Source organism: Oncorhynchus nerka, unplaced genomic scaffold, assembly GCF_034236695.1.
Source record: "Oncorhynchus nerka isolate Pitt River unplaced genomic scaffold, Oner_Uvic_2.0 unplaced_scaffold_1106, whole genome shotgun sequence".
In the NCBI taxonomy this organism is placed as follows: Eukaryota; Metazoa; Chordata; class Actinopteri; order Salmoniformes; family Salmonidae; genus Oncorhynchus; species Oncorhynchus nerka.
Genome location: NW_027040214.1, coordinates 34,434 through 106,522, shown reverse-complemented (window position 1 = coordinate 106,522; position 72,089 = coordinate 34,434). Strand labels below are relative to the sequence as shown.

Genomic DNA, 72,089 nt, shown 5'->3' with positions numbered 1-72,089 from the left:
GGTTTCAGCCTGCTGTGTGTCTTCCTGTCTGAACCAGGTTTCAGCCTGCTGTGTGTCCATGCTTTGTCTTCCTGTCTGAACCAGGTTTCAGCCTGCTGTGTGTCTTCCTGTCTGAATCAGGTCTCAGCCTGCTGTGTGTCTTCCTGTCTGAATCAGGTTTCAGCCTGCTGTGTCCATGCTTTGTCTTCCTGTCTGAATCAGGTTTCAGCCTGCTGTGTCCATGCTTTGTCTTCCTGTCTGAATCAGGTTTCAGCCTGCTGTGTGTCTTCCTGTCTGAATCAGGTTTCAGCCTGCTGTGTCCATGCTTTGTCTTCCTGTCTGAATCAGGTTTCAGCCTGCTGTGTGTCCATGCTTTGTCTTCCTGTCTGAATCAGGTTTCAGCCTGCTGTGTGTCCATGCTTTGTCTTCCTGTCTGAACCAGGTTTCAGCCTGCTGTGTCCATGCTTTGTCTTCCTGTCTGAATCAGGTTTCAGCCTGCTGTGTCCATGCTTTGTCTTCCTGTCTGAATCAGGTTTCAGCCTGCTGTGTCCATGCTTTGTCTTCCTGTCTGAATCAGGTTTCAGCCTGCTGTGTGTCCATGCTTTGATGCTCCTGTTTGAACCAGGTTTCACACCAAGCCCTGTGGACCAAGCACAAGGCACACCAAGCCCTGTGGACCAAGCACAAGGCACACCAAGCCCTGTGGACCAAGCACAAGGCACACCAAGCCCTGTGGACCAAGCACACCAAACCCTGAGGACTAAGCACCTAGCACACCAAGCCTTGGGGGCCAAGCAGCAAGCCCTGTGGACCAATCGCCTAGCACACCAAGCCCTGTGGACCAAGCACAAGGCACACCATACTGTTGATAATGTACTTACTGTTGATAATGTAGCCACTGTAAATAATGTGCCGTAATTACCGTCAATAATGTACTTACTGTTGATAATGTACTTACTGTTGATAATGTTGCCACTGTCATTAATGTAGTCACTGTTGATAATGTTGTTACTGTCAATAATGTAGCTACTGTTGATAATGTACTTACTGTTGATAATGTTGCCACTGTCATTAATGTAGTCACTGTTGATAATGTAGTTACTGTCAATAATGTGCCGTAATTACCGTCAATAATGTACTTACTGTTGATAATGTACTTACTGTTGATAATGTAGTTACTGTGAATAATATAGCTACTGTTGATAACGTAGTTACAGTTAATAATGTAGTCACGGTCGATAATGTAGTTACTGTTGATAATGTAATCACTGTTGATAATGTAGCTACCTCTGAATAACATCATCTGATAGGAGCACACAATCACTTCCTCTGACATCACCAACAGATGTTACATAACCAGAAGTCTAACCAACATAGAACCAGTCTGACAGGAAACTAACAACCTGAATGAATCATTGTGGGCTCCAGATAATGTAGTTACCAGGCTCTGTTGTATAATTCATTTTTGGGAACCAAAATAAAACTGGTAAATGAACCACCAGGCAAATATACTGTATACATTACCCTTGATCAGAGCAGCCAAACACAACCTAACACAGAGTTAATGAGGGTTGGATAGAGGCCATCTCCAGCTCTCTCTAATGGGCATGACTCACTCGTTTACAGGCAGCAGCAACAACCAGGCTGATATGTCTCCATCCCAAATGAAACCCTATTCCCTATATAGTGCACTACTTTTGACCGGGGTCCATAGGGTCTGGATAAAAGTAGTGCACTAAATAGGGAATAGGGTGGCATTTGGAAGGTTGCCTATCCCTTGATTAGTTCCATGGGACAACTCTCTCATTGGCTTTCTACCCCCAGGATATGTGTTAACAGCCAGTACTAACCACTAATATAACCCCTCTGTGCTAGCAGCTAGCATAGCAGCATGTGGTCTCCTGTACGGGTGGTCTGTCTGCTTCATTTGACATGGGGGACTCATTTGAACTTTGGCTGTGATGGTAATGTCTGTTGGACTGAACTGAGACTTGGAACAGAGAGGTGAGGAGACAGCACTGACCTTTAGGGCTCTCTTCCTCTAATACAGACAGACAGACAGACAGACAGACAGACAGACAGACAGACAGACAGACAGACAGATGGTGACAGACAGGCAGACAGACGGTGACAGACAGGCAGCCAGACGGTGACAGACAGGCAGACAGACGGTGACAGACAGGCAAACAGACAGACAGACAGACAGGCAGACAGACAGATAGACAGACAAAAAGACAAGACAGACAAGACAGACAGACAGGCAGACAGACAGACAGACAAGACAGACAGACGGTGACAGACAGACAGACAGACAGACAGACAGACAGACAGACAGATAGACGGTGACAGACAGACAGACGGTGACAGACAGACAGACAGACGGTGACAGACAGACAGACAGACAGACAGACAGACAGACAGCAGTTGGGAGACCAAATCCTCCTCCCTCTCCTTTAGTCTGTCCCTGGCTACAAACACACATCTCCTGAGAGGAGGAGAGTTGCCGAGCTTTAAGCTACTGATGCTGACTGAGGAGATGTATATCGAGTCACACGGTATGTAACTGATGAAAAGGAAAGGGGTTATGTTGAAAACCGGTCGAGGATGATGCTGTTTTCTTTCCATTATCATGGCTATGGCCGCGTCCTGAAATATCATCCTATTTTCTATATAGTGCACTACTTTAGACTAAGGCTCTGGTCAAAAGTAGTGCACTACGAAGGCAATAGCGTGTCATTTGGAATGCATGTTATGGATTTTTATCACCATGGTGATCGTTTATCATGGACTCCATCTGATCAACCTCATCACCTCTTATTCCTGACCCTTCTCACCATGTTCTTTATGAGAACACTTCTCACCATGTTCTTTATGAGAACTCTTCTCACCATGTTCTTTATGAGAACCCTTCTCACTATGTTCTTTATGAGAACACTTCTCACCATGTTCTTTATGAGAACCCTTCTCACCATGTTCTTTATGAGAACACTTCTCACCATGTTCTTTATGAGAACACTTCTCACCATGTTCTTTATGAGAACCCTTCTCACCATGTTCTTTATGAGAACCCTTCTCACTATGTTCTTAATCACATGTTCTTTATGAGAACACTTCTCACCATGTTCTTTATGAGAACCCTTCTCACTATGTTCTTTATGAGAACACTTCTCACCATGTTCTTTATGAGAACACTTCTCACCATGTTCTTTATGAGAACCCTTCTCACCATGTTCTTTATGAGAACACTTCTCACCATGTTCTTTATGAGAACACTACTCACCATGTTCTTTATGAGAACACTTCTCACCATGTTCTTTATGAGAACACTTCTCACCATGTTCTTTATGAGAACACTTCTCACTATGTTCTTTATGAGAACCCTTCTCACTATGTTCTTTATGAGAACACTTCTCACCATGTTCTTTATGAGAACACTTCTCACCATGTTCTTTATGAGAACACTTCTCACCATGTTCTTTATGAGAACACTTCTCACCATGTTCTTTATGAGAACACTTCTCACCATGTTCTTTATGAGAACCTTTCACCATGTTCTTTATGAGAACACTTCTCACATGTTCATGTTCTTTATGAGAACACTTCTCACCATGTTCTTTATGAGAACACTATGTTTCATGTTCTTTATGAGAACCCTTCTCACCATGTTCTTTATGAGAACCCTTCTCACCATGTTCTTTATGAGAACACTTCTCACTATGTTCTTTATGAGAACACTTCTCACCATGTTCTTGAAGAGAACACTTCTCACCATGTTCTTTATGAGAACACTTCTCATCATGTTCTTTATGAGAACACTACTCACCATGTTCTTTATGAGAACAACCATTCTCACCATGTTCTTTATGAGAACCCTTCTCACTATGTTCTTTATGAGAACACTTCTCACCATGTTCTTTATGAGAACCCTTCTCACTATGTTCTTTATGAGAACACTTCTCACCATGTTCTTTATGAGAACCCTTCTCACCATGTTCTTTATGAGACACTTCTCACCATGTTCTTTATGTTCTTTGAGAACACTTCTCACCATGTTCTTTATGAGAACACATGTTCTTTATGAGAACCCTTCTCACCATGTTCTTTATGAGAACACTTCTCACCATGTTCTTTATGAGAACACTTCTCACCATGTTCTTTATGAGAACCCTTCTCACATGTTCTTTATGAGAACCCTTCTCACTATGTTCTTTTGAGAACACTTCTCACCATGTTCTTTATGAGAACACTTCTCACCATGTTCTTTATGAGAACACTTCTCACTATGTTCTTTATGAGAACACTTCTCACCATGTTCTTTATGAGAACACTTCTCACTATGTTCTTTATGAGAACCCTTCTCACCATGTTCTTTATGAGAACACTTCTCACCATGTTCTTTATGAGAACACTTCTCACCATGTTCTTTTCACCATGTTCTTTATGAGAAACACCATGTTCTTTAGAACACCATGTTCTTTATGAGAACACTTCTCACTATGTTCATGTTTATGAGAACACTTCTCACATGTTCTTTATGAGAACACTTCTCACCATGTTCTTTATGAGAACACTTCTCACTATGTTCTTTATGAGAACACTTCTCACCATGTTCTTTATGAGAACACTTCTCACATGTTCATGAGTTCATGTTCTTTATGAGAACACTTCTCACATGTTCTTTATGAGAACACTTCTCATGTTCTGAGAATGTTCTCACCATGTTCTTTATGAGAACACTTCTCACCATGTTCTTTATGAGAACCCTTCTCACCATGTTCTTTATGAGAACACTTCTCACCATGTTCTTTATGAGAACACTTCTCACCATGTTCTTTATGATGAAGAACCTTCTCATGTTCTTTATGAGAACCCTTCTCACCATGTTCTTTATGAGAACACTTCTCACCATGTTCTTTATGAGAACACTTCTCACTATGTTCTTTATGAGAACACTTTTTCACCATGTTCTTTATGAGAACACTTCTCACCATGTTCTTTATGAGAACCTTCTCACCATGTTCTTTATGAGAACACTTCTCACCATGTTCTTTATGAGAGAACATGTTCTTTTGAGAGACACTCACCATGTTCACCATGTTTATGAGAACCCTTCTCACCATGTTCATGAGAACAGAACACTTCTCACCATTGAGAACACTTCTCACCATGTTCTTTATGAGAACACTTCTCACCATGTTCTTTATGAGAACACTTCTCACCATGTTCTTTATGAGAACCTTCTCACCATGTTCTTTATGAGAACACTTCTCACCATGTTCTTTATGAGAACCTTCTCACCATGTTCTTTATGAGAACACTTCTCACCTGTTCTTTATCACTTCTCCATGTTCTTTATGAGAACACTTCTCACCATGTTCTTTATGAGAACACTTCTCACCATGTTCTTTATGAGAACACTTCTCACCATGTTCTTTATGAGAACCCTTCTCACCATGTTCTTTATGAGAACCCTTCTCACCATGTTCTTTATGAGAACCCTTCTCACCATGTTCTTTATGAGAACACTTCTCACCATGTTCTTTATGAGAACACTTCTCACCATGTTCTTTATGAGAACACTTCTCACCATGTTCTTTGAGAACTTTCCTTCTCACCATGTTCTTTATGAGAACACTTCTCACCATGTTCTTTTGAGAACACTTCTCACCATGTTCTTTATGAGAACACTTCTCACCATGTTCTTTATGAGAACCCTTCTCACCATGTTCTTTATGAGAACCCTTTTTCACCATGTTCTTTGAGAACACTTCTCACCATGTTCTTTATGAGAACCCTTCTCACCATGTTCTTTATGAGAACACTTCTCACCATGTTCTTTATGAGAACCCTTCTCACCATGTTCTTTATTTACACACACACACACACACACACACACACACACACACACACACACACACACACACACACACACATGGATCTCAGGGAACAACATGATGATACACTACTCAAAAATCACACTGTATGCTTAGCGGGCCTGTGTGTGTGTGTGTGTGTGTGTGTGTGTGTGTTGTGTGAGCGCGTGCATGCTATGCCTCCTGCTCTTCAAACATGTCATTCCAAAATCATGGGCGTGTCACGCCTGCTCCCGCTCTCCCTCAATGGTGCTGGAGGGCACCAGGCTGCCCATCGTTACGCTCACCTGTCACCATCGTTACGCTCACCTGTCACCATCGTTACGCTCACCTGTCACCATCGTTAGGCTCACCTGTCACCATCGCATACGCTCACCTGTCACCATCAGGCTCACCTGTCACCATCGTTCGCTCCCTGTCACCATCGACGCTCTGTCACCATGCTGCGCACACCTGTCACCATGTTTCACCTGTCACCATCGTTACACACATCTGTCACCATCGTTACGCACACCTGTCACCATCATTACGCTCACCTGTCACCATCGTTACGCTCATATCAGCGCTTCTTTGGACTCACCTGGACTCCTTCACTTTGTTGATTGCCTCCTTCCTATATCTGTCTGTTCCTCGGTTTGATCCCCGTGTCAGCATTAACATCATTATGTTTCGCCTGTCCAGACGCTCTCTGTGTTTTGTTTCATGTCTGTTATTTATTAAATATTCACTCCCTGTTGCTTGCTTCTCGTCTCCCAGCGTCTCGAAGGGCATTAATAGGTGCTATTAATGCTGCTATAACAGCCTCCACTCCTCTGGGAAGGCTTTCCACTAGATGTAGGAACATTGCTGCTATAACAGCCTCCACTCCTCTGGGAAGGCTTTCCACTAGATGTAGGAACATTGCTGCTATAACAGCCTCCACTCCTCTGGGAAGGCTTTCCACTAGATGTAGGAACATTGCTGCTATAACAGCCTCCACTCTTCTGGGAAGGCTTTCCACTAGATGTTGGAACATTGCTGCTATAACAGCCTCCACTCCTCTGGGAAGGCTTTCCTCTAGATGTTGGAACATTGCTGCTATAACAGCCTCCACTCCTCTGGGAAGGCTTTCCACTAGATGTTGGAACATTGCTGCTATAACAGCCTCCACTCCTCTGGGAAGGCTTTCCACTAGATGTTGGAACATTTCTGCAGGGACTTGATTCCGTTTCAGCCACGGGGTGACAGGTAGCCTAGTGGTTAGAGACAGGGTAGCCTAGTGGTTAGAGACAGGGTAGCCTAGTGGTTAGAGACAGGGTAGCCTAGTGGTTAGAGACAGGTAGCCTAGTGGTTAGAGACAGGGTAGCCTAGTGGTTAGAGACAGGTAGCCTAGTGGTTAGAGACAGGTAGCCTAGTGGTTAGAGCGTTGGGCCAGTAACCGGAAGGTTGCTAGATTGAATCCCCGAGCTGACAAGGCAGTCAACCCACTTTTCCTAGGCTGTCATTGTAAATCAGAATGTGTTCTTAACTGACTTGCCTAGTTAAATAAAGGTGGGGGAAAAAAGAGCATTAGTGAGGTCGTACACTGATGTTGGGCGATTAGGCCTGGAACTTTGTTGCCACAAAGATGGAAGCACAGAATTGTCTAGAATATCATTGTAAGCTGTCCACTTAGGAAGCAACACTGATTGACAATACATTTCACATGCTGTTGTGCAAATGGAATAGACAACAGGTGGAAATTATAGGCAATTAGCAAGACACCCCCAATAAAGGAGTGGTTCTGCAGGTGGTGACCACAGACCACTTCTCAGTTCCTATGCTTCCTGGCTGATGTTTTGGTCACTTTTGAATGCTGGCGGTGCTTTCACTCTAGTGGTAGCATGAGACGGAGTCTACAACCCACACAAGTGGCTCAGGTAGTGCGAGCTGTGGCAAGAAGGTTTGCTGTGTCTGTCAGCGTAGTGTCCAGAGCATGGAGGCGCTACCAGGAGACAGGCCAGTACATCAGGAGACGTGGAGGAGGCCGTAGGAGGGCAACAACCCAGCAGCAGGACCGCTACCACCGCCTTTGTGCAAGGAGGAGCACTGCCAGAGCCATGCAAAATGACCTCCAGCAGGCCACACATGTGCATGTGTCTGCTCAAACGGTCAGAAACCGACTCCATGAAGGTGGTATGAGGGCCCGACGTCCACAGGTGGGGGTTGTGCTTACAGCCCAACACCGTGCAGGACGTTTGGCATTTGCCAGTGAACACCAAGATTGGCAAATTCACCACTGGCGCCCTGTGCTCTTCACAGATGAAAGCAGGTTCACACTGAGCACATGTGACAGACGTGACAGTCTGGAGACGCCGTGAAGAACGTTCTGCTGCCTGCAACATCCTCCAGCATGACCGGTTTGGCTGTGGGTCAGTCATGGTGTGGGGTGGCATTTCTTTGGGGGTCCGCACAGCCCTCCATGTGCTCGCCAGAGGTAGCCTGACTGCCATTAGGTACCGAGATGAGATCCTCAGACCCCTTGTGAGACCATATGCTGGTGCGGTTGGCCCTGGGTTCCTCCTAATGCAAGACAATGCTAGACCTCATGTGGCTGGAGTGTGTCAGCAGTTCCTGCAAGAGGAAAGCATTGATGCTATGGACTGGCCCACCCGTTCCTCAGACCTGAATCCAATTGAGCACATCTGGGACATCATGTCTCGCTCTATCCACCAACGCCACGTTGCACCACAGACTGTCCAGGAGTTGGCGGATGCTTTAGTCCAGGTCTGGGAGGAGATCCCTCAGGAGACCATCCGCCACCTCATCAGGAGCATGCCCAGGCGTTGTAGGGAGGTCATACAGGCACGTGGAGGCCACACACACTACCGAGCCTCAATTTTACTTGTTTTAAGGACATTACATCAAAGTTGGATCAGCCTGTAGTGTGGTTTTCCACTTTAATTTTGAGTGTGACTCCAAATCCAGACCTCCATGGGTTGATACATTTGATTTCCATTGATAATTTTTGTGTGATTTTGTTGTCAGCACATTCAACTATGTTAAGAAAAAAGTATTTAATTTAGAATATTTCATTCATTCAGATCTAGGATGTGTTATTTTAGTGTTCCCTTTATTTTTTTGAGCGGTGTATATAGTGCGTGTGTGTGTGTGTGTCGGCATTACTCTGTCCTGTAATGCATTTCTCTGCACCATACGCTATGTGAAACAGCCAGCCAGTGTACAGCACAGAGGTCTCTGGCCAGAGCTCCAGGCTCAGTCCCGTCTCATGACCGGCTGTTGTGTCATACGGTATTCTTAGAGGGAGTCAACTGAGGCAAAGCCCTCAGCCCAAAGGACAGGTTTCAACCTCTATCTATTTAATATGGAAACACACAGAGCTGTGTGCTAGTGGCTAGTACTCTATTCAATATGAAAACACACAGAGCTGTGTGCTAGTGGCTAGTACTCTATTCAATATGAAAACACACAGAGCTGTGTGCTAGTGGCTAGTACTCTATTCATTATGAAAACACACAGAGAAAACACACAGAGCTGTGTGCTAGTGGCTAGTACTCTATTCAATATGAAAACACACAGAGCTGTGTGCTAGTGGCTAGTACTCTATTCAATATGAAAACACACAGAGCTGTGTGCTAGTGGCTAGTACTCTATTCAATATGAAAACACACAGAGCTGTGTGCTAGTGGCTAGTACTCTATTCAATATGAAAACACACAGAGCTGTGTGCTAGTGGCTAGTACTCTATTCAATATGAAAACACACAGAGCTGTGTGCTAGTGGCTAGTACTCTATTCAATATGAAAACACACAGAGCTGTGTGCTAGTGGCTAGTACTCTATTCAATATGAAAACACACAGAGCTGTGTGAAAACACACAGAGCTAGTGGCTAGTGGCTATTCAATATGAAAACACACAGAGCTGTGTGCTATTCAATATGAAAACACACAGAGCTGTGTGCTAGTGGCTAGTACTCTATTCAATATGAAAACACACAGACAGTGGCTAGTACTCTATTCTGAAAACACACAGAGCTGTGTGCTAGTGGCTAGTACTCTATTCAATATGAAAACACACAGAGCTGTGTGCTAGTGGCTAGTACTCTATTCAATATGAAAACACACAGAGCTGTGTGCTAGTGGCTAGTACTCTATTCAATATGAAAACACACAGAGCTGTGTGCTAGTGGCTAGTACTCTATTCAATATGAAAACACACAGAGCTGTGTGCAATATGAAAACACAGTGGCTAGTACTCTATTCAATATGAAAACACACAGAGCTGTATGCTAGCTGTGGCTAGTAGTACTATTCTATCTATTCAATATGAAAACACACAGAGCTGTGTGCTAGTGGCTAGTACTCTATTCAATATGAAAACACACAGAGCTGTGTGCTAGTGGCTAGTACTCTATTCAATATGAAAACACACAGAGCTGTGTGCTAGTGGCTAGTACAGAGCTGTGTGCTATTCAATATGAAAACACACAGAGCTGTGTGCTAGTGGCTAGTACTCTATTCAATATGAAAACACACAGAGCTGTGTGCTAGTGGCTAGTACTCTATTCAATATGAAAACACACAGAGCTGTGTGCTAGTGGCTAGTACTCTATTCAATATGAAAACACAGAGCTGTGTGCTAGTGGCTAGTACTCTATTCAATATGAAAACACACAGAGCTGTGTGCTAGTGGCTAGTACTCTATTCAATATGAAAACACACAGAGCTGTGTGCTAGTGGCTAGTACTCTATTCAATATGAAAACAGAGCTGTGTGCTACAGAGCTGTGTGCTAGTGGCTAGTACTCTATTCAATATGAAAACACACAGAGCTGTGTGCTAGTGGCTAGTACTCTATTCAATATGAAAACACACAGTGGCTAGTACTCTATTCAATATGAAAACACACAGAGCTGTGTGCTAGTGGCTAGTACTCTATCTATTCAATATGAAAACACACAGAGCTGTGTGCTAGTGGCTAGTACTCTATTCAATATGAAAACACACAGAGCTGTGTGCTAGTGGCTAGTACTCTATTCAATATGAAAACACACAGAGCTGTGTGCTAGTGGCTACTCTATTCAATATGAAAACACACAGAGCTGTGTGCTAGTGGCTAGTACTCTATTCAATATGAAAACACACAGAGCTGTGTGCTAGTGGCTAGTACTCTATTCAATATGAAAACACACAGAGCTGTGTGCTAGTGCTAGCTAGTAGCTGTGTGCTAGTCTATACTCTATTCAATATGAAAACACACAGAGCTGTGTGCTAGTGGCTAGTACTCTATTCAATATGAAAACACACAGAGCTGTGTGCTAGTGGCTAGTACTCTATTCATATGAAAACACAAGAGCTGTGTGCTAGTGGCACTATTCATGAAAACACACAGAGCTGTGTGCTAGTGGCTAGTACTATCTATTCAATATGAAAACACACAGAGCTGTGTGCTAGTGGCTAGTACTCTATTGAAAACACACAGAGCTGTGTGCTAGTGGCTAGTAAATTCACACAGAGCTGTGTGCTAGTGGCTAGTACTCTATTCAATATGAAAACACACAGAGCTGTGTGCTAGTGGCTAGTACTCTATTCAATATGAAAACACACAGAGCTGTGTGCTAGTGGCTAGTACTCTATCTATTCAATATGAAAACACACAGAGCTGTGTGCTAGTGGCTACTACTCTATCTATTCAATATGAAAACACTAGTGGCTAGTACTCTATTCAATATGAAAACACAGACAGAGCTGTGTGCTAGTGGCTAGTACTCTATTCAATATGAAAACACACAGAGCTGTGTGCTAGTGGCTAGTACTCTATTCAATATGAAAACACACAGAGCTGTGTGCTAGTGGCTAGTACTCTATTCAATATGAAAACACACAGAGCTGTGTGCTAGTGGCTAGTACTCTATTCAATATGAAAACACACAGAGCTGTGTGCTAGTGGCTAGTACTCTATTCAATATGAAAACACACAGAGAGCTGTGCTAGCTATTCAAGTGGCTAGTACTCTATCTACAATATGAAAACACACAGAGCTGTGTGCTAGTGGCTAGTACTCTATTCAATATGAAAACAAACTAGTGGCTAGTACTCTATTCACACAGAGCTGTGTGCTAGTGGCTAGTACTCTATTCAATATGAAAACACACAGAGCTGTGTGCTAGTGGCTAGTACTCTATTCAATATGAAAACACACAGAGCTGTGTGCTAGTGGCTAGTACTCTATTCAATATGAAAACACACAGAGCTGTGTGCTAGTGGCTAGTACTCTATTCAATATGAAAACACACAGAGAAAACTATTCAATATGAAAACACACAGAGCTGTGTGCTAGTGGCTAGTACTCTATTCACATAGTGATATGAAAACACACAGAGCTGTGTGCTAGTGGCTAGTACTCTATTCAATATGAAAACACACAGAGCTGTGTGCTAGTGGCTAGTACTCTATTCAATATGAAAACACACAGAGCTGTGTGCTAGTGGCTAGTACTCTATTCAATATGAAAACACACAGAGCTGTGCTGCTATTCAATATGAAAACACACAGAGCTGTGTGCTAGTGGCTAGTACTCTATTCAATATGAAAACACACAGAGCTGTGTGCTAGTGGCTAGTACTCTATTCAATATGAAAACACACAGAGCTGTGTGCTAGTGGCTAGTACTCTATTCAATATGAAAACACACAGAGCTGTGTGCTAGTGGCTAGTACTCTATTCAATATGAAAACACACAGAGCTGTGTGCTAGTGGCTAGTACTCTATTCAATATGAAAACACACAGAGCTGTGTGCTAGTGGCTAACTCTATTCAATATGAAAACACACAGAGCTGTGTGCTAGTGGCTAGTACTCTATTCAATATGAAAACACACAGAGCTGTGTGCTAGTGGCTAGTACTCTATTCAGATATGAAAACACACAGAGCTGTGTGCTAGTGGCTAGTACTCTATTCAATATGAAAACACACAGAGCTGTGTGCTAGTGGCTAGCTGAAAACACACAGAGCTGTGTACTCTCTATTCAATATGAAAACACACAGAGCTGTGTGCTAGTGGCTAGTACTCTATTCAATATGAAAACACACAGAGCTGTGTGCTAGTGGCTAGTACTCTATTCAATATGAAAACACACAGAGCTGTGTGCTAGTGGCTATTCAATATGAAAACACACAGAGCTCTAGTCTATTCAATATGAAAACACACAGAGCTGTGTGCTAGTGGCTAAGTAGTGGCTAGTACTCTATTCAATATGAAAACACACAGAGCTGTGTGCTAGTGGCTAGTACTCTATTCAAGTGAAAACACACAGAGCTGTGTGCTAGTGGCTAGTATCTATTCAATATGAAAACACACAGAGCTGTGTGCTAATATGTAAGAAAAACTTTGGTCAATGAAAACACACAGATTTGTTGTAAAAAAACAAAGAGCAAATATATATATATTATATAAAACTTACAGTCAGAACTAAGTAAATTAGTGAAAACACACAGAGATTTAATGAAGTCTTTACTGAAGCAAATACATTCAATTCAAGTGCTGTTGGAGTGGCCTCATTCAATATGAAAACACACAGAGCTGTGACATTGAACCTATGGAATGACAGAGCTTCCTGTGGCAAATAACCAATATGAAAAACAATTCATTTATAAAGATGGACATTAAAACTTTTTTAGTATTTAATAACATTTTAGTGGCCTATTCAATATGAAAAAAAGAGAACAAATAATCACAAAAACAAAGTGTGACCTTACCATTAGCTGTACATTACATACACTATAGTAAAATATGACACAGAGCTTAAAACACACTACAACATTCATGTTGCTTCCAGCAGCATTTCACCAAAGACAAAAGACATTATACATATGTACAAATCCACATTGATTCCATCGCAAATGTCACATATGTACAGCGTACGTGGCTGTGGTACAGAGTACTAACATCTATCAACGTTGTTGCTCGGTTCAAGATTCTGTTTTTTTACTTCCTTCTTCTAAAAAGTTGTGTAGTAGAACTCTAGAGACTGTCTTCTAAAAGTTTTGTAGTAGAACTCTAGAGACTGTCTTCTAAAAGTTGTGTAGTAGAACTCTAGAGACTGTCTTCTAAAAGTTGTGTAGTAGAACTCTAGAGACAGTCTTCTAAAAGTTGTGTAGTAGAACTCTAGAGACAGTCTTCTAAAAGTTGTGTAGTAGAACTAGAGACTGTCTTCTAAAAGTTGTGTAGTAGAACTGTAGAGACTGTCTTCTAAAAGTTGTGTAGTAGAACTAGACTGTCTTCTAAAAGTTGTGTAGTAGAACTGTAGAGACTGTCTTCTAAAAGTTGTGTAGTAGAACTAGACTGTCTTCTAAAAGTTGTGTAGTAGAACTAGAGACTGTCTTCTAAAAGTTGTGTAGTAGAACTCTAGAGACAGTCTTCTAAAAGTTGTGTAGTAGAACTCTAGAGACTGTCTTCTAAAAGTTGTGTAGTAGAACTCTAGAGACAGTCTTCTAAAAGTTGTGTAGTAGAACTCTAGAGACAGTCTTCTAAAAGTTGTGTAGTAGAACTCTAGAGACAGTCTTCTAAAAGTTGTGTAGTAGAACTCTAGAGACTGTCTTCTAAAAGTTGTGTAGAACTCTAGAGAACTCTAGAGACTGTCTTCTAAAAGTTGTGTAGTAGAACTCTAGAGACTGTCTTCTAAAAGTTGTGTAGTAGAACTCTAGAGACAGTCTTCTAAAAGTTGTGTAGTAGAACTCTAGAGACAGTCTTCTAAAAGTTGTGTAGTAGAACTCTAGAGACAGTCTTCTAAAAGTTGTGTAGTAGAACTAGACTGTCTTCTAAAAGTTGTGTAGTAGAACTAGAGACTGTCTTCTAAAAGTTGTGTAGTAGAACTCTAGAGACAGTCTTCTAAAAGTTGTGTAGTAGAACTCTAGAGACAGTCTTCTAAAAGTTGTGTAGTAGAACTAGACTGTCTTCTAAAAGTTGTGTAGTAGAACTCTAGAGACAGTCTTCTAAAAGTTGTGTAGTAGAACTCTAGAGACTGTCTTCTAAAAGTTGTGTAGTAGAACTAGACTGTCTTCTAAAAGTTGTGTAGTAGAACTCTAGAGACTGTCTTCTAAAAGTTGTGTAGTAGAACTCTAGAGACAGTCTTCTAAAAGTTGTGAGATAGTCAAGAGTTAAAATTCTTACAAGTTGCAAAAAAAAGTATTTAAAAAAAATTCATTTTCAAAACATTTACAATTTAGCCAAATGCTTGATTCTGCCACAGCTATGTTACCTTACCGTGGAGTAGCACATTGGGCTGACCGACTATAGACTGCAGATTGTGATAGGACAGTTGACACTGCACTGAAAAGAAGCTACATCCAACCGTGTCGAGCAAACAGAGGTTTGGAGGTGTGCTACACCGTTCAGACAGTGGTGTAATAAAATAAACACTGTACTCCATCTCCCTACTTCCTTCTCAGCTGAAGACAAGCATTCTCCAGATAGATAGATAGATATAGATAGAGATATAGATAGATATGGCCCTTGAATGACCAAAAGTGATTTGAGTGCCTTGTTTTTTACTCAGAAAATAAGAGGCAAAATCCACTGGCTTCATTTCCTCATAGCCACAAACGTAGAAAGAAATGCACTTTGGTATGTAACCAAATGCCCTGGGTTATTCAAATCACAATAAGAAGATATATCTATCACAACAGTCTGAGGTAAAGATTCAAATGTATTTTTGTCCTTCTCTCCGGGAGTAATAAAATGAAGCTAACAGCTATAACCCCTTGAATTGTTTTGATGTTAAGACAAGACAGAGGCTGTCAGTTCCTCAACCCTTTCAGAGCATAAGGTGATTGCTTCTTACTAAGCGTTCCCTGTTGGCAAAGGGTGTTTCCAGGTGAGAGTTAGTCATCCCAAAAGATCTGACGCTCTGTCTCGAAACTGCACGGCTGTTTCCCGAAATGGCACCCTATTCCCTATATAGTGCACTACTTTTGACCAGAGCCCTATCAAAAGTAGTGCACTATATAGGGAATAGGGTGCCATTGTGGATGTAGGCCATGTAATACCTGTCATTGTGCGGCCGCTTGGCATTCTCCTCGCTACCACATCAGAGGTTAAGCCAGGAAGACTGTCTTTGGGCTTGAAGAAAACATCCATGAAAATGACTGTAAACATTTCAAACATCTGTGAAATGGATGTATGTTCAGGGGAGATGTGCTGTAGGTAGGTGTAGGGGAATGAAGTCATTATGTTACTGGTCTTGGGTTACTAAATGAATGGTATTAATAACCAAAGGCACATTGTATTCGACCTAAGGACACGATTCCTCCCGACTATCAATCCACAAAACAACCACAATAAAAAAGTCAAAAGAACGTTGTGACCCCGCCCCCTGTCCTGCCCCTCCCCGCTGATGTTCTCCAATCAGCAGGCGGCAATGGGTTCCAAAGGGGGCAGGGCTACTGAGCAGTGTGCAGCTGGCAGGCACTGAACCAATCGTCAGCGGGGCAGGCCGGGGCTCTACTCCCTGACCTGATGAGGTCACCAGGTCGTCCATCCAATCCCCAGCCAGCCACACCTGTTCTGAACTCCAATCAAACAGAGTCTTCTGCTCCGTGTCCTGGAGCCTCCAAGTATCCACACAGTGACAGTCTGATAGGATCCCATAGTATAGTTCTTGTGCATTAGGTCATAAGTCGCTCCGTGGTTACCGACCGACCGACCGACCAACCAGACAACAACACAACATTCTGTTCTATTCAGCCCTAAGTTCAGTTTCATATCTTTTAGATTGCCTCTTTTATTTGACAATATTGTTTTATGTGAAATAAACAAGTACAACTTTGACAAAAGCTTTAAAGAAGCCTCAGTGTGATTTATGGTTAACTAATAAAAACCTTTGTCAAATACTTTAGAAAGTCTGAAGGTTCAACACATTTGGGGAAAATGTTCATTACTAGGTTTAGGAGTCTGTTTTACAGGTTGACTTCCACATGAAGCAAAGGGGATATGGGAACACTTCTTTTGGCTGTGCAAGGGAACAAGCGTTTTAGGAATTTACACTCTGGCCAGAGACACGTATCGGGTTCACTACTGAAAATATTATTAAAGAAACGAGCAAATGAAAAATAAAAGTCCTACTCTACAGTCGCTACAGTCAACATGGTATAAACTAAGCAATTCAAAAAGCTACATGAGTCAACCTTAAGTCCTGCTGTATAACCACGTGTTATAACACTAACTGCCTTTCACTACAACCCGGAGTATTACTGAGACCACCCGGGCTCTGAAGATCACCTATTCAGAATTACTGAGACCACCCGGGCTCTGAAGCACACCTTCTAGTCAGTATTACTGAGACCACCCGGGCTCTGAAGCACACCTTCTAGTCAGTATTACTGAGACCACCCGGGCTCTGAAGATCACCTATACAGTATTACTGAGACCACCCGGGCTCTGAAGATCACCTATACAGTATTACTGAGACCACCCGGGCTCTGAAGATCACCTATACAGTATTACTGAGACCACCCGGGCTCTGAAGATCACCTATTCAGTATTACTGAGACCACCCGGGCTCTGAAGATCACCTATTCAGTATTACTGAGACCACCCGGGCTCTGAAGATCACCTATTCAGTATTACTGAGACCACCCCAGGCTCTGAAGAACACCTTCTATTCAAGTATATGCAGTCATGCCCATGTAGTAAGCACCTCATCGACCTACCAGCCCCCCTACCTACCTACCTACCTACCTACCTACCTACCTACCTACCTACCTACCTACCTACCCAGCCTGACCCTAGATCAGTCCTTCAACACAGACAGTCCTCTCTGATGAGGACATTATAATATCCAGTCCTTCAACACAGACACAGTCCTCTCTGATGAGGACATGATAATATCCACAGTCCTTCAACACAGACAGTCCTCTCTGATGAGGACATTATAATATCCACAGTCCTTCAACACAGTCCTCTCTGATGAGGACATTATAATATCCACAGTCCTTCAACACAGACACAGTCCTCTCTGATGAGGACATTATAATATCCACAGTCCTTCATCACAGACACAGTCCTCTCTGATGAGGACATTATAATATCCACAGTCCTTCATCACACACAGTCCTCTCTGATGAGGACATTATAATATCCACAGTCCTTCATCACAGACACAGTCCTCTCTGATGAGGACATTATTAACCACAGTCCTTCAACACAGACACAGTCCTCTCTGATGAGGACATTATAATATCCACAGTCCTTCATCACAGACACAGTCCTCTCTGACGAGGACATTATAATATCCAGTCCTTCAACACAGACCTCTCTGACGAGGACATTATAATATCCAGTCCTTCAACACAGTCCTCTCTGACGAGGACATTATAATATCCAGTCCTTCAACACAGACACAGTCCTCTCTGATGAGGACATTATAATATCCAGTCCTTCAACACAGACACAGTCCTCTCTGATGAGGACATTATAATATCCACAGTCCTTCATCACAGACACAGTCCTCTCTGATGAGGACATTATAATATCCACAGTCCTTCATCACAGACACAGACCTCTCTGATGAGGACATTATAATATCCAGTCCTTCAACACAGTCCTCTCTGACGAGGACATTATAATATCCAGTCCTTCAACACAGACCTCTCTGATGAGGACATTATAATATCCAGTCCTTCAACACAGTCCTCTCTGATGAGGACATTATAATATCCAGTCCTTCAACACAGACCTCTCTGATGAGGACATTATAATATCCAGTCCTTCAACACAGACACAGTCCTCTCTCTGACGAGGACATTATAATATCCAGTCCTTCAACACAGACCTCTCTGATGAGGACATTATAATATCCAGGCCTTCAACACAGACACAGTCCTCTCTGATGAGGACATCATCACAAAGCCACTTCACCTCAGCTCTACTCTGCCTCAGCACATTTAGTTTCTAATCATCCAATAATCTGATAGAACAAAACAAAGTAGACATTTTTGCTCCAAAATCCTCTTTACATCCATTTTCAAATAAAAAGCACCATTGTTTTGCTGTGAAGATATACATTTCACAGCAGCTGTACCAAGGAATAGCACCTAATAACTTATTATGTTGACATCTCATATTTTGATAGATGCCATTTCTCTCCCTTCCCCTTCCCCTCTCCTCCCCTCCTCTTCTCTCCCCTCCTCTCCTCTCCTCTCCCTCCTCTCTTCTCCTCTTCTCTCCCCCCACCCTCTCCTCTCCCCCTCTCTCCCCTCCTCTCTTCTCCTCTTCTCTCCCCCTCTCTCCTCTCCTTCTTCTCTCTCCCCCTCTCTCCTCTCCCATCCTCTCCCCTCCCATCCTCTCCCCTCCTCCTCTCTGACAGAACTCATTATTCTGTGTATCACTCCCTTGTTTCTGGTACAGGTGAAAACAAGACAAACCTGCACTAATTTTCCCCCTCGTTCTAGTTGAGTTGTTTAAGGAATGTCAAGAGAATTACAGGCATAGTCTGTCAGGTAAACGAATGTTTCCACACCGCGGTCCAACCTCTCACTTTAACTCTTAACAGTCTTAAAACAACCACTTTCCATCCTCGCATTTATTTGACCAAAACCTCATCTCAGATACTATGATCTTAGCTTATAAAATTCTTTTTAAAAACTTTCTCACAGCTATTTAATGTCACTATATCAATCAGATAAGGTAGAGAAGCAGAGCCTAAATATCTTCAGACTGTCTCCATCAGAGCACACAGTCCTGAGACTAAACACCTAAAAGATATGAGTTAGTTATCGCCATGTGTTCATCGTGACCAGCCACCCATTCTGTTATTCTACACTATATCATGCCCAGGTTATCAGTCTCTCCTTGGGCCAGATTGTGTGAACGACAGCCACCTGCTCCATCAGAGCACACAGTCCTGAGACTAAACACCTAAAAGATATGAGTTAGTTATCGCCATGTGTTCATCGTGACCAGCCACCCATTCTGTTATTCTACACTATATCATGCCCAGGTTATCAGTCTCTCCTTGGGCCAGATTGTGTGAACGACAGCCACCTGCTCCATCAGAGCACACAGTCCTGAGACTAAACACCTAAAAGCATTGTTCCCTTCATGATGACCACTTTCATGTTTTTGTCTTGTTTATATTTAAATAAAAGCTGCTACAGAGCTACTAAACAATGGCGTGGTGAATTATTAACGCTGAATAAACCCCTCTGTCTAAAAAAATAAAAAAAAACACACTGTTGAGTACTGTGACTGGTACTGTTCGGCTTCCCCGGTTGTTTTTCTCTCTCTCTCAGAGACACAATCATCTCTCCACTTTAAAAAAACACACTGTTGAGTACTGTGACTGGTACTGTTCGGCTTCCCCGGTTGTTTTTCTCTCTCTCTCAGAGACACAATCATCTCTCCACTTTAAAAAAACAAAACAAACCAAAAACAGTAAGAAGAGATATCCTAGATGAGACAACGAACTAGCTGTCGTTTACAGTTTCTTCAACTGACTAGTTTTGGCAACACTGTCCTCTGTTGGATGTTCCCGTTGGCGTCCGTGATGTGCGCCAGGTTAGTCCTTATCTTGGAGGTGGAGCCCGAGGTGGGAGGTAATTTGGAGATGGACGTGATAGCGCCAGAGCCCCCGTCGGTGATACGCTTCACCGTTGTTTTGTCCCCCGTGGGAGGTTTGGGCAAGCGCCTCCTGAGCCAGGGGTGTCTGAGGGCCTGGCTGGGGGACATACGCACGACAGGGTCCCACTCCAGACACTGCTTGATGAAGTCCAGGAACAGGGGGTCGTCGCAGCCCTTCAAGGCCGTCACCCACTCCTTGCTCCCCGGGGGTCCCCTCAGTTTGCCCCGGCGGGAGCGCCCCCCGTTCAGCACCACCGAGCCGTCCGGCAGGGTCGTCACCGCGCAGTACCGGGGGTAACCCTTGGAGCTCACAAAGTTCTTGGCTCTCTTGGAAGAGTCCAGAAGTTTCTGCGAGGGCATGCCCAGCAGCTCGATGACGCATGCCAGTTGGTCCCCTTCATCTTCGCCCGGCAGGAGAGGGTACCCAGTGAGCAACTCCGCTAAGATGCAGCCCAGGCTCCACATGTCAATAGGCATCCCATAGCGCGACCCCAGGATGACCTCGGGAGCTCTGTAAAAACGAGACTGGATGTAGGTGTAAACCCGCTGGTGCTCGTAGCAGCTGGAGCCAAAGTCGATGACCTTGATCCCGCTGCGTCCCTGCTGCTTCAGGAGAATGTTCTCTGGCTTCAGGTCACAGTGAATGATACGGTTCTTGTGCAGCGAGTCCAGACACTGCAGGATAGAGTGGGCGAACTTCCTGACGAGCGGCAAGCTGAAGCCCTGGAACTTGTTCTTCTTGATGAGCTCGTAGAGGTTCATGCTGAGGAGTTCAAAGGTCATGCAGATGTGGTTACGGAATGTGAAGTTCTCCAGCATGTGGATCACGTTCATGGTGGAGTCTTTGTCCTGCTTCCTCAGGTGCTCCAGGATCCGGATCTCTTCGGCCGCCTGGCGGTGGAACCTCTTCTCATTCCTCACCATCTTCAGCGCCACGTGGCAGTGGGCCTTGTGGTCGTAGGCCTTCACCACCTGTCCGAAACTGCCCTTGCCAATCACCTTGAGGACCTCGTAGCGGTAGGAGACGTGGTCGTGGGGCACCTGGATGTAGGAGCCCTGATCGTCGTCGTAGCCTCCGTTGTTGGACCCCCCGATCACCCCCGGCCTCTTCTTGGCGTTGGGTCCAGCGAAATACACCTCTGGGTAACTGAAGATCTCATGGTGCTCGAAGGCCGTAAGCTTGGGCATGAACTGCTTCATGGCCTGCTCCGGGGTCAGGGTGGCCGGCTGGGGCTTGCTGTCGGTGGACTTGAGGGAGGCTGAGCTGCCCTGCCGACACTGGGCCGTGGTAGTGGTGACGTCGGGCTGCTGTCGGTCAGGCAGCGGTAGACCTGCCCGGCCCACAGAGGTCAACCCATTGGGCTGTGCAGTCAACACTGTCCGTTTGTTGCTGTTCTCCTCAAACAGCTGTTGGACGTGGATCTGTTGGTGGTTCCCCACGTGCATGTGGTCACTCATGGTGTGCTTATTGCCTCCAACCTGGAAGAGATCAGAGAGACAGAACAAGACATTAGAATCAGCAGCAGCATCAACAGGAAAAGACCCATCTGAAAACAACGGACAGAAACAGTTGATATGTCCTTTGAACCCTGCACCCAAATACTTTGAGGAACTAGTGAGACGAGCACGCCAATTCTGGATTCTAAAAGATACAGATATAGAAGATTCTAGATATAATCCAACTACCACTGACAGAAACACCTGGTTTTAGATGTGTTTCTAGATATGATCCAACTACCACTGACAGGAACACCTGGTTTTAGATGTGTTTCTAGATATAATCCAACTACCACTGACAGGAACACCTGGTTTTAGATGTGTTTCTAGATATGATCCAACTACCACTGACAGGAACACCTGGTTTTAGATGTGTTTCTAGATATAATCCAACTACCACTGACAGGAACACCTGGTTTTAGATGTGTTTCTAGATATAATCCAACTACCACTGACAGGAACACCTGGTTTTAGATGTGTTTCTAGATATGATCCAACTACCACTGACAGGAACACCTGGTTTTAGATGTGTTTCTAGATATGATCCAACTACCACCGACAGGAACACCTGGTCTAGCTTTTAGATGTGTTTCTAGATATGATCCAACTACCACTGACAGGAACACCTGGTTTTAGATGTGTTTCTAGATATGATCCAACTACCACTGACAGGAACACCTGGTTTTAGATGTGTTTCTAGATATAATCCAACTACCACTGACAGGAACACCTGGTTTTAGATGTATTTCTAGATATAATCCAACTACCACTGACAGGAACACCTGGTTTTAGATGTGTTTCTAGATATGATCCAACTACCACTGACAGGAACACCTGGTTTTAGATGTGTTTCTAGATATGATCCAACTACCACTGACAGGAACACCTGGTTTTAGATGTGTTTCTAGATATGATCCAACTACCACTGACAGGAACACCTGGTTTTAGATGTGTTTCTAGATATGATCCAACTACCACTGACAGGAACACCTGGTTTTAGATGTGTTTCTAGATATGATCCAACTACCACTGACAGGAACACCTGGTTTTAGATGTGTTTCTAGATATAATCCAACTACCACTGACAGGAACACCTGGTTTTAGATGTGTTTCTAGATATAATCCAACTACCACTGACAGGAACACCTGGTTTTAGATGTGTTTCTAGATATGATCCAACTACCACCGACAGGAACACCTGGTCTAGCTTTTAGATGTGTTTCTAGATATGATCCAACTACCACTGACAGGAACACCTGGTTTTAGATGTGTTTCTAGATATAATCCAACTACCACTGACAGGAACACCTGGTTTTAGATGTGTTTCTAGATATAATCCAACTACCACTGACAGGAACACCTGGTTTTAGATGTGTTTCTAGATATAATCCAACTACCACTGACACGAACAGGTCTTAGCTTGTGTAGGTCTTAGCTTGTCTAGGTCTTAGCTGGTCTAGGTATTAGCTTGTCTAGATCTTAGCTGGTCTAGGTATTAGATTGTCTAGGTCTTAGCTTGTCTAGGTATTAGCTGGTCTAGGTATTAGCTTGTCTAAGTCTTAGCTTGTCTAGGCATTAGCTTGTCTAGGTATTAGCTTGTCTAGGTCTTAGCTTGTATTAGCTTGTCTAGGTCTTAGCTTGTCTAGGTCTTAGCTGGTCTAGTTCTTAGCTGGTCTAGGTATTAGCTTGTCCAGGTCTTAGCTTGTCTAGGTATTAGCTTGTCTAGGTCTTAGCTTGTATTAGCTTGTCTAGGTCTTAGCTTGTCTAGGTCTTAGCTGGTCTAGTTCTTAGCTGGTCTAGGTCTTAGCTGGTCTAGGTCTTAGCTGGTCTAGGTCTTAGCTTGTGTAGGTCTTAGCTTGTCTAGGTCTTAGCTTGTCTAGGTCTTAGCTGGTCTAGGTTTTAGCTGGTCTAGGTCTTAGCTTGTGTAGCTCTTAGCTTGTCTAGGTCTTGGCTTGTCTAGGTCTTGGCTTTTGTAGGTCTTAGCTGGTCTAGGTCTTAGCTTGTCTAGGTCTTAGCTTGTGTAGGTCTTAGCTTGTCTAGGTCTTAGCTTGTGTAGGTATTAGCTTGTCTAGGTCTTAGCTTGTGTAGGTCTTAGCTTGTGGTTTATGAAGACGTTACAGCATCTACATGACAGTGGTGTTGTATCTATAGCAGACTAAAGCTTTATCTAGCTCGCCGTACTGATCTGCAGGATAAGGCTCTTAGCAGGGAGTAGTGTGTGTGTGTGTGTGTGTGTGTGTCACACACGTTCCTTAGATTACACAACCAGGAAGAAGGAAGCTGTAGGGAGAGTTGTGTTACTATACTAGTCCAGCTGATTAAGGAACCAGGAAGCTGTAGGGAGAGTTGTGTTACTATACTAGTCCAGCTGATTAAGGAACCAGGAAGCTGTAGGGAGAGTTGTGTTACTATACTAGTCCAGCTGATAAAGGAACCAGGAAGCTGTAGGGAGAGTTGTTACTATACTAGTCCAGCTGATTAAGGAATGGGGGAGGAGACAACAGAAGACAAAGGGGGAATCTCTCTCCCCGTCCTACTCTGCTCTGGACCAAATCAACAGAGAAGACAGCGCTTGACAAAGAGCCTATCAAGCGTGTGTGTGTGAGCGTGTGTGTGTGTGTGTGTGTGTGTGTGTGTGAGCTGCAGGAGGATTGTGAAATAGGACACAATGGTGAACAATCTGGATTTCCAGACTCAACAGGATTCAAGAGATCAGCTGCCATGGAGACGAGGCTCTTAGTTAGTGATCACCTCCTCAGTTAGAAGTACTGCCTGCTGCTCGCTGCCAGGCCCTATACCCTCCCTTACTCTGCATAACATAACTGACCAGCCCTATACCCTCCCTTACTCTGCATAACATAACTGACCAGCCCTATACCCTCCCTTACTCTGCATAACATAACTGACCAGCCCTATACCCTCCCTTACTCTGCATAACATAACTGACCAGCCCTATACCCTCCCTTACTCTGCATAACATAACTGACCAGCCCTATACCCTCCCTTACTCTGCATAACATAACTGACCAGCCCTATACCCTCCCTTACTCTGCATAACATAACTGACCAGCCCTATATCCTCCCTTACTCTGCATAACATAACTGACCAGCCCTATACCCTCCCTTACTCTGCATAACATAACTGACCAGCCCAGCCCTATACCCTCCCTTACTCTGCATAACATAACTGACCAGTCCTATACCCTCCCTTACTCTGCATAACATAACTGACCAGCCCAGTCCTATACCCTCCCTTACTCTGCATAACATAACTGACCAGCCCTATACCCTCCCTTACTCTGCATAACATAACTGACCAGCCCAGCCATATACCCTCCCTTACTCTGCATAACATAACTGACCAGCCCTATACCCTCCCTTACTCTGCATAACATAACTGACCAGCCCAGCCCTATACCCTCCCTTACTCTGCATAACATAACTGACCAGCCCTATACCCTCCCTTACTCTGCATAACATAACTGACCAGCCCAGCCCTATACCCTCCCTTACTCTGCATAACATAACTGACCAGCCCTATACCCTCCCTTACTCTGCATAACATAACTGACCAGCCCAGTCCTATACCCTCCCTTACTCTGCATAACATAACTGACCAGCCCTATACCCTCCCTTACTCTGCATAACATAACTGACCAGCCCTATACCCTCCCTTACTCTGCATAACATAACTGACCAGCCCTAAACCCTCCCTTACTCTGCATAACATAACAGACCAGCCCCTATACCCTCCCTTACTCTGCATAACATAACTGACCAGCCCAGTCCTATACCCTCCCTTACTCTGCATAACATAACTGACCAGCCCTATACCCTCCCTTACTCTGCATAACATAACAGACCAGCCCAGTCCTATACCCTCCCTTACTCTGCATAACATAACTGACCAGCCCTATACCCTCCCTTACTCTGCATAACATAACTGACCAGCCCAGCCCTATACCCGGGCTGATGCATATCTGATGACCTCATAGACCGTAATACAACCCTGCCTCATCCAACTGGTCTGTTTTGCTCTCCCCCCTCTCTCTCTCTCCCTTCTCCCTCCTCTCTCTCTCTCCCCTTCTCTTTCCTCTCTCTCTCCCTTCTCCCTCCTCTCTCTCTCCCCTTCTCTTTCCTCTCTCTCTCTCCCCTTCTCCTCTCTCTCTTCTCTTTTTTTTCTCCCTCTCCTCTCCTCTCCTCTCTACCCCCCTCCCTCTCCTCTATCTTTCTCCCTCTCTCTGTCTCTCTGCATTGTGTCAATGACATACTGCATTATGTGTTTGAATAATGACATTTTCTATGTTCCATAAGGAAGAGGGCCTCCGTCTCTCCCCCGGCCGAGCGCTACGTGATTCTGTCAGCAGCTAAGTGGGAGATAATAGACAACGTGGTCAGCTCACTATCAGGTCAGACTAGTCACTAGACTCACTACCAGGTCAGACTAGTCACTAGACTCACTACCAGGTCAGACTAGTCACTAGACTCACTACCAGGTCAGACTAGTCACTAGACTCACTACCAGGTCAGACTAGTCACTAGACTCACTACCAGGTCAGACTAGTCACTAGACTCACTACCAGGTCAGACTAGTCACTAGACTCACTACCAGGTCAGACTAGTCACTAGACTCACTATCAGGTCAGACTAGTCACTAGACTCACTACCAGGTCAGACTAGTCACTAGACTAGTCACTACAGGTCAGACTAGTCACTAGACTCACTACCAGGTCAGACTAGTCACTAGACTCACTACCAGGTCAGACTAGTCACTAGACTCACTACCAGGTCAGACTAGTCACTAGACTCACTACCAGGTCAGACTAGTCACTAGACTCACTACCAGGTCAGACTAGTCACTAGACTCACTACCAGGTCAGATTAGTCACTAGACTCACTATCAGGTCAGACTAGTCACTAGACTCACTATCAGGTCAGACTAGTCACTAGACTCACTACCAGGTCAGACTAGTCACTAGACTCACTACCAGGTCAGACTAGTCACTACCAGGTCAAACTAGTCACTACCAGGTCAGACTAGTCACTACCAGGTCAGACTAGTCACTAGACTCACTACCAGGTCAGACTAGTCACTAGAAACTCACTACCAGGTCAGACTAGTCACTAGAACTCACTACCAGGTCAGACTAGTCACTAGACTCACTACCAGGTCAGACTAGTCACTAGACTCACTACCAGGTCAGACTAGTCACTAGACTCACTACCAGGTCAGACTAGTCACTAGAAACTCACTACCAGGTCAGACTAGTCACTAGACTCACTACCAGGTCAGACTAGTCACTAGACTCACTACCAGGTCAGACTAGTCACTAGACTCACTACCAGGTCAGACTAGTCACTAGACTCACTACCAGGTCAGACTAGTCACTAGAAACTCACTACCAGGTCAGACTAGTCACTAGAAACTCACTACCAGGTCAGACTAGTCACTAGACTCACTACCAGGTCAGACTAGTCACTAGACTCACTACTAGGTCAGACTAGTCACTAGAAACTCACTACCAGGTCAGACTAGTCACTAGACTCACTACCAGGTCAGACTAGTCACTAGACTCACTACCAGGTCAGACTAGTCACTAGACTCACTACCAGGTCAGACTAGTCACTAGAAACTCACTACCAGGTCAGACTAGTCACTAGACTCACTACCAGGTCAGACTAGTCACTAGAACTCACTACCAGGTCAGACTAGTCACTAGACTCACTACCAGGTCAGACTAGTCACTACCAGGTCAGACTAGTCACTAGACTCGCTACCAGGTCAGACTAGTCACTAGACTCACTACCAGGTCAGACTAGTCACTAGCCTCACTATCAGGTCAGACTAGTCACTAGACTCACTACCAGGTCAGACTAGTCACTAGACTCACTACCAGGTCAGACTAGTCACTAGACTCACTACCAGGTCAGACTAGTCACTACCAGGTCAGACTAGTCACTAGACTCACTACCAGGTCAGACTAGTCACTACCAGGTCAGACTAGTCACTACCAGGTCAGACTAGTCACTAGATTCACTACCAGGTCAGACTAGTCACTACCAGGTCAGACTAGTCACTAGACTCACTACCAGGTCAGACTAGTCACTAGACTCACTACCAGGTCAGACTAGTCACTAGAAACTCACTACCAGGTCAGACTAGTCACTAGACTCACTACCAGGTCAGACTAGTCACTAGAACTCACTACCAGGTCAGACTAGTCACTAGACTCACTACCAGGTCAGACTATTCACTAGACTCACTACCAGGTCAGACTATTCACTAGACTCACTACCAGGTCAGACTAGTCACTACCAGGTCAGACTAGTCACTAGACTCACTACTAGGTCAGACTAGTCACTAGAAACTCACTACCAGGTCAGACTAGTCACTAGACTCACTACCAGGTCAGACTAGTCACTAGACTCACTACCAGGTCAGACTAGTCACTAGACTCACTACCAGGTCAGACTAGTCACTAGAAACTCACTACCAGGTCAGACTAGTCACTAGACTCACTACCAGGTCAGACTAGTCACTAGAACTCACTACCAGGTCAGACTAGTCACTAGACTCACTACCAGGTCAGACTAGTCACTACCAGGTCAGACTAGTCACTAGACTCGCTACCAGGTCAGACTAGTCACTAGACTCACTACCAGGTCAGACTAGTCACTAGCCTCACTATCAGGTCAGACTAGTCACTAGACTCACTACCAGGTCAGACTAGTCACTAGACTCACTACCAGGTCAGACTAGTCACTAGACTCACTACCAGGTCAGACTAGTCACTACCAGGTCAGACTAGTCACTAGACTCACTACCAGGTCAGACTAGTCACTACCAGGTCAGACTAGTCACTACCAGGTCAGACTAGTCACTAGATTCACTACCAGGTCAGACTAGTCACTACCAGGTCAGACTAGTCACTAGACTCACTACCAGGTCAGACTAGTCACTAGACTCACTACCAGGTCAGACTAGTCACTAGAAACTCACTACCAGGTCAGACTAGTCACTAGAACTCACTACCAGGTCAGACTAGTCACTAGACTCACTACCAGGTCAGACTAGTCACTAGACTCACTACCAGGTCAGACTAGTCACTAGACTCACTACCAGGTCAGACTAGTCACTAGAACTCACTACCAGGTCAGACTAGTCACTAGAACTCACTACCAGGTCAGACTAGTCACTAGACTCACTACCAGGTCAGACTATTCACTAGACTCACTACCAGGTCAGACTATTCACTAGACTCACTACCAGGTCAGACTAGTCACTACCAGGTCAGACTAGTCACTAGACTCACTACTAGGTCAGACTAGTCACTAGAAACTCACTACCAGGTCAGACTAGTCACTAGACTCACTACCAGGTCAGACTAGTCACTAGACTCACTACCAGGTCAGACTAGTCACTAGACTCACTACCAGGTCAGACTAGTCACTAGACTCACTACCAGGTCAGACTAGTCACTAGAAACTCACTACCAGGTCAGACTAGTCACTAGACTCACTACCAGGTCAGACTAGTCACTAGAACTCACTACCAGGTCAGACTAGTCACTAGACTCACTACCAGGTCAGACTAGTCACTACCAGGTCAGACTAGTCACTAGACTCGCTACCAGGTCAGACTAGTCACTAGACTCACTACCAGGTCAGACTAGTCACTAGCCTCACTATCAGGTCAGACTAGTCACTAGACTCACTACCAGGTCAGACTAGTCACTAGACTCACTACCAGGTCAGACTAGTCACTAGACTCACTACCAGGTCAGACTAGTCACTACCAGGTCAGACTAGTCACTAGACTCACTACCAGGTCAGACTAGTCACTACCAGGTCAGACTAGTCACTACCAGGTCAGACTAGTCACTAGATTCACTACCAGGTCAGACTAGTCACTACCAGGTCAGACTAGTCACTAGACTCACTACCAGGTCAGACTAGTCACTAGACTCACTACCAGGTCAGACTAGTCACTAGAAACTCACTACCAGGTCAGACTAGTCACTAGACTCACTACCAGGTCAGACTAGTCACTAGAACTCACTACCAGGTCAGACTAGTCACTAGACTCACTACCAGGTCAGACTATTCACTAGACTCACTACCAGGTCAGACTATTCACTAGACTCACTACCAGGTCAGACTAGTCACTACCAGGTCAGACTAGTCACTACCAGGTCAGACTAGTCACTAGACTCACTACCAGGTCAGACTAGTCACTACCAGGTCAGACTACTCACTACCAGGTCAGACTAGTCACTAGACTCACTACCAGGTCAGACTAGTCACTACCAGGTCAGACTAGTCACTACCAGGTCAGACTAGTCACTAGACTCACTACCAGGTCAGACTAGTCACTACCAGGTCAGACTAGTCACTAGACTCACTACCAGGTCAGACTAGTCACTAGACTCACTACCAGGTCAGACTAGTCACTAGACTCACTACCAGGTCAGACTAGTCACTACCAGGTCAGACTAGTCACTAGACTCACTACCAGGTCAGACTAGTCACTAGACACACTACCAGGTCAGACTAGTCACTAGAAACCTCCCAGTAAACTCCATAGAGAATGACATGTACAATATTCACCTGCATTCAGAATGCGTAGAGAGAAGTTTTAGGTTGTTTTGGGGGGGAAATGTTCTTTCATACTAACTTCAATACTCTGTGTATATCTAGCTCCTTCTTTCCTATAAATGTTTAGCGTGAACACTATTAGTGTACTTCCTGTGTTCCTGAGCTGCCTCCCCACCAGACACTTCCCTAGGAGATGAGGTGATTACCTCCTCGCTCGGCAGACATCTTGTTTTCTCTCTGCAACATCCTGTTGCTTCGTTCAGGCAGGGGATTGTCTGTTCCCCCTGTCCTACTGCTTCCACACACACACACACACACACACACATACACACACACACACCACACACACACACACACACACACACACACACACACACACATACCCTGAATTTGCATGGTTAGAGTCCTTCTTCTCTCCCTCCACAAACCATCATGATCCTGTCTGTAGACTAGACAAACTATCACTGTCCTGTCTGTAGACTAGACAAACCATCACTGTCCTGTCTGTAGACTAGACAAACCATTACAGTCCTGACTGTAGACTAGACAAACTATCACTGTCCTGTCTGTAGACTAGACAAACCATCACTGTCCTGTCTGTAGACTAGACAAACCATCACTGTCCTGTCTGTAGACTAGACAAACCACTACTGTCCTGTCTGTAGACTAGACAAACCATCACTGTCCTGTCTGTAGACTAGACAACCCACTACAGTCCTGTCTGTAGACTAGACAAACCATCACTGTCCTGTCTGTAGACTAGACAAACCATCACTGTCCTGTCTGTAGACTAGACAACCCATTACAGTCCTGTCTGTAGACTAGACAAACCATCACTGTCCTGTCTGTAGACTAGAGTCTGTCTCCACAAACCATTACTATCCTGTCTTAGACTAGACAAACCATTACAGTCCTGTCTGTAGACTAGAGTCTGTCTCCACAAACCATTACTATCCTGTCTTAGACTAGACAACCCACTACAGTCCTGTCTGTAGACTAGACAAACTATCACTGTCCAGTCTGTAGACTAGAGTCTGTCTCCACAACCCATCACTGTCCAGTCTGTAGACTAGACAAACCATTACTGTCCTGTCTGTAGACTAGAGTCTGTCTCCACAAACCATTAATGTCTGTTCTGTAGACTAGACAAACCATTACTATCCTGTCTGTAGACTAAACAAACCATTACAGTCCTGTCTGTAGACTAAACAAACCATTACAGTCATGTCTATAGACTAGACAAACCATCACTGTCCTGTCTGTAGACTAGACAAACCATCACTGTCCTTACTGTAGACTAGACAAACCATCACTGTCCTGTCTGTAGACTAGACAAACCATCACTATCCTGTCTGTAGACTAGACAAACCATCACTATCCTGTCTGTAGACTAGACAAACCATTACAGTCCTGTCTGTAGACTAGACAACCCACTACAGTCCTGTCTGTAGACTAGACAAACCATCACTGTCCTGTCTGTAGACTAAACAAACCATTACAGTCCTTTCTGTAGACTAGACAAACCATCACTGTCCTTACTGTAGACTAGACAAACCATCACTGTCCTGTCTGTAGACTAGACAAACCATCACTATCCTGTCTGTAGACTAGACAAACCATTACAGTCCTGTCTGTAGACTAGACAACCCACTACAGTCATGTCTGTAGACTAGACAAACCATCACTGTCCTGTCTGTAGACTAAACAAACCATTACAGTCCTGTCTGTAGACTAGACAAACCATCACTGTCCTGTCTGTAGACTAGACAAACCATTACTGTCCTTACTGTAGACTAGACAAACCATTACTGTCCTTACTGTAGACTAGACAAACCATTACTGTCCTATCTGTAGACTAGACAAACCATTACAGTCCTGTCTGTAGACTAGACAACCCACTACAGTCCTGTCTGTAGACTAGACAAACCATCACTGTCCTGTCTGTAGACTAAACAAACCATTACAGTCCTGTCTGTAGACTAGACAAACCATCACTGTCCTGTCTGTAGACTAGACAAACCATTACTGTCCTGTCTGTAGACTAGAGTCTGTCTCCACAAACCATTACTGTCTGTTCTGTAGACTAGACAAACCATTACTATCCTGTCTTAGACTAGACAACCCATTACAGTCCTGTCTGTAGACTAGACAAACCATTACTGTCCTGTCTGTAGACTAGACAAAGCATTACTGTCCTTACTGTAGACTAGACAAACCATTACTGTCCTATCTGTAGACTAGACAAACCATTACAGTCCTGTCTGTAGACTAGACAACCCACTACAGTCCTGTCTGTAGACTAGACAAACCATCACTGTCCTGTCTGTAGACTAAACAAACCATTACAGTCCTGTCTGTAGACTAGACAAACCATCACTGTCCTGTCTGTAGACTAGACAAACCATTACTGTCCTGTCTGTAGACTAGAGTCTGTCTCCACAAACCATTACTGTCTGTTCTGTAGACTAGACAAACCATTACTATCCTGTCTTAGACTAGACAACCCATTACAGTCCTGTCTGTAGACTAGACAAACCATTACTGTCCTGTCTGTAGACTAAACAAACCATTACAGTCCTGTCTGTAGACTAGACAAACCATTACTGTCCTGTCTGTAGACTAAACAAACCATTACAGTCCTGTCTGTAGACTAGACAAACCATTACTGTCCTGTATGTAGACTAGACAAACCATTACAGTCCTGTCTGTAGACTAGACAAACCATTACTGTCCTGTCTGTAGACTAGAGTCTGTCTCCACAACCCATTACCATCCAGTCTGTAGACTAGAGTCTGTCTCCACAACCCATTACCATCCAGTCTGTAGACCAGAGTCTGTCTCCACAACCCATTACCATCCAGTCTGTAGACCAGAGTCTGTCTCCACAACCCATTACCATCCAGTCTGTAGACCAGAGTCTGTCTCCACAACCCATTACCATCCAGTCTGTAGACCAGAGTCTGTCTCCACAACCCATTACTGTCCATTACTGTTCTGTAGACTAGACAAACCATTACTATCCTGTCTTAGACTAGACAACCCATTACAGTCCTGTCTGTAGACTAGACAAACCATTACTGTCCTGTCTGTAGACTAAACAAACCATTACAGTCCTGTCTGTAGACTAGACAAACCATTACTGTCCTTACTGTAGACTAGACAAACCATTACTGTCCTATCTGTAGACTAGACAAACCATTACAGTCCTGTCTGTAGACTAGACAACCCACTACAGTCCTGTCTGTAGACTAGACAAACCATCACTGTCCTGTCTGTAGACTAAACAAACCATTACAGTCCTGTCTGTAGACTAGACAAACCATCACTGTCCTGTCTGTAGACTAGACAAACCATTACTGTCCTGTCTGTAGACTAGAGTCTGTCTCCACAAACCATTACTGTCTGTTCTGTAGACTAGACAAACCATTACTATCCTGTCTTAGACTAGACAACCCATTACAGTCCTGTCTGTAGACTAGACAAACCATTACTGTCCTGTCTGTAGACTAAACAAACCATTACAGTCCTGTCTGTAGACTAGACAAACCATTACTGTCCTGTCTGTAGACTAAACAAACCATTACAGTCCTGTCTGTAGACTAGACAAACCATTACTGTCCTGTATGTAGACTAGACAAACCATTACAGTCCTGTCTGTAGACTAGACAAACCATTACTGTCCTGTCTGTAGACTAGAGTCTGTCTCCACAACCCATTACCATCCAGTCTGTAGACTAGAGTCTGTCTCCACAACCCATTACCATCCAGTCTGTAGACTAGAGTCTGTCTCCACAACCCATTACCATCCAGTCTGTAGACCAGAGTCTGTCTCCACAACCCATTACCATCCAGTCTGTAGACCAGAGTCTGTCTCCACAACCCATTACCATCCAGTCTGTAGACCAGAGTCTGTCTCCACAACCCATTACCATCCAGTCTGTAGACCAGAGTCTGTCTCCACAACCCATTACTGTCCAGTCTGTAGACTAGAGTCTGTCTCCACAACCCATTACCATCCAGTCTGTAGACTAGAGTCTGTCTCCATACAGCAGGTGTTCCCTACATTACACTGTAATCAGCTGGTAGAACTGGTTTATATCTCTGTCTGCACTCCAACCCGATGGTCATTTCACTTCTAAACTTCCTCTATGACAGTCAGTCCCCTGGGTCAGAGACAGGACAGAGCTGGTACTAGTCCTCTGGGTTAAGGGGACAGTCAGTCCCCTGGAACAGAGACAGGACAGAGCTGGTACTAGTCCTCTGGGTTAAGGGGACAGTCAGTCCCCTGGGTTAAGGGGACAGTCAGTCCCCTGGGTTAAGCGGACAGTCAGTCCCCTGGAACAGAGACAGGACAGAGCTGGTACTAGTCCTCTGGGTTAAGGGGACAGTCAGTCCCCTGGGTTAAGGGGACAGTCAGTCCCCTGGGTTAAGGGGACAGTCAGTCCCCTGGAACAGAGACAGGACAGAGCTGGTACCAGTCCTCTGGGTTAAGGGGACAGTCAGTCCCCTGGAACAGAGACAGGACAGAGCTGGTACTAGTCCTCTGGGTTAAGGGGACAGTCATTCCCAGCATGTCCTTGATGTAAATGCACAGGCTTACATTGTGTGTCTTTTTAAAGCACCACGGTCATAAACTATAGACCCCTTCTGAAATGTTCAGCATGTCACCCTGTTCCTGATGCCTGTATGTTGTCAGCTGGTCTCTGTACTACAGAACAGGGTTGAGGTGGTGTCAGCTGGTCTCTGTACTACAGAACAGGGTTGAGAGGTGGTGTCAGCTGGTCTCTGTACTACAGAACAGGGTTGAGAGGTGGTTGTCAGCTGGTCTATGTACTACAGAACAGGGTTGAGGTGGTGTCAGCTGGTCTCTGTACTACAGAACATGGTTGAGAGGTGGTTGTCAGCTGGTCTCTGTACTACAGAACAGGGTTGAGAGGTGGTTGTCAGCTGGTCTCTGTACTACAGAACAGGGTTGAGAGGTGGTTGTCAGCTGGTCTCTGTACTACAGAACAGGGTTGAGAGGTGGTTGTCAGCTGGTCTCTGTACTACAGAACAGGGTTGAGAGGTGGTTGTCAGCCGATCTCTATACTACAGAACAGGGTTGAGAGGTGGGGGAGCTATAAATGCTTCCACTATGTCAACTAGAGTTATTCCACCATGTCAACTAGTTATTCCACCATGTCAACTAGTTGTTCCACCATGTCAACTAGAGTTATTCCATCATGTCAACTAGAGTTATTCCACCATGTCAACGTGAGTTATTCCACCATGTCAACTAGTTATTCCACCATGTCAACTATAGTTATTCCACCATGTCAACTAAAGTTATTCCACCATGTCAACTAGAGTTATCCACCATGTCAACTAGAGTTATTCCACCATGTCAACTAGAGTTATTCCACCATGTCAACTAGAGTTATTCCGCCATGTCAACTAGAGTTATTCCACCATGTCAACCAGAGTTATTCCACCATGTCAACTAGTTATTCCACCATGTCAACTAAAGTTATTCCACCATGTCAACTAGAGTTATTCCACCATGTCAACTAGAGTTATTCCACCATGTCAACTAGAGTTATTCCGCCATGTCAACTAGTTATTCCACCATGTCAACTATAGTTATTCCACCATGTCAACTAAAGTTATTCCACCATGTCAACTAGAGTTATTCCACCATGTCAACTAGAGTTATTCCACCATGTCAACTAGAGTTATTCCACCATGTCAATGTCAACTAGAGTTATTCCACCATGTCAACTAGAGTTATTCCACCATGTCAACTAGTTATTCCGCCATGTCAACTAAAGTTATTCCACCATGTCAACTAAAGTTATTCCACCATGTCAACTAGAGTTATTCCACCATGTCAACTAAAGTTATTCCACCATGTCAACTAAAGTTATTCCACCATGTCAACTAGAGTTATTCCACCATGCCAACTAGAGTTATTCCGCCATGTCAACTAGAGTTATTCCGCCATGTCAACTAAAGTTATTCCACCATGTCAACTAAAGTTATTCCACCATGTCAACTAGAGTTATTCCACCATGTCAACTAAAGTTATTCCACCATGTCAACTAGTTATTCCACCATGTCAACTAGAGTTATTCCACCATGCCAACTAGAGTTATTCCGCCATGTCAACTAGAGTTATTCCACCATGTAAACTAGAGTTATTCCGCCATGTCAACTAGAGTTATTCCGCCATGTCAACTAGTTATTCCACCATGTCAACTAGTTATTCCACCATGTCAACTAAAGTTATTCCACCATGTCAACTAGTTATTCCACCATGTCAACTAAAGTTATTCCACCATGTCAACTAGAGTTATTCCGCCATGTCAACTAGAGTTATTCCACCATGTCAACTAGAGTTATTCCGCCATGTCAACTAGAGTTATTCCACCATGTCAACTAGAGTTATTCCGCCATGTCAACTAGAGTTATTCCACCATGTCAACTAGTTGTTTCACCATGTCAACTAGAGTTATTCCACCATGTCAACTAGAGTTATTCCACCATGTCAACTAGTTATTCCACCATGTCAACTAGAGTTATTCCACCATACTTATACAACACTTACTATAATATTTATCTACACACAGTCACATCTGGTTCAACTAGTGTGTCTGTGAAATGATCAGCCATGTATTGTTGCCTCTGAGACAATCTACAGTGTGTGTGTGTGTGTGTGTGTGTGTGTGTGTGTGTGTGTGTGTCTAAATAGCTGTTCTAAATGCTGTCTTTTTAACACTTGTCCTGTGTCTTGGTTGGATAACAGGGACATGATGTGGACAGGAGGGGGGGCAGGTCAGGGAGAGGGTAGAGAGGACGACAGCTGCAGATTACAGGATACCACTGGTCTGTAGCCCAAACCACACACACAAACCACACGTGTTCAGTCAGTCCCTCCCTGTTTCAGTCCGTTTGGGGCACGATGAACAAGACCCAGCTCTCTGCAGACGTCCGGGGGTACCTCAGTCATTTATCACCCCCCCCTAGTGTCCCAACTAAGAGAGTGATAATATCTGACTGCAAATATGTCTCAAATAGCTGCCTATTCTAATATAGAGCCGATGGGGTTTGGTCACAGCTAGGGCACTAGATAGGGAATAGGGGGCCGTTTGGGAGGAGGAGAGCTGTGTTTTGCTCCCAGCGTTGTGTTCCACTAAGAGGCCTTGCTTCACCACCTCTCTGTACTGTAGAGGTTCTGGTTCCGGAACAGATGTCTTCACCACCTCTCTGTACTGTAGAGGTTCTGGTTCCAGAACAGATGTCTTCACCACCTCTCTGTACTGTAGAGGTTCTGGTTCCACAACAGATGTCTTCACCACCTCTCTGTACTGTAGAGGTTCTGGTTCCGGAACAGATGTCTACACCACCTCTCTGTACTGTAGAGGTTCTGGTTCCGGAACAGATGTCTACACCACCTCTCTGTACTGTAGAGGTTCTGGTTCCGGAACAGATGTCTTCACCACCTCTCTGTACTGTAGAGGTACTGGTTCCGGAACAGATGTCTTCACCACCTCTCTGTACTGTAGAGGTTCTGGTTCCGGAACAGATGTCTACACCACCTCTCTGTACTGTAGAGGTTCTGGTTCCGGAACAGATGTCTAACCACCTCTCTGTACTGTAGAGGTTCTGGTTCCGGAACAGATGTCTTCACCACCTCTCTGTACAGTAGAGGTTCTGGTTCCGGAACAGATGTCTTCACCACCTCTCTGTACTGTAGAGGTTCTGGTTCCGGAACAGATGTCTACACCACCTCTCTGTACTGTAGAGGTTCTGGTTCCGGAACAGATGTCTTCACCACCTCTCTGTACTGTAGAGGTTCTGGTTCGGAACAGATGTCTTCACCACCTCTCTGTACTGTAGAGGTTCTGGTTCCGGAACAGATGTCTTCACCACCTCTCTGTACTGTAGAGGTTCTGGTTCCGGAACAGATGTCTTCACCACCTCTCTGTACTGTAGAGGTTCTGGTTCCGGAACAGATGTCTTCACCACCTCTCTGTACTGTAGAGGTTCTGGTTCCGGAACAGATGTCTTCACCACCTCTCTGTACTGTAGAGGTTCTGGTTCCAGAACAGATGTGTTTGTGTCAACACTAATGAGGTTAGTTCAGGTCGGGACAAACAGGAGAAGAAACAGAACAGTCAATAACTGAGTGGACAGAGAGCTAGCAACCTTGACAGCATTAGATGGGCCAATTCTACCACTAATAACACCTGAACATGTGACCTTATTGTGTCTCTGTCCTCCTCCTCTCTGGATAACAATGACTGTCTGGAACACATGGAGCAACTGTTACTGCCAGTGACCTGCCTGGAATGGACACCGGGACTACTAGAACAAAGGACAGGCCTGACAGGGAGCGTAGCTACTGGAATGGACACCGGGACTACTAGAACAAAGGACAGGCCTGACAGGGAGCGTAGCTACTGGAATGGACACCGGGACTACTAGAACAAAGGACAGGCCTGACAGGGAGCGTAGCTACTGGAATGGACACCGGGACTACTAGAACAAAGGACAGGCCTGACAGGGAGCGTAGCTACTGGAATGGACACCGGGACCAGTTGAACAAAGGACAGGCCTGACAGGGAGCGTAGCTACTGGAATGGACACCAGGACTACTAGAACAAAGGACAGGCCTAACAGGGAGCGTAGCTACTTGAATGGACACCAGGACTACTTGAACAAAGGACAGGCCTAACAGGGAGCGTAGCTACTTGAATGGACACCAGGACTACTTGAACAAAGGACAGGCCTAACAGGGAGCGTAGCTACTTGAATGGACACCAGGACTACTTGAACAGGGGACAGGCCTAACAGGGAGCGTAGCTACTTGAATGGACACCAGGACTACTTTAACAAAGGACAGGCCTAACAGGGAGCGTAGCTACTTGAATGGACACCAGGACTACTTTAACAAAGGACAGGCCTGACAGGGAGCGTAGCTACTTGAATGGACACCAGGACTACTTTAACAAAGGACAGGCCTGACAGGGAGCGTAGCTACTGGAATGGACACCAGGACTACTTGAACAGGGGACAGGCCTAACAGGGAGCGTAGCTACTTGAATGGACACCAGGACTACTTTAACAAAGGACAGGCCTAACAGGGAGCGTAGCTACTTGAATGGACACCAGGACTACTTTAACAAAGGACAGGCCTGACAGGGAGCGTAGCTACTTGAATGGACACCAGGACTACTTTAACAAAGGACAGGCCTGACAGGGAGCGTAGCTACTGGAATGGACACCAGGACTACTTGAACAGGGGACAGGCCTAACAGGGAGCGTAGCTACTTGAATGGACACCAGGACTACTTTAACAAAGGACAGGCCTAACAGGGAGCGTAGCTACTTGAATGGACACCAGGACTACTTGAACAGGGGACAGGCCCTGACAGGGAGCGTAGCTACTTGAATGGACACCAGGACTACTTGAACAGGGGACAGGCCTGACAGGGAGCATAGCTACTTGAATGGACACCAGGACTACTTGAACAGGGGACAGGCCCTGACAGGGAGCGTAGCTACTTGAATGGACACCAGGACTACTAGAACAGGGGACAGGCCTGACAGGGAGCGTAGCTACTTGAATGGACACCAGGACTACTTGAACAGGGGACAGGCCTAACAGGGAGCGTAGCTACTTGAATGGACACCAGGACTACTTGAACAGGGGACAGGCCCTGACAGGGAGCGTAGCTACTTGAATGGACACCAGGACTACTTGAACAGGGGACAGGCCTGACAGGGAGCGTAGCTACAATGACATGATTCCAACTACCAGTGTAGCTGCGTTAAGTTGCAGAATTCTTCGTTAAGACTACTGATTGATAGACTACATTGTCTCAGAATTGTATTGGGAAAGACACCAATTTCCCCCCTCCCCAGTGAAAGTTAGTTTTGCAGATTCGGTCAAATCTATGTACTTGTTCTTTGAATGACTAGAGGTAAATAGTTGAGTAAATCAGAAAGCGAAATTGTGAATTTATGATACAGTCTACACATTGTGTGACCAGATGCAGCATTGTTATTACACCTAACACTGTCTGAACCTGACAATTAACAGAAAACCTGATTAAATAGTATCAGCACTCAGAGAACAGTGGAGTTAGACACATGACCATTGATTATACCTGTCCTGAGCACAGAGCCAGGGACCGGTGAGAATTATGTCTGTTCCTCACAGCACAGACACTGGTGAGGAATATGTCTGTTCCTCACAGCACAGACACTGGTGAGGAATATGTCTGTTCCTCACAGCACAGACACTGGTGAGGAATATGTCTGTTCCTCACAGCACAGAGACTGGTGAGGAATATGTCTGTTCCTCACAGCACAGACACTGGTGAGGAATATGTCTGTTCCTCACAGCACAGAGACAGGTGAGGAATATGTCTGTTCCTCACAGCACAGACACTGGTGAGGAATATGTCTGTTCCTCACAGCACAGAGACAGGTGAGGAATATGTCTGTTCCTCACAGCACAGACACTGGTGAGGAATATGTCTGTTCCTCACAGCACAGACACTGGTGAGGAATATGTCTGTTCCTCACAGCACAGAGACAGACACTGGTGGGGAATATGTCTGTTCCTCACAGCACAGAGACTGGGACTGGTGAGGAATATGTCTGTTCCTCACAGCACAGAGACAGACACTGGTGAGGAATATGTCTGTTCCTCACAGCACAGAGACAGACACTGGTGAGGAATATGTCTGTTCCTCACAGCACAGAGACAGACACTGGTGAGGAATATGTCTGTTCCTCACAGCACAGAGACTGGTGAGGAATATGTCTGTTCCTCACAGCACAGAGACAGACACTGGTGAGGAATATGTCTGTTCCTCACAGCACAGAGACAGACACTGGTGAGGAATATGTCTGTTCCTCACAGCACAGACACTGGTGCGGAATATGTCTGTTCCTCACAGCACAGAGACAGACACTGGTGAGGAATATGTCTGTTCCTCACAGCACAGACACTGGTGAGGAATATGTCCCTTCCTCACAGCACAGACACTGGTGAGGAATATGTCTGTTCCTCACAGCACAGAGACAGACACTGGTGAGGAATATGTCTGTTCCTCACAGCACAGAGACAGACACTGGTGAGGAATATGTCTGTTCCTCACAGCACAGAGACAGACACTGGTGAGGAATATGTCTGTTCCTCACAGCACAGAGACAGACACTGGTGAGGAATATGTCTGTTCCTCACAGCACAGAGACTGGTGAGGAATATGTCTGTTCCTCACAGCACAGAGACTGGTGAGGAATATGTCTGTTCCTCACAGCACAGAGACTGGTGAGGAATATGTCTGTTCCTCACAGCACAGAGACAGACACTGGTGAGGAATATGTCTGTTCCTCACAGCACAGAGACAGACACTGGTGAGGAATATGTCTGTTCCTCACAGCACAGAGACAGACACTGGTGAGGAATATATCCGTGGTTTATTTACAACTTAACAACATTGTCCCTGGGGCTATTTCAGGAAGGACCAATATAAACCTTCCTCATTTTGATTTGAACTTCCTGGTCAGGTTTTTATTTTCCTTAAATCATAGTTGAAGATAAACACAAGGGTCCAATAAAATCCTCTGTCAGGAGAAAGCTGCTGAGCTGCTGAGCTCGTCCTTCTGGCCGAGTCTATATTTATATCTATTTGAAGGAAGGACTAAATAAAGGACTGGAGACTCCTCCTTCATTTAACTGGAGTCCAAATCCTCCATTACTTCAGGACACGCTTTTATAGAGCCTGCTGGACCAACTATCCACCAGTATTAAAACATTACAATATCATTTCATGTTTACATGTGGGCCATGTTTACACATCCCTCCCCCAACAGATGACCCTTATAGTCTCGATTGATAAAATAAAGACATAATCTGTCTGAGATCACGTGTAAACATCAGGTAGGCTATAAATCAGTCGGCTAACGTAGCTACACTGTACACAGTAAGAGTTGTTTCAACCTCCACAAGACACATAGCCTCTGCTTACCTGAGTATCTCTGTCAACGTGATTCTCGTAAAACGGTATCTTTTTCTACAGCATGCAAACTCATGTTAAATCTCAACCTTCTATTTCCCTGAATCCCCGTGTGTTCCAAACCGAGCAGGGAGGAACGCCCCCCCCCAGACACACACAACACACTGGCCATGGCTTCTAGACAACACTCTTATCGTGTGGCCTCACATTTTATACCAGTCTGACAACATGCTAAACATCGTAACTAACTGTCAACTCAACAACGCTGTAGGCATGCAACAACAACAGCAACAACAACAGTAATAACACATCCTAAATATGGTGCCTGGGTTTTTGCAAGTTGCAACTGTATCACTGAGAAGTCTAACTAACGTTAAAGCTCCAAGCTTGAAATCTAGCCTATGCCAGCCTGCTACGATCATTGTAAAAGTTACAGCACCGTAAAGAACGAATACCGTGTAGCCCTTCCACGGTCATAAACAAAACTATAAGCACACGTGACATAGGCTACTACCGTGCACGTTATCTAGGATCACACGATATATAGCTTGATATCTATGTATTGTCTGCTGTACCCTACACGTGCTAATGCCCTATAATGTACACCTCACGTGACAGTGTGGCAGGACAACTTGTTACGTGGTTGCATTCCGTTGAGCTGAATCTAAACCAAACCGCGGCGCTACGTTGTAACAACCATGTAACCACACAACCCTCCCTGTTCGCAACAAAACATGTTGTTATTAGACACCGTTTCCGGTCTCTATAGCCTATAGATAAGCGATGCCCGATGTAAATGAAACTAATGTATCCCATTGCAATAGGCAGCAGGTCCACTCTATTATTAGTATGATTACTATAAGAAGAAACCGATGTTTAGTCCACAGTAAACCCACAAGCAAGCATGGCTCCGTAGGTTACGTACCGTGAGCGACTTGATATTCCTGAGGGGTGGTAGTGTGACGGGCGATGGCGGGTCTGTCGCTGCTACGGCCCGGGGACCCCGACTCCGATTCCGGGGAAGACTGTAGCTGGCAGATCTCACCCCCTTTGCCTGCAGATCGTACAAAATGACACAGGAAATGAGGTTAATCTGAATGGGCCTATTTACCCACATAGGGCCACCTCAGAGTTATCAGGCTGTAAAGTAGGCTATGGACTCTTGTCTTAATCCCGTTTAAGGATAGTAATTTAAGCAGGCATTTAAGGGGTCATTGTAGGTGGAAATCCTTCTTGCGACAATGGCTTCGGCAAAAACAGGTAGGTTAATTCCCCATTATGTGTGCTTGGAACAACAGATGATGACCGCCAGAGTGTAGGCTGTCCTGGTTGTAAGATCCTTTTGCGCCCCATAGTCGTGTAGCATATAGAGATCGGAAAAAACAACACAGAAACCAGTGGGCATATGATTCCGTCGTGCTTGCAGAAATAAACCTGTGTTCTCTCTTGACACACATACTGTCATATGGGATAAATAACACACCAGCATTTGACTTTGGTTTTGCAAACAGCCCACTTCAGGCTTTTAGAAAAAGAAAGAAAAAAATCCCCGAATGTATCGCCATTAACTACTCAAAACATAGAGCAGGGATACACTATTTTAGCAAAGGCTCCCCCCCTCTTCAACAGACCAGGGAAAACCCGAAGCAAGACTCAGCGTAAACGTGTAATAAACTTGTTACAAAGGACCCGACAAAAAGGCATAAAATCCATCAACAATATTCCTCCGGCGATCAAAGTGAGTTTAACCGTATTGTTTAGCCCGTTCGGTTCCATATTGTTGTTCCTTACCAGTTGGGTAGACGGCAGCGCACGGCTTCTTGGATAACATGGCCGCTGGAGAGTCACACACAGAAAAACCCACTTTCAGAATCTCCCCTCCTCCCACTCGGCTGTGTGATCACCGATTTCGCTACTCCAATCAGCTACATCCAGTCTTGCATTCGCAACGTGCAACTCTGCAAAACTGGGAAGTCTTCCATCAACACCAGCTGAAATGTTGCTTCTGCTGCCACCATCGCTTGGAAATACAACCCAAAAACACGAACCTATAGATACAAAAAAAAATATCCCACGCTAAGCTACTGTAGATCAATACAACAGCAAACAAACTCCGTGTTTTTTTTTCTTTCTTCAACATAAGCAACATTCGAACGTTAGATGCAACAGAAGCGGCATCATTCTCTCTCACATACACTGCAAATACATAGTCGGTCAACAAGTTTGGGTGTTGCCTTCTTCCTTATCTATCGTCCTTGCACTCATCCACCCCTCTCTCTCTCTCTCTCTCTCTCTCTCTCTCACTCACACACTAATGAGCGTGAGATGTGGTTGGTTCGGTTGCTAAGCTGGCGACGCACCACCAGCCTATGTTCCAGCAGGAACCGACAGACAGCCTACATTAAGGAAGTCCTCTTGGTCACTTGGTGATCACGAACCCAAACCCAACCGGCCCATTAATTAATATAACGTGATAGGAAGATCTATAAGGACTTTTCTGACTTGCAACGATCCAAAAAACTCAAACAGAACTTTTACCTTAACCCTAAACCTTAACCAAACACCTGACCACCCCCCTAACCACATTCTTATAATATTCTGAAATTAAATATCGGTCTGCACGTCAGAATAGTCTGTATAGCCCTATAGACACATATGATACTCTACTGCACTGTGGTGCCCCACTTTGGTGCCCCACTGAACCACTATGTGTCTAACGAGCCCATCATGAGGCCTCCAGGAAACACACTATGGGACTTCAACATGCATTCTCTTTAGACAATAGCAACTGAAATCCCTATTGTACATTACTTGAACAATGAGCTTTTAGCACGCAGACTCTCTCATTAATGTTTGAGTTGCAGGTATTTCAGACTGCAAAGGGGTACAACTATGTTTTGTCTGTTACAGATTCACGACATTGGATTCACACATTAACGTTCATCAACTTTACTAAACCGTTGTGTTATTCGTTCTCACAGGACTACAACTATCCCTTCTATTGGTTGGTACTGATACTAACTTGTCTTCTATTGGTTGGTACTGATACTGCCCTGTCTTCTATTGGTTGGTACTGATACTAACCTGTCTTCCATTGGTTGGTTCTGATACTAACCTGTCTTCTATTGGTTGGTAGTGATACTAACCTGTCTTCTATTGGTTGGTTCTGATACTAACCTGTCTTCCATTGGTTGGTTCTGATACTAACCTGTCTTCCATTGGTTGGTTCTGATACTAACCTGTCTTCTATTGGTTGGTTCTGATACTAACCTGTCTTCTATTGGTTGGTTCTGATACTAACCTGTCTTCCATTGGTTGGTTCTGATACCGACCTGTCTTCTATTGGTTGGTACTGATACTAACCTGTCTTCCATTGGTTGGTTCTGATACCGACCTGTCTTCTATTCTCGAGAACTTTCTTATTCATGTTTGCGTTTCCTTTTTGGTGATATAGTATAATTGCATTCTTAAGGAAGAGCTCACCAGCAAGCATTTCACTGTACTGTTTAGTTCTGTTGTAATCCTGAGGGTCACGTGACAAATAAACTCTGATTTGAGTTGCAACTAGAGTGCAATTTAAAGTGCAAACCGTTTACAAATCTGCATTATTAGTAGTGAATTAGTGCTGTGTTTGTTTAGCAACCTACCTTGAAAATACGGCATGGAGTCTGTCTGTCAGGCTGCAGACTATTGTAATATTCCCCAAGGGAAGTGTGGATGGAAGCTTGGTGGAATGGACGAATGTACTGACTACTAGAAGGGTTTAGCTCCTTCAACGTCTGTCTGTCAGGCTGCAGACTATTGTAATATTCCCCAAGTGAAGTGTGGATGGAAGCTTGGTGGAATGGACGAATGTACTGACTACTAGAAGGGTTTAGCTCCTTCAATGTCTGTCTACTCCCCTAGTCTCAGCCCTGACCATACAGGAGTCAGGATTCAGGAGTGAAGACACACACACACACACATAACGTCTGTCTACTCCCCTAGTCTCAGCCCTGACCATACAGGAGTCAGGATTCAGGAGTGAAGACACACACACACACACACACACACATAACGTCTGTCTACTCCCCTAGTCTCAGCCCAGACCATACAGGAGTCAGGATTCAGGAGTGAAGACACACACACGCACTCACGCACGCACGCACGCACACACACGCACGCACGCACGCACGCACGCACGCACACACACACACACACACACACACACACACCTCTCTGAAAGTCAAAATAAAAGCAGTGAGATCCTTCCATACACACTAGCATGTTGTCCCTCTGAGTCAGAGTAGTAAAACTAAGTGCATGCTCTTCAACCGATTCTCTGCCCCGCACCCTCCCGCCCGACTAGCATCACTACTCTGGACGGTTCTGACTTAGAATATGCGGACAACTACAAATACCTAGGTGTCTGGTTAGACTGTCCTGTAACTCTCCTTCCAGACTCACATTAAGCATCTCCAATCCAAAATTAAATCTAGAATCGGCTTCCTATTTCGCAAACAAAGCCTCCTTCACTCATGCTGCCAAACTTACCCTCGTAAAACTGACTTTCCTACCGATCCTTGACTTCGGCGATGTCATTTACTCATCAAACTGGATGTAGTCTATCACAGTGCCATCCGTTTTGTCACCAAAGCCCCATATACGACCCACCACTGCGACCTGTATGAAGCAACCAGGAAATAAACAGGTAAGCAGCATGTGTTTACACACTAGCCTTCACCAGACCATCTGGAGTGTATAGTCACTATTGGCTGTAATGGTACAAACAATCATGTTTGAAACCAAATGAAATGAAGAGCCATTTGTTTATGCGTATGGCTGAAGTACTGCTGTTCCTGCTGTAGAACTGAACCAGCAGGTACTGTATAATGGGGACTGTGGTGAGTTGCCAATCATGACCCAGTAGTGGGCCAATCGTGAGCTGTCTGTCTGTCTGTCTGTCTGTCTGTCTGTCTGTCTGTCTGTCTGTCTGTCTGTCTGTCTGTAGTGTGTGTAAAGTGTAGCCAATCAGAAACAGTGTGTGTGTGTAAAGCCTTAGCCAATCAGAAACATACCCAGTAGTGACTGTGTAAAGCCTTAGCCAATGAAACAGACCCAGTAGTGACTAGTGTAAAGCCTTAGCCAATCAGAAACAGACCCAGTAGTGTGTGTAAAGCCAGCCAATCAGAAACAACAGTTCTGACTAGTGTAAAGCCTTAGCCAATGAAACAGACACAGTAGTGACTAGTGTAAAGCCTTAGCCAATCAGAAACAGACCCAGTAGTGACTAGTGTAAAGCCTTAGCCAATCAGAAACAGACCCAGTAGTGACTAGTGTAAAGCCTTAGCCAATCAGAAACAGACCCAGTAGTGACTAGTGTAAAGCCTTAGCCAATCAGAAACAGACCCAGTAGTGACTAGTGTAAAGCCTTAGCCAATCAGAAACAGACCCAGTAGTGACTAGTGTAAAGCCTTAGCCAATCAGAAACAGTCCCAGTAGTGACTAGTGTAAAGCCTTAGCCAATCAGAAACAGACCCAGTAGTGACTAGTGTAAAGCCTTAGCCAATCAGAAACAGACCCAGTAGTGACTAGTGTAAAGCCTTAGCCAATCAGAAACAGACCCAGTAGTGACTAGTGTAAAGCCTTAGCCAATCAGAAACAGACCCAGTAGTGACTAGTGTAAAGCCTTAGCCAATCAGAAACAGACCCAGTAGTGACTAGTGTAAAGCCTTAGCCAATCAGAAACAGACCCAGTAGTGACTAGTGTAAAGCCTTAGCCAATCAGAAACAGACCCAGTAGTGACTAGTGTAAAGCCTTAGCCAATCAGAAACAGACCCAGTAGTGACTAGTGTAAAGCCTTAGCCAATCAGAAACAGACCCAGTAGTGATAGTGTAAAGCCTTAGCCAATCAGAAACAGACCCAGTAGTGACTAGTGTAAAGCCTTAGCAAGATTAATAAATAAATACAGTAGTGACTAGTGTAAAGTTTTATGGCCAATCAGAAACAGACCCAGTAGTGACTAGTGTAATGCTTAACAAGTGAGGAAACAGACCCAGTAGTGACTAGTGTAAATTTTACCAATCAGAAACAGACCCAGTAGTTAGTGAACACATTCTTAGCCAATGATGGCCTAGTGACTAGTGTAAAGCCAGTGTGACTAGTGTAAAGCCTTGCCAATCAGAAACAGACCCAGTAGTGACTAGTGTAAAGCCTTAGCCAATAATTGAATAAATTAGCAGAAAATAATGTAAAGCCTTATAATTAATATTAAAATAATTACAATTGTCCAACGCTCTAATTGAGAATTTAAACACTGGAGTGATAGAGCGTACAGAAGATGAATGTGCAAGTAGAGAGTACTGGTTCCATCAAAGGCAAGATAAATAAATAAATACAGTATGGAGGTAGTTGGTTTTATGGGCTATGTACAGGTGCAGCTGCTCTGACAGCTGATGCTTAACATTAGTGAGGAGATATAAGACCCAGCTTCTGCTCATATTTATATTTTACCTTTATTTAACTGGCAAGTCAGTTAAGAACACATTCTTATTTTCAATGATGGCCTAGGAACTGCCTTGTTCAGGGGCACCTCGACAGATTTGTACCTTGTCAGCTGGATTTGAACTTGCAACCTTTCGGTTACTCACAACGCTCTAACCACTGGCTACCCTGCCGCCTCATATAAGTGTATTACTATCGGAATAGGCCTAGTTGGTCCTGGTTGTATGACAGTTGGTTCCATCCACTCATGCCCATTAAGAGCTGTGATCAATATGAAGTCTCTTAAATCACTCAAGATGCCTATTGGCTCTTATTTAAACACCCAGTGCTTCTCAAGTTACCTCACAATGCCTATTGGCCTGGTTGTATGCTTCTCAAGTTACCTCACAATGCCTATTGGCCTGGTTGTATGCTTCTCAAGTTACCTCACAATGCCTATTGGCCTGGTTGTATGCTTCTCAAACCTCACAATGTCTATTGGTCTGGTTGTATGCTTCTCAAGTTACCTCACAATGCCTATTGGCCTGGTTGTATGCTTCTCAAACCTCACAATGTCTATTGGTCTGGTTGTATGCTTCTCAAGTTACCTCACAATGCCTATTGGCCTGGTTGTATGCTTCTCAAGTTACCTCACAATGCCTATTGGCCTGGTTGTATGCTTCTCAAGTTACCTCACAATGCCTATTGGCCTGGTTGTATGCTTCTCAAGTTACCTCACAATGCCTATTGGCCTGGTTGTATGCTTCTCAAGTTACCTCACAATGCCTATTGGCTTGGTTGTATGCTTCTCAAGTTACCTCACAATGCCTATTGGCCTGGTTGTATGCTTCTCAAGTTACCTCACAATGCCTATTGGCCTGATTGTATGCTTCTCAAATTACCTCACAATGCCCATTGGCCTGGTTGTATGCTTCTCAAGTTACCTCACAATGCCTATTGGCCTGGTTGTATGCTTCTCAAGTTAGTGCTGTCTTGCCACGCTCCTATATGATCTTTGTCACCACGACAGTATCCATATACAGTAGGAGTTGGCAAGACAGCACAAGCAGATCTGGGAACCAGGCTAGATGAATTACTACTCTCAACAGATAAACATGTCAGACATGTCTTGTTGTATGGCTGAAAGGTCCCTGCTCCACTTCGTATGACCTTCAAAACAAATCAAAACATCCATTTCAATCAGGCTTGGGCCCGCCGCCGCGGCCCGCAGCACTCCCCCTCTGGTGAGACGTGATGATAACAGACTACTACGGTATAAACACAGCCTGTGTTGTTCAGCCTTCTGCTCACACGTACCATCCGTCCACCTCGTTCTACAGACACTAACAGAGCTTCGGTGACATATGGCTGTTTGGGAGGCTGCGGCCGTCTCTTCCTTCCCTTCCAACCTTTATTTAACTAGGCAAGTCAGGCATTAGTCATTGAAGAGTGGCTGATCAGATACGGGCTCTGGTCCAAAGTAGTGCACTATATAGGGAATAGGGCTCTGGTCCAAAGTAGTGTACTATATAGGGAATAGGGCTCTGGTCTAAAGTAGTGCACTATATAGGGAATAGGGCTCTGGTCTAAAGTAGTGCACTATACAGGGAATAGGGCTCTGGTCCAAAGTAGTGCACTATATAGGGAATAGGGTTCTGGTCTAAAGTAGTGCACTATACAGGGAATAGGGCTCTGGTCCAAAGTAGTGCACTATACAGGGAATAGGGTGGAATTTTGGACACAGTATATGATCCACCATGTTTTATTTTCTTCAGTCCCCCAGAGGGAAGAGATGCTGGAGCCTGGGGGCGTCGGTACAGCTCTGGGTTACAATCGGACTGTTTCTAGTCAGAGAGAAGAGATGCTGGAGCCTGGGGGCGTCGGTACAGCTCTGGGTTACCATCGGACTGTTTCTAGTCAGAGGGAAGAGATGCTGGAGCCTGGGGGCGTCGGTACAGCTCTGGGTTACAATCGGACTGTTTCTAGTCAGAGAGAAGAAATGCTGGAGCCTGGGGGCGTCGGTACAGCTCTGGGTTACCATCGGACTGTTTCTAGTCAGAGGGAAGAGATGCTAGAGCCTGGGGGCGTCGGTACAGCTCTGGGTTACCATCGGACTGTTTCTAGTCAGAGAGAAGAGATGCTGGAGCCTGGGGGCGTCGGTACAGCTCTGGGTTACCATCGGACTGTTTCTAGTCAGAGAGAAGAGATGCTGGAGCCTGGGGGCGTCGGTACAGCTCTGGGTTACCATCGGACTGTTTCTAGTCAGAGAAGAGATGCTGGAGCCTGGGGGCGTCGGAACAGCTCTGGGTTACCAACGGACTGTTTCTAGTCAGAGGAAGAGATGCTGGAGCCTGGGGCGTCGGTACAGCTCTGGGTTACCATCGGACTGTTTCTAGTCAGAGGGAAGAGATGCTGGAGCCTGGGGGCGTCGACTGTTTCTAGTCAGCTCTGGGTTAGCCTGGGTTACCATCGGACTGTTTCTAGTCAGAGAGAAGAGATGCTGGAGCCTGGGGGCGTCGGTACAGCTCTGGGTTACCATCGGACTGTTTCTAGTCAGAGAGAAGAGATGCTGGAGCCTGGGGGCGTCGGTACAGCTCTGGGTTACCATCGGACTGTTTCTAGTCAGAGAGAAGAGATGCTGGAGCCTGGGGGCGTCGGTACAGCTCTGGGTTACCAACGGACTGTTTCTAGTCAGAGAGAAGAGATGCTGGAGCCTGGGGGCGTCGGTACAGCTCTGGGTTACCATCGGACTGTTTCTAGTCAGAGAGAAGAGATGCTGGAGCCTGGGGGCGTCGGTACAGCTCTGGGTTACCATCGGACTGTTTCTAGTCAGAGAGAAGAGATGCTGGAGCCTGGGGGCGTCGGTACAGCTCTGGGTTACCAACGGACTGTTTCTAGTCAGAGAGAAGAGATGCTGGAGCCTGGGGGCGTCGGTACAGCTCTGGGTTACCATCGGACTGTTTCTAGTCAGAGAGAAGAGATGCTGGAGCCTGGGGCGTCGGTACAGCTCTGGGTTACCATCGGACTGTTTCTAGTCAGAGAGAAGAGATGCTGGAGCCTGGGGGCGTCGGTACAGCTCTGGGTTACCAACGGACTGTTTCTAGTCAGAGAGAAGAGATGCTGGAGCCTGGGGGCGGGAACAGCTCTGGGTTACCAACGGACTGTTTCTAGTCAGAGAGAAGAGATGCTGGAGCCTGGGGGCGTCGGAACAGCTCTGGGTTACCATCGGACTGTTTCTAGTCAGAGAGAAGAGATGCTGGAGCCTGGGGGCGTCGGTACAGCTCTGGGTTACCATCGGACTGTTTCTAGTCAGAGAGAAGAGATGCTGGAGCCTGGGGGCGTCGGTACAGCTCTGGGTTACCATCGGACTGTTTCTAGTCAGAGGGAAGAAGAGATGCTGGAGCCTGGGGGCGTCGGAGACAGCTCTGGGTTACCAACGGACTGTTTCTAGTCAGAGGGAAGAGATGCTGGAGCCTGGGGGCGTCGGTACAGCTCTGGGTTACCATCGGACTGTTTCTAGTCAGAGGAAGAGATGCTGGAGCCTGGGGCGTCGGTACAGCTCTGGGTTACCAACGGACTGTTTCTAGTCAGAGAGAAGAGATGCTGGAGCCTGGGGGCGTCGGTACAGCTCTGGGTTACCATCGGACTGTTTCTAGTCAGAGAGAAGAGATGCTGGAGCCTGGGGGCGTCGGTACAGCTCTGGGTTACCAACGGACTGTTTCTAGTCAGAGAGAAGTGATGCTGGAGCCTGGGGGCGTCGGTACAGCTCTGGGTTACCATCGGACTGTTTCTAGTCAGAGAGAAGAGATGCTGGAGCCTGGGGGCGTCGGAACAGCTCTGGGTTACCAACGGACTGTTTCTAGTCAGAGAGAAGAGATGCTGGAGCCTGGGGGCGTCGGTACAGCTCTGGGTTACCATTGGCTCCAAGTCCAGCCTCCCTCCATCACTGCTATTTAGGTCTACCCTACCACAGCATAGCAACATGCTCACTCGAGCATGTGAATGCATTGGCTGGTGTGCCTGGCGAAAGTAATGACTTGACTGTCTGGCTGCGTGTCGAGTGTAGACATTCTAGTCTGTAGTATCTGAGAGTTATTACATTCTAGTCTGTAGTATATGAGAGTTATTACATTCTAGTCTGTAGTTATTACATTCTAGTCTGTAGTATCTGAGAGTTATTACATTCTAGTCTGTAGTATCTGAGAGTTATTACAGTCTAGTGTGTAGTTATTACATTCTAGTCTGTAGTATCTGAGAGTTATTACAGTCTAGTGTGTAGTATCTGAGAGTTATTACATTCTAGTCTGTAGTATATGAGAGTTATTACATTCTAGTCTGTAGTTATTACATTCTAGTCTGTAGTATCTGAGAGTTATTACATTCTAGTGTGTAGTATCTGAGAGTTATTACAGTCTAGTGTGTAGTATCTGAGAGTTATTACATTCTAGTGTGTAGTATATGAGAGTTATTACATTCTAGTCTGTAGTTATTACATTCTAGTCAGTAGTATCTGATAGTTATTACATTCTAGTCTGTAGTATCTGAGAGTTATTACATTCTAGTCTGTAGTATCTGAGAGTTATTACATTCTAGTGTGTAGTATCTGAGAGTTATTACATTATAGTCTGTAGTATCTGAGAGTTATTACATTCTAGTCTGTAGTTATTACATTCTAGTCTGTAGTATCTGAGAGTTATTACATTCTAGTCTGTAGTATCTGAGAGTTATTACATACTAGTCTGTAGTATCTGAGAGTTATTACATTCTAGTCTGTAGTATCTGAGAGTTATTACATACTAGTCTGTAGTATCTGAGAGTTATTACATTCTAGTGTGTAGTATCTGAGAGTTATTACATTCTAGTCTGTAGTATCTGAGAGTTATTACATTCTAGTCTGTAGTATCTGAGAGTTATTACATACTAGTCTGTAGTATCTGAGAGTTATTACATTCTAGTGTGTAGTATATGAGAGTTATTACATTCTAGTCTGTAGTTATTACATTCTAGTCAGTAGTATCTGATAGTTATTACATTCTAGTCTGTAGTATCTGAGAGTTATTACATTCTAGTCTGTAGTATCTGAGAGTTATTACATTCTAGTGTGTAGTATCTGAGAGTTATTACATTCTAGTGTGTAGTATCTGAGAGTTATTACATTCTAGTCTGTAGTTATTACATTCTAGTCTGTAGTATATGAGAGTTATTACATTCTAGTCTGTAGTATCTGAGAGTTATTACATTCTAGTCTGTAGTATCTGAGAGTTATTACATTCTAGTCTGTAGTTATTACATTCTAGTCTGTAGTATCTGAGAGTTATTACATTCTAGTCTGTAGTTATTACATTCTAGTCTGTAGTATCTGAGAGTTATTACAGTCTAGTGTGTAGTATCTGAGAGTTATTACAGTCTAGTGTGTGGTATCTGAGAGTTATTACAGTCTAGTGTGTAGTATCTGAGAGTTATTACATTATAGTCTGTAGTATCTGAGAGTTATTACATTCTAGTCTGTAGTTATTACATTCTAGTCTGTAGTATCTGAGAGTTATTACATTCTAGTCTGTAGTATCTGAGAGTTATTACATACTAGTCTGTAGTATCTGAGAGTTATTACATTCTAGTCTGTAGTATCTGAGAGTTATTACATACTAGTCTGTAGTATCTGAGAGTTATTACATTCTAGTCTGTAGTATCTGAGAGTTATTACATACTAGTCTGTAGTATCTGAGAGTTATTACATTCTAGTGTGTAGTATCTGAGAGTTATTACATTCTAGTCTGTAGTATCTGAGAGTTATTACATTCTAGTCTGTAGTATCTGAGAGTTATTACATTCTAGTGTGTAGTATCTGAGAGTTATTACATTCTTCTAGTGTAGTATCTGAGAGTTATTACATTCTAGTCTGTAGTTATTACATTCTAGTCAGTAGTATCTGATAGTTATTACATTCTAGTGTGTAGTATCTGAGAGTTATTACATTCTAGTGTGTAGTATCTGAGAGTTATTACATTCTAGTCTGTAGTTATTACATTCTAGTCTGTAGTATATGAGAGTTATTACATTCTAGTCTGTAGTATCTGAGAGTTATTACATTCTAGTCTGTAGTATCTGAGAGTTATTACATTCTAGTCTGTAGTTATTACATTCTAGTCTGTAGTATCTGAGAGTTATTACATTCTAATCTGTAGTATCTGAGAGTTATTACATTCTAGTCTGTAGTATATGAGAGTTATTACAGTCTAGTCTGTAGTTATTACATTCTAGTCTGTAGTATCTGAGAGTTATTACATTCTAGTGTGTAGTATCTGAGAGTTATTACATTCTAGTGTGTAGTATCTGAGAGTTATTACATTCTAGTCTGTAGTTATTACATTCTAGTCTGTAGTATCTGAGAGTTATTACATTCTAGTCTGTAGTATATGAGAGTTATTACAGTCTAATCTGTAGTCATTACATTCTAGTCTGTAGTATCTGAGAGTTATTACATTCTAGTCTGTAGTCATTACATTCTAGTCTGTAGTTATTACAGTATAGTCTGTAGTTATTACATTCTAGTCTGTAGTATCTGAGAGTTATTACATTCTAGTCTAGCAGTTATTACATTCTAGTCTGTAGTATCTGAGAGTTATTACATTCTAGTCTGTAGTATCTGAGAGTTATTACATTCTAGTCTGTAGTTATTACATTCTAGTCTGTAGTATATGAGAGTTATTACATTCTAGTCTGTAGTTATTACATTCTAGTCTGTAGTTATTACATTCTAGTGTGTAGTATCTGAGAGTTATTACAGTCTAGTGTGTAGTATCTGAGAGTTATTACATTATAGTCTGTAGTATCTGAGAGTTATTACATTCTAGTCTGTAGTATCTGAGAGTTATTACATTCTAGTCTGTAGTATCTGAGAGTTATTACATTCTAGTCTGTAGTATCTGAGAGTTATTACATTCTAGTCTGTAGTATCTGAGAGTTATTACATTCTAGTGTGTAGTATATGAGAGTTATTACATTCTAGTCTGTAGTTATTACATTCTAGTCAGTAGTATCTGATAGTTATTACATTCTAGTGTGTAGTATCTGAGAGTTATTACATTCTAGTGTGTAGTATCTGAGAGTTATTACATTCTAGTCTGTAGTTATTACATTCTAGTCTGTAGTATATGAGAGTTATTACATTCTAGTCTGTAGTATCTGAGAGTTATTACATTCTAGTCTGTAGTATCTGAGAGTTATTACATTCTAGTCTGTAGTTATTACATTCTAGTCTGTAGTATCTGAGAGTTATTACATTCTAATCTGTAGTATCTGAGAGTTATTACATTCTAGTCTGTAGTATATGAGAGTTATTACAGTCTAGTCTGTAGTTATTACATTCTAGTCTGTAGTATCTGAGAGTTATTACATTCTAGTGTGTAGTATCTGAGAGTTATTACATTCTAGTGTGTAGTATCTGAGAGTTATTACATTCTAGTCTGTAGTTATTACATTCTAGTCTGTAGTATCTGAGAGTTATTACATTCTAGTCTGTAGTATCTGAGAGTTATTACATTCTAGTCTGTAGTCATTACATTCTAGTCTGTAGTTATTACAGTATAGTCTGTAGTTATTACATTCTAGTCTGTAGTATCTGAGAGTTATTACATTCTAGTCTGCAGTTATTACATTCTAGTCTGTAGTATCTGAGAGTTATTACATTCTAGTCTGTAGTTATTACATTCTAGTCTGTAGTATATGAGAGTTATTACATTCTAGTCTGTAGTTATTACATTCTAGTCTGTAGTATATGAGAGTTATTACATTCTAGTCTGTAGTTATTACATTCTAGTCTGTAGTATCTGAGAGTTATTACATTCTAGTCTGAGAGTTATTACATTCTAGTCTGTAGTTATTACATTCTAGTGTGTAGTATCTGAGAGTTATTACAGTCTAGTCTGTAGTATCTGAGAGTTATTACAGTCTAGTCTGTAGTATCTGATAGTTATTACAGTCTAGTGTGTAGTATCTGAGAGTTATTACATTCTAGTGTGTAGTATATGAGAGTTATTACATTCTAGTCTGTAGTTATTACATTCTAGTCTGTAGTATCTGAGAGTTATTACATTCTAGTCTGTAGTATCTGAGAGTTATTACATTCTAGTCTGTAGTATCTGAGAGTTATTACATTCTAGTCTGTAGTATCTGAGAGTTATTACATTCTAGTCTGTAGTTATTACATTCTAGTCTGTAGTATCTGAGAGTTATTACATTCTAGTCTGTAGTATCTGAGAGTTATTACATCTAGTCTGTAGTATCTGAGAGTTATTACATTCTAGTCTGTAGTATCTGAGAGTTATTACATACTAGTCTGTAGTATCTGAGAGTTATTACATTCTAGTGTGTAGTATCTGAGAGTTATTACATTCTAGTCTGTAGTATCTGAGAGTTATTACATTCTAGTCTGTAGTATCTGAGAGTTATTACATTACTAGTCTGTAGTATCTGAGAGTTATTACATTCTAGTGTGTAGTATATGAGAGTTATTACATTCTAGTCTGTAGTTATTACATTCTAGTCAGTAGTATCTGTCTAGTTATTACATTCTAGTCTGTAGTATCTGAGAGTTATTACATTCTAGTCTGTAGTATCTGAGAGTTATTACATTCTAGTGTGTAGTATCTGAGAGTTATTACATTCTAGTGTGTAGTATCTGAGAGTTATTACATTCTAGTCTGTAGTTATTACATTCTAGTCTGTAGTATATGAGAGTTATTACATTCTAGTCTGTAGTATCTGAGAGTTATTACATTCTAGTCTGTAGTATCTGAGAGTTATTACATTCTAGTCTGTAGTTATTACATTCTAGTCTGTAGTATCTGAGAGTTATTACATTCTAGTCTGTAGTTATTACATTCTAGTCTGTAGTATCTGAGAGTTATTACATTCTAGTGTGTAGTATCTGAGAGTTATTACAGTCTAGTGTGTGGTATCTGAGAGTTATTACAGTCTAGTGTGTAGTATCTGAGAGTTATTACATTATAGTCTGTAGTATCTGAGAGTTATTACATTCTAGTCTGTAGTTATTACATTCTAGTCTGTAGTATCTGAGAGTTATTACATTCTAGTCTGTAGTATCTGAGAGTTATTACATACTAGTCTGTAGTATCTGAGAGTTATTACATTCTAGTCTGTAGTATCTGAGAGTTATTACATACTAGTCTGTAGTATCTGAGAGTTATTACATTCTAGTCTGTAGTATCTGAGAGTTATTACATACTAGTCTGTAGTATCTGAGAGTTATTACATTCTAGTGTGTAGTATCTGAGAGTTATTACATTCTAGTCTGTAGTATCTGAGAGTTATTACATTCTAGTCTGTAGTATCTGAGAGTTATTACATTCTAGTGTGTAGTATCTGAGAGTTATTACATTCTAGTGTGTAGTATCTGAGAGTTATTACATTCTAGTCTGTAGTTATTACATTCTAGTCAGTAGTATCTGATAGTTATTACATTCTAGTGTGTAGTATCTGAGAGTTATTACATTCTAGTGTGTAGTATCTGAGAGTTATTACATTCTAGTCTGTAGTTATTACATTCTAGTCTGTAGTATATGAGAGTTATTACATTCTAGTCTGTAGTATCTGAGAGTTATTACATTCTAGTCTGTAGTATCTGAGAGTTATTACATTCTAGTCTGTAGTTATTACATTCTAGTCTGTAGTATCTGAGAGTTATTACATTCTAATCTGTAGTATCTGAGAGTTATTACATTCTAGTCTGTAGTATATGAGAGTTATTACAGTCTAGTCTGTAGTTATTACATTCTAGTCTGTAGTATCTGAGAGTTATTACATTCTAGTGTGTAGTATCTGAGAGTTATTACATTCTAGTGTGTAGTATCTGAGAGTTATTACATTCTAGTCTGTAGTTATTACATTCTAGTCTGTAGTATCTGAGAGTTATTACATTCTAGTCTGTAGTATATGAGAGTTATTACAGTCTAATCTGTAGTCATTACATTCTAGTCTGTAGTATCTGAGAGTTATTACATTCTAGTCTGTAGTCATTACATTCTAGTCTGTAGTTATTACAGTATAGTCTGTAGTTATTACATTCTAGTCTGTAGTATCTGAGAGTTATTACATTCTAGTCTGCAGTTATTACATTCTAGTCTGTAGTATCTGAGAGTTATTACATTCTAGTCTGTAGTATCTGAGAGTTATTACATTCTAGTCTGTAGTTATTACATTCTAGTCTGTAGTATATGAGAGTTATTACATTCTAGTCTGTAGTTATTACATTCTAGTCTGTAGTTATTACATTCTAGTGTGTAGTATCTGAGAGTTATTACAGTCTAGTGTGTAGTATCTGAGAGTTATTACATTATAGTCTGTAGTATCTGAGAGTTATTACATTCTAGTCTGTAGTATCTGAGAGTTATTACATTCTAGTCTGTAGTATCTGAGAGTTATTACATTCTAGTCTGTAGTATCTGAGAGTTATTACATTCTAGTCTGTAGTATCTGAGAGTTATTACATTCTAGTGTGTAGTATATGAGAGTTATTACATTCTAGTCTGTAGTTATTACATTCTAGTCAGTAGTATCTGATAGTTATTACATTCTAGTGTGTAGTATCTGAGAGTTATTACATTCTAGTGTGTAGTATCTGAGAGTTATTACATTCTAGTCTGTAGTTATTACATTCTAGTCTGTAGTATATGAGAGTTATTACATTCTAGTCTGTAGTATCTGAGAGTTATTACATTCTAGTCTGTAGTATCTGAGAGTTATTACATTCTAGTCTGTAGTTATTACATTCTAGTCTGTAGTATCTGAGAGTTATTACATTCTAATCTGTAGTATCTGAGAGTTATTACATTCTAGTCTGTAGTATATGAGAGTTATTACAGTCTAGTCTGTAGTTATTACATTCTAGTCTGTAGTATCTGAGAGTTATTACATTCTAGTGTGTAGTATCTGAGAGTTATTACATTCTAGTGTGTAGTATCTGAGAGTTATTACATTCTAGTCTGTAGTTATTACATTCTAGTCTGTAGTATCTGAGAGTTATTACATTCTAGTCTGTAGTATATGAGAGTTATTACAGTCTAATCTGTAGTCATTACATTCTAGTCTGTAGTTATTACAGTATAGTCTGTAGTTATTACATTCTAGTCTGTAGTATCTGAGAGTTATTACATTCTAGTCTGCAGTTATTACATTCTAGTCTGTAGTATCTGAGAGTTATTACAGTCTAGTCTGTAGTATCTGAGAGTTATTACAGTCTAGTCTGTAGTATTGACATTATTAGTCTGTAGTATCTGAGAGTTATTACATTCTAGTCTGTAGTATCTGAGAGTTATTACATTCTAGTCTGTAGTTATTACATTCTAGTCTGTAGTATCTGAGAGTTATTACATTCTAGTCTGTAGTTATTACATTCTAGTCTGTAGTATCTGATAGTTATTACAGTCTAGTCTGTAGTATCTGATAGTTATTACAGTCTAGTCTGTAGTATCTGAGAGTTATTACATTCTAGTCTGTAGTATCTGATAGTTATTACAGTCTAGTCTGTAGTATCTGAGAGTTATTACATTCTAGTCTGTAGTATCTGAGAGTTATTACATTCTAGTCTGTAGTTATTACATTCTAGTCTGTAGTATCTGAGAGTTATTACATTCTAGTCTGTAGTATCTGAGAGTTATTACATTCTAGTCTGTAGTATCTGAGAGTTATTACATTCTAGTCTGTAGTATCTGAGAGTTATTACATTCTAGTCTGTAGTATCTGAGAGTTATTACATTCTAGTCTGTAGTTATTACATTCTAGTCTGTAGTATCTGAGAGTTATTACATTCTAGTCTGAGAGTTATTACATTCTAGTCTGTAGTTATTACATTCTAGTCTGTAGTATATGAGAGTTATTACATTCTAGTCTGTAGTTATTACATTCTAGTCTGTAGTATCTGAGAGTTATTACATTCTAGTCTGTAGTTATATTCTAGTCTGTAGTTATTACATTCTAGTCTGTAGTATCTGAGAGTTATTACATTCTAGTCTGTAGTATCTGATAGTTATTACATTCTAGTGTGTAGTATCTGAGAGTTATTACATTCTAGTCTGTAGTATCTGAGAGTTATTACATTCTAGTCTGTAGTTATTACATTCTAGTCTGTAGTATCTGAGAGTTATTACATTCTAGTCTGTAGTTATTACATTCTAGTCTGTAGTATCTGATAGTTATTACAGTCTAGTCTGTAGTATCTGATAGTTATTACAGTCTAGTCTGTAGTATCTGAGAGTTATTACATTCTAGTCTGTAGTATCTAATAGTTATTACAGTCTAGTCTGTAGTATCTGATAGTTATTACAGTCTAGTCTGTAGTATCTGAGAGTTATTACATTCTAGTCTGTAGTATCTGAGAGTTATTACATTCTAGTCTGTAGTATCTGAGAGTTATTACATTCTAGTCTGTAGTTATTACATTCTAGTCTGTAGTATCTGAGAGTTATTACATTCTAGTATCTGAGAGTTATTACATTCTAGTCTGTAGTATCTGAGAGTTATTACATTCTAGTCTGTAGTATCTGAGAGTTATTACATTCTAGTCTGAGAGTTATTACATTCTAGTCTGTAGTTATTACATTCTAGTCTGTAGTATCTGAGAGTTATTACATTCTAGTCTGTAGTATCTGAGAGTTATCTAGTCTGTAGTCATTACATTCTAGTCTGTAGTATCTGAGAGTTATTACATTCTAGTCTGTAGTATCTGAGAGTTATTACATTCTAGTCTGTAGTATCTGAGAGTTATTACATTCTAGTCTGTAGTTATTACATTCTAGTCTGTAGTATCTGAGAGTTATTACATTCTAGTCTGTAGTATCTGAGAGTTATTACATTCTAGTCTGTAGTATCTGAGAGTTATTACATTCTAGTCTGTAGTATCTGAGAGTTATTACATTCTAGTCTGTAGTATCTGAGTTATTACATTCTAGTCTGTAGTTATTACATTCTAGTCTGTAGTATCTGAGAGTTATTACATTCTAGTCTAGTCTGAGAGTTATTACATTCTAGTCTGTAGTATCTGAGAGTTATTACATTCTAGTCTGTAGTATCTGAGAGTTATTACATTCTAGTGTGTAGTATCTGAGAGTTATTACATTCTAGTCTGTAGTTATTACATTCTAGTCTGTAGTATCTGAGAGTTATTACATTCTAGTCTGTAGTATCTGAGAGTTATTACATTCTAGTCTGTAGTATCTGAGAGTTATTACATTCTAGTCTGTAGTATCTGAGAGTTATTACATTCTAGTCTGTAGTATCTGAGAGTTATTACATTCTAGTCTGTAGTTATTACATTCTAGTCTGTAGTATCTGAGAGTTATTACATTCTAGTCTGAGAGTTATTACATTCTAGTCTGTAGTTATTACATTCTAGTCTGTAGTATATGAGAGTTATTACATTCTAGTCTGTAGTTATTACATTCTAGTCTGTAGTATCTGAGAGTTATTACATTCTAGTCTGATAGTTATAACATTCTAGTCTGTAGTTATTACATTCTAGTGTGTAGTATCTGAGAGTTATTACAGTCTAGTCTGTAGTATCTGATAGTTATTACAGTCTAGTGTGTAGTATCTGAGAGTTATTACATTCTAGTCTGTAGTATCTGAGAGTTATTACATTCTAGTCTGTAGTTATTACATTCTAGTCTGTAGTATCTGAGAGTTATTACATTCTAGTCTGTAGTTATTACATTCTAGTCTGTAGTATCTGATAGTTATTACAGTCTAGTCTGTAGTATCTGATAGTTATTACAGTCTAGTCTGTAGTATCTGAGAGTTATTACATTCTAGTCTGTAGTATCTAATAGTTATTACAGTCTAGTCTGTAGTATCTGATAGTTATTACAGTCTAGCCTGTAGTATCTGAGAGTTATTACATTCTAGTGTGTAGTATCTGAGAGTTATTACATTATAGTCTGTAGTATCTGAGAGTTATTACATTCTAGTCTGTAGTTATTACATTCTAGTCTGTAGTATCTGAGAGTTATTACATTCTAGTGTGTAGTATCTGAGAGTTATTACATTCTAGTGTGTAGTATCTGAGAGTTATTACATTCTAGTGTGTAGTATCTGAGAGTTATTACATTCTAGTGTGTAGTATCTGAGAGTTATTACATTCTAGTCTGTAGTTATTACATTCTAGTCTGTAGTATCTGAGAGTTATTACATTCTAGTCTGTAGTATATGAGAGTTATTACAGTCTAGTCTGTAGTCATTACATTCTAGTCTGTAGTATCTGAGAGTTATTACATTCTAGTCTGTAGTATCTGAGAGTCATTACATTCTAGTGTGTAGTATCTGAGAGTTATTACATTCTAGTCTGTAGTTATTACATTCTAGTCTGTAGTATCTGAGAGTTATTACATTCTAGTCTGTAGTATCTGAGAGTTATTACATTCTAGTCTGTAGTATCTGAGAGTTATTACATTCTAGTCTGTAGTATCTGAGAGTTATTACATTCTAGTCTGTAGTATCTGAGAGTTATTACATTCTAGTCTGTAGTTATTACATTCTAGTCTGTAGTATCTGAGAGTTATTACATTCTAGTCTGAGAGTTATTACATTCTAGTCTGTAGTATATGAGAGTTATTACATTCTAGTGTGTAGTATCTGAGAGTTATTACATTCTAGTGTGTAGTATCTGAGAGTTATTACATTCTAGTGTGTAGTATCTGAGAGTTATTACATTCTAGTGTGTAGTATCTGAGAGTTAGTACATTCTAGTGTGTAGTATCTGAGAGTTATTACATTCTAGTCTGTAGTTATTACATTCTAGTCTGTAGTATCTGAGAGTTATTACATTCTAGTCTGTAGTATATGAGAGTTATTACAGTCTAGTCTGTAGTCATTACATTCTAGTCTGTAGTATCTGAGAGTTATTACATTCTAGTCTGTAGTCATTACATTCTAGTCTGTAGTTATTACAGTCTAGTCTGTAGTTATTACATTCTAGTCTGTAGTTATTACAGTCTAGTCTGTAGTTATTACATTCTAGTCTGTAGTATCTGAGCGTTATTACATTCTAGTCTGCAGTTATTACATTCTAGTCTGTAGTATCTGAGAGTTATTACATTCTAGTCTGTAGTTATTACATTCTAGTCTGTAGTATCTGAGAGTTATTACATTCTAGTCTGAGAGTTATTACATTCTAGTCTGTAGTTATTACATTCTAGTCTGTAGTATATGAGAGTTATTACATTCTAGTCTGTAGTTATTACATTCTAGTCTGTAGTTATTACATTCTAGTGTGTAGTATCTGAGAGTTATTACAGTCTAGTCTGTAGTATCTGAGAGTTATTACAGTCTAGTCTGTAGTATCTGATAGTTATTACAGTCTAGTGTGTAGTATCTGAGAGTTATTACATTCTAGTCTGTAGTATCTGAGAGTTATTACATTCTAGTCTGTAGTTATTACATTCTAGTCTGTAGTATCTGAGAGTTATTACATTCTAGTCTGTAGTTATTACATTCTAGTCTGTAGTATCTGATAGTTATTAGTCTAGTCTGTAGTATCTGATAGTTATTACAGTCTAGTCTGTAGTATCTGAGAGTTATTACATTCTAGTCTGTAGTATCTGATAGTTATTACAGTCTAGTCTGTAGTATCTGATAGTTATTACAGTCTAGTCTGTAGTATCTGAGAGTTATTACATTCTAGTGTGTAGTATCTGAGAGTTATTACATTATAGTCTGTAGTTATTACATTCTAGTGTGTAGTATCTGAGAGTTATTACATTCTAGTCTGTAGTATTTGAGAGTTATTACATTCTAGTCTGTAGTTATTACATTCTAGTCTGTAGTATCTGAGAGTTATTACATTCTAGTCTGTAGTATCTGAGAGTTATTACATTCTAGTCTGTAGTATCTGATAGTTATTACATTCTAGTCTGTAGTTATGACATTCTAGTCTGTAGTATCTGAGAGTTATTACATTCTAGTCTGTAGTTATTACATTCTAGTCTGTAGTATCTGAGAGTTATTACATTCTAGTCTGTAGTATCTGAGAGTTATTACATTCTAGTCTGTAGTTATTACATTCTAGTCTGTAGTATCTGAGAGTTATTACATTCTAGTCTGTAGTTATTACATTCTAGTCTGTAGTATCTGAGAGTTATTACATTCTAGTCTGTAGTTATTACATTCTAGTCTGTAGTATCTGAGAGTTATTACATTCTAGTCTGTAGTATATGAGAATTATTACATTCTAGTGTGTAGTATCTGAGAGTTATTACATTATAGTCTGCAGTTATTACATTCTAGTCTGTAGTATCTGAGAGTTATTACAGTCTAGTCTGTAGTTATTACATTCTAGTCTGTAGTATCTGAGAGTTATTACATTCTAGTTTGTAGTATCTGAGAGTTATTACATTCTAGTCTGTAGTATCTGAGAGTTATTACATTCTAGTCTGTAGTATCTGAGAGTTATTACATTCTAGTCTGTAGTATCTGAGAGTTATTACATTCTAGTCTGTAGTATATGAGAGTTATTACATTCTAGTCTGTAGTATCTGAGAGTTATTACATTCTAGTCTGTAGTATCTGAGAGTTATTACATTCTAGTCTGTAGTATATGAGAGTTATTACAGTCTAGTCTGTAGTTATTACATTCTAGTCTGTAGTATATGAGAGTTATTACATTCTAGTCTGTAGTATCTGAGAGTTATTACATTCTAGTCTGTAGTTATTACATTCTAGTCTGTAGTATCTGAGAGTTATTACATTCTAGTCTGTAGTTATTACATTCTAGTCTGTAGTATCTGAGAGTTATTACATTCTAGTCTGTAGTATCTGAGAGTTATTACATTCTAGTCTGTAGTTATTACATTCTAGTCTGTAGTATCTGAGAGTTATTACATTCTAGTCTGTAGTTATTACATTCTAGTCTGTAGTATCTGAGAGTTATTACATTCTAGTCTGTAGTATCTGAGAGTTATTACATTCTAGTCTGTAGTTATTACATCTAGTCTGTAGTTATTACATTCTAGTCTAGTATATGAGAGTTATTACATTCTAGTCTGTAGTATCTGAGAGTTATTACATTCTAGTCTGTAGTTATTACATTCTAGTCTGTAGTATCTGAGAGTTATTACATTCTAGTCTGTAGTATCTGAGAGTTATTACATTCTAGTCTGTAGTTATTACATTCTAGTCTGTAGTATCTGAGAGTTATTACATTCTAGTCTGTAGTTATTACATTCTAGTCTGTAGTTATTACATTCTAGTCTGTAGTATCTGAGAGTTATTACATTCTAGTCTGTAGTTATTACATTCTAGTCTGTAGTATCTGAGAGTTATTACATTCTAGTCTGTAGTATATGAGAGTTAGTCTGTCTAGTCTGAGAGTTATTACATTCTAGTCTGTAGTATATGAGATTCTATTAGTATCTGAGAGTTATTACAGTCTAGTCTGTAGTATCTGATAGTTATTACAGTCTAGTGTGTAGTATCTGAGAGTTATTACATTCTAGTCTGTAGTATCTGAGAGTTATTACATTCTAGTCTGTAGTTATTACATTCTAGTCTGTAGTATCTGAGAGTTATTACATTCTAGTCTGTAGTTATTACATTCTAGTCTGTAGTATCTGATAGTTATTACAGTCTAGTCTGTAGTATCTGATAGTTATTACAGTCTAGTCTGTAGTATCTGAGAGTTATTACATTCTAGTCTGTAGTATCTGATAGTTATTACAGTCTAGTCTGTAGTATCTGATAGTTATTACAGTCTAGCCTGTAGTATCTGAGAGTTATTACATTCTAGTGTGTAGTATCTGAGAGTTATTACATTATAGTCTGTAGTATCTGAGAGTTATTACATTCTAGTCTGTAGTTATTACATTCTAGTCTGTAGTATCTGAGAGTTATTACATTCTAGTGTGTAGTATCTGAGAGTTATTACATTCTAGTCTGTAGTATCTGAGAGTTATTACATTCTAGTGTGTAGTATCTGAGAGTTATTACATTCTAGTGTGTAGTATCTGAGAGTTATTACATTCTAGTCTGTAGTTATTACATTCTAGTCTGTAGTATCTGAGAGTTATTACATTCTAGTCTGTAGTATATGAGAGTTATTACAGTCTAGTCTGTAGTCATTACATTCTAGTCTGTAGTATCTGAGAGTTATTACATTCTAGTCTGTAGTATCTGAGAGTCATTACATTCTAGTGTGTAGTATCTGAGAGTTATTACATTCTAGTCTGTAGTTATTACATTCTAGTCTGTAGTATCTGAGAGTTATTACATTCTAGTCTGTAGTATCTGAGAGTTATTACATTCTAGTCTGTAGTATCTGAGAGTTATTACATTCTAGTCTGTAGTATCTGAGAGTTATTACATTCTAGTCTGTAGTATCTGAGAGTTATTACATTCTAGTCTGTAGTTATTACATTCTAGTCTGTAGTATCTGAGAGTTATTACATTCTAGTCTGAGAGTTATTACATTCTAGTCTGTAGTTATTACATTCTAGTCTGTAGTATATGAGAGTTATTACATTCTAGTGTGTAGTATCTGAGAGTTATTACATTCTAGTGTGTAGTATCTGAGAGTTATTACATTCTAGTGTGTAGTATCTGAGAGTTAGTACATTCTAGTGTGTAGTATCTGAGAGTTATTACATTCTAGTCTGTAGTTATTACATTCTAGTCTGTAGTATCTGAGAGTTATTACATTCTAGTCTGTAGTATATGAGAGTTATTACAGTCTAGTCTGTAGTCATTACATTCTAGTCTGTAGTATCTGAGAGTTATTACATTCTAGTCTGTAGTCATTACATTCTAGTCTGTAGTTATTACATTCTAGTCTGTAGTTATTACAGTCTAGTCTGTAGTTATTACATTCTAGTCTGTAGTTATTACAGTCTAGTCTGTAGTTATTACATTCTAGTCTGTAGTATCTGAGCGTTATTACATTCTAGTCTGCAGTTATTACATTCTAGTCTGTAGTATCTGAGAGTTATTACATTCTAGTCTGTAGTTATTACATTCTAGTCTGTAGTATCTGAGAGTTATTACATTCTAGTCTGAGAGTTATTACATTCTAGTCTGTAGTTATTACATTCTAGTCTGTAGTATATGAGAGTTATTACATTCTAGTCTGTAGTTATTACATTCTAGTCTGTAGTTATTACATTCTAGTGTGTAGTATCTGAGAGTTATTACAGTCTAGTCTGTAGTATCTGAGAGTTATTACAGTCTAGTCTGTAGTATCTGATAGTTATTACAGTCTAGTGTGTAGTATCTGAGAGTTATTACATTCTAGTCTGTAGTATCTGAGAGTTATTACATTCTAGTCTGTAGTTATTACATTCTAGTCTGTAGTATCTGAGAGTTATTACATTATAGTCTGTAGTTATTACATTCTAGTCTGTAGTATCTGATAGTTATTACAGTCTAGTCTGTAGTATCTGATAGTTATTACAGTCTAGTCTGTAGTATCTGAGAGTTATTACATTCTAGTCTGTAGTATCTGATAGTTATTACAGTCTAGTCTGTAGTATCTGATAGTTACTACAGTCTAGTCTGTAGTATCTGAGAGTTATTACATTCTAGTGTGTAGTATCTGAGAGTTATTACATTCTAGTCTGTAGTTATCTGTAGTCTGAGTTATTACATTCTAGTCTGTAGTATTGAGAGTTATTACAGTCTAGTCTGTAGTATCTGATAGTTATTACAGTCTAGTCTGTAGTATCTGAGAGTTATTACATTCTAGTCTGTAGTATCTGAGAGTTATTACATTCTAGTCTGTAGTTATTACATTCTAGTCTGTAGTATCTGAGAGTTATTACATTCTAGTCTGTAGTTATTACATTCTAGTCTGTAGTATCTGATAGTTATTACAGTCTAGTCTGTAGTATCTGATAGTTATTACAGTCTAGTCTGTAGTATCTGAGAGTTATTACATTCTAGTCTGTAGTATCTGAGAGTTATTACATTCTAGTCTGTAGTATCTGATAGTTATTACAGTCTAGTCTGTAGTATCTGAGAGTTATTACATTCTAGTCTGTAGTATCTGAGAGTTATTACATTCTAGTCTGTAGTATCTGAGAGTTATTACATTCTAGTCTGTAGTTATTACATTCTAGTCTGTAGTATCTGAGAGTTATTACATTCTAGTCTGTAGTATCTGAGAGTTATTACATTCTAGTGTGTAGTATCTGAGAGTTATTACATTCTAGTGTGTAGTATCTGAGAGTTATTACATTCTAGTGTGTAGTATCTGAGAGTTATTACATTCTAGTCTGTAGTTATTACATTCTAGTCTGTAGTATCTGAGAGTTATTACATTCTAGTCTGTAGTATATGAGAGTTATTACATTCTAGTCTGTAGTCATTACATTCTAGTCTGTAGTATCTGAGAGTTATTACATTCTAGTCTGTAGTATCTGAGAGTTATTACATTCTAGTCTGTAGTATCTGAGAGTTATTACATTCTAGTCTGTAGTTATTACATTCTAGTCTGTAGTATCTGAGAGTTATTACATTCTAGTCTGTAGTATCTGAGAGTTATTACATTCTAGTCTGTAGTATCTGAGAGTTATTACATTCTAGTCTGTAGTATCTGAGAGTTATTACATTCTAGTCTGTAGTATCTGAGAGTTATTACATTCTAGTCTGTAGTTATTACATTCTAGTCTGTAGTATCTGAGAGTTATTACATTCTAGTCTGAGAGTTATTACATTCTAGTCTGTAGTATATGAGAGTTATTACATTCTAGTCTGTAGTATCTGAGAGTTATTACATTCTAGTGTGTAGTATCTGAGAGTTATTACATTCTAGTCTGTAGTATCTGAGAGTTATTACATTCTAGTGTAGTATCTAAGAGTTATTACATTCTAGTCTGTAGTATCTGAGAGTTATTACATTCTAGTCTGTAGTTATTACATTCTAGTCTGTAGTATCTGAGAGTTATTACATTCTAGTCTGTAGTAGTAGTTATTACAGTCTAGTCTGTAGTTATTACATTCTAGTCTGTAGTATCTGAGAGTTATTACATTCTAGTCTGTAGTATCTAGTCTGAGTTATTACAGTCTAGTCTGTAGTTATTACATTCTAGTCTGTAGTTATTACATTCTAGTCTGTAGTTATTACATTCTAGTCTGTGTATCTGAGTTATTACATTCTAGTCTGTAGTTATTACATTCTAGTCTGTAGTATATGAGAGTTATTACATTCTAGTCTGTAGTTATTACATTCTAGTCTGTAGTATCTGAGAGTTATTACATTCTAGTCTGAGAGTTATTACATTCTAGTCTGTAGTTATTACATTCTAGTGTGTAGTATCTGAGAGTTATTACATTCTAGTCTGTAGTTATTACATTCTAGTCTGTAGTTATTACATTCTAGTCTGTAGTATATGAGAGTTATTACATTCTAGTCTGAGAGTTATTACATTCTAGTCTGTAGTATCTGATAGTTATTACAGTCTAGTGTGTAGTATCTGAGAGTTATTACATTCTAGTCTGTAGTATCTGAGAGTTATTACATTCTAGTCTGTAGTTATTACATTCTAGTCTGTAGTATCTGAGAGTTATTACATTCTAGTCTGTAGTTATTACATTCTAGTCTGTAGTATCTGATAGTTATTACAGTCTAGTCTGTAGTATCTGATAGTTATTACAGTCTAGTCTGTAGTATCTGAGAGTTATTACATTCTAGTCTGTAGTATCTGATAGTTATTACAGTCTAGTCTGTAGTATCTGATAGTTATTACAGTCTAGTCTGTAGTATCTGAGAGTTATTACATTCTAGTGTGTAGTATCTGAGAGTTATTACATTCTAGTCTGTAGTTATTACATTCTAGTCTGTAGTATCTGAGAGTTATTACATTCTAGTCTGTAGTATTTGAGAGTTATTACATTCTAGTCTGTAGTTATTACATTCTAGTCTGTAGTATCTGAGAGTTATTACATTCTAGTCTGTAGTATCTGAGAGTTATTACATTCTAGTCTGTAGTATCTGAGAGTTATTACATTCTAGTCTGTAGTTATTACATTCTAGTCTGTAGTATCTGAGAGTTATTACATTCTAGTCTGTAGTTATTACATTCTAGTCTGTAGTATCTGAGAGTTATTACATTCTAGTCTGTAGTATCTGAGAGTTATTACATTCTAGTCTGTAGTTATTACATTCTAGTCTGTAGTATCTGAGAGTTATTACATTCTAGTCTGTAGTTATTACATTCTAGTCTGTAGTATCTGAGAGTTATTACATTCTAGTCTGTAGTTATTACATTCTAGTCTGTAGTATCTGAGAGTTATTACATTCTAGTCTGTAGTATATGAGAGTTATTACATTCTAGTCTGTAGTATCTGAGAGTTATTACATTATAGTCTGCAGTTATTACATTCTAGTCTGTAGTATCTGAGAGTTATTACAGTCTAGTCTGTAGTTATTACATTCTAGTCTGTAGTATCTGAGAGTTATTACATTCTAGTCTGTAGTATCTGAGAGTTATTACATTCTAGTCTGTAGTATCTGAGAGTTATTACATTCTAGTCTGTAGTATCTGAGAGTTATTACATTCTAGTCTGTAGTATCTGAGAGTTATTACATTCTAGTCTGTAGTATCTGAGAGTTATTACATTCTAGTCTGTAGTATCTGAGAGTTATTACATTCTAGTCTGTAGTATCTGAGAGTTATTACATTCTAGTCTGTAGTATATGAGAGTTATTACAGTCTAGTCTGTAGTTATTACATTCTAGTCTGTAGTATATGAGAGTTATTACATTCTAGTCTGTAGTATCTGAGAGTTATTACATTCTAGTCTGTAGTTATTACATTCTAGTCTGTAGTATCTGAGAGTTATTACAGTCTAGTCTGTAGTTATTACATTCTAGTCTGTAGTTATTACATTCTAGTCTGTAGTATCTGAGAGTTATTACATTCTAGTCTGTAGTATTACATTATTAGTCTCTAGTATCTGAGAGTTATTACATTCTAGTATCTGTAGTTATTACATTCTAGTCTGTAGTATCTGAGAGTTATTACATTCTAGTCTGTAGTCTGAGAGTTATTACATTCTAGTCTGTAGTATCTGAGAGTTAT

At 41.6% G+C, this 72,089-nt stretch overlaps 1 protein-coding gene across 1 annotated transcript; it reads right to left on the bottom strand.

The window, feature by feature from the left end:
- Positions 1 to 20,049: 20,049 nt before the first annotated feature.
- On the bottom strand, positions 20,050 to 44,776 carry LOC135570104 (dual specificity tyrosine-phosphorylation-regulated kinase 2-like). Its single transcript, XM_065016167.1, is given in 4 exon segments — positions 20,050 to 21,926; positions 43,473 to 43,545; positions 43,547 to 43,601; positions 44,339 to 44,776. Coding segments are annotated over 4 exon segments (1,779 nt in total). The 5' UTR covers positions 44,379 to 44,776; the 3' UTR covers positions 20,050 to 20,315.
- Positions 44,777 to 72,089: the final 27,313 nt, after the last annotated feature.